The sequence below is a fragment of the Phascolarctos cinereus genome, unplaced genomic scaffold, assembly GCF_003287225.1.
Source record: "Phascolarctos cinereus isolate Bilbo 61053 unplaced genomic scaffold, phaCin_HiC Scaffold_9;HRSCAF=440, whole genome shotgun sequence".
Taxonomy (NCBI): Eukaryota; Metazoa; Chordata; class Mammalia; order Diprotodontia; family Phascolarctidae; genus Phascolarctos; species Phascolarctos cinereus.
In genome coordinates this window covers 143,625,679-143,697,767 of record NW_027556402.1, presented here as the reverse complement: position 1 = coordinate 143,697,767, position 72,089 = coordinate 143,625,679, and the positions used below count along the sequence as shown (strand labels likewise).

The following is a 72,089-nucleotide window of genomic DNA, read 5'->3' as shown; positions in this document are numbered from 1 at the left end:
CTCCTCCCAGTACAATCCTCTCTCACTCCTTAATTTTATTTTTTAGATATCATTCCTTCAGATTCAACTCACTCTGTGCCCTCTGTCTCTCTCTATATATATATATATTCCCTCCAACTACCCTAATACTGAGAAAGGTCTCATGAGTTACAAATATCATTTTTCCATGTAGGAATGCAAGCAGTTCAACTTTAATAAGTCCCTTGTAATTTCTCTTTCCCATTTACCTTTTCATGCCTCTCTTGAGTCTTATATTTGAAAGTAACATTTTCTGTTCAGCTCTGGTCTTTTCATCAAGAGTGCTTGAAAGTCCTCTATTTCATTTAATTTCCATTTTCCCCCCTCATCATTGATTACACTTAGTTTTGCTGGGCAGATTCTTTGTTTTAATCTTATCTCCTTTGACCTGCAGAATATCATATTCCAAGCCCTTTGATTCCTTAATGTAGAAGCTGCTAAATCTTGTGCTATCCTGATTGTGTTTCCACAATACTCGAATTGTTCCTTTCTGGCTGCTTGCAATATTTTCTCCTTGACTGGGGAACTATGGAATTTGGCTATAATATTCCTGTGAGTTTGCCTTTTGGGATCTCTTTCAGGAGGTGACCAGTGGATTTCTATTTTACCCTCTGGTTCTAGAATATCAGGGCAGTTTTCCTTGATAATTTCTTGATAGATGATGTCTAGACTCTTTTTTTGATCATGGCTTTCAGGGAATCCAATAATTTTTAAATTATCTCTCCTGGATCTATTTTTCCAGGTGAGTTGTTTTTCCAGTGAGATATTTCACATTGTCTTCTATTTTTTCATTCTTTTGGTTTTGTTTTATTATTTCTTGATTTCTCATAGATTCATTAGCTTCCAATTGCTCCATTTTAATTTTTAAGGAAGTATTTTCTTCAGTGAGCTTTTGGACTTCCTTTTCCATTTGGCCAGTTCTGCTTTTTAAGATATTCTTCTCCTCATTGGCTTTTTGGACCTCTTTTGCCATTTGGGTTAGTCTATTTTTAAGGTATTATTTTCAATATTTTTTGGGTCTCCTTTAGCAAGCTGTTGACTAGTTTTTCATGATTTTCTTGCATCCCTCTCATTTCTCTTCCCAATTTTTCCTCTGCTTCTCTTACTTGCTTTTCAAAATCCTTTTTGAGCTCTTCCATGGCGTGAGACCAATTCATATTTTTCTTGGAGGTTTGGATGCAGGAGCTTTGACTTTGTTGTTTTCTTCTGGTTGTACATTTTGATCTTCTTTGTCACCAAAGTAAGATTCTGTAGTCTGAATGTTTTTCTACTGTTTGCTCATGTTCCTAGCCAATTACTTAACTTTTTAACTTTCTGTTAAGGTAGGGCTCTCTTTCCAGTGTGGAGGGTGTACTGTCTCAAGTTTCAGGGGTTTTGTGCAGGTGTTTTCAGGGATATTTCTAGGGACCTGTAAATTTTCAGTTCTTCCAAAGTGATATGATCAAAGGAGAGGTGTTTACTCCTTTCCTGGCCTGGGCTCTGGTCTATGAGTGACCACAAGCACTCTTTTCTGGCTTGGAATTGTGAGGAGGATTCTCTGTACACTGCCACTACAAGCTCCACCACGCCAGTGCTCCTCCTTGCCCCAGGACTGTGACCCAGATCCAAGCACGGGCAAAGAAAGAGAATCCTGACTCAGTGCCAGAAAGAAATCCCTGCAGTCCCCCTCTGATCAGCCACTCTATCCCCCCACCTTCTGTAGGCCAAGAGCCCCAGAAGCATCTGCAACCCCAGGGTTGTACCAGAGCTAGGGCCAGAACATCCTCCTCTCTTACCTGGGTCCAACAGACATTTTCTACTGACTTTCTAAGTGGTCTTTGATGTTTGTGGGTTGAGAAGTCTGGAGACCACCACAGCTGCCAGTGATTCAGTCCCCTGAGGCCTGCTCCAGGTTCACTGGGGCTGGAGCCCCCTTGTCTTTGCTTGTGCAGCTCATGCTGAACTGTGCTCCTCCTAGCCTGGTGCAATAGACCTTTCCCATCAACCATCCAGGTTGTCTTGGGCTGGAAATTTGTTTCACTCTGTCTTTTTTGGGGGTTCTGCTGCTCTGGAATTTGTTTAGAGTTATTTTTTACAGGTATTTGGAGGGGTTTGGGGGAGAGCTCAAGCAAGCCACTGCTTTTACTCTGCCCTCCTGGTTCTGTACCCCCCTTTTAAGAGTCCCTACCTTTTCCATCAGCACAGTCCTTGCCTTTCTTTTTTCCTGGCTTCTCAGATTTTCGTCATCGGCTTCAGCTATGTGCTACAACAAATGTTAAAATGTACTCAGGATTTTAAAAGGTAGAAAGTCACTGGACTAACTATTTCCCTCAGCCTTGTGAAGTAATCATTGTTGTCAATTATTAGCCCATTTAAAATCAAACCCTCTAAACTCCTTCACTCTTGTTTTTTGTCAAAACCAGCATCAATTATCAACCTTCAAGGGTTTTCCTTAACAAGAGAAGATGCTTGATTAAATGCTCCCAGTCATTATGTTCTTGGTAATAAAGGCTACTGATTGTGCTGACCTGGAATACTTTGTTGTCTAATTTGAGAGCCAGTTCCCAATAGGATCGCTGGGAGGTGGCCAGAGGCTTTTTAAAACATTTAAGAAGTCACTTAGTATCTGCAAGGATCTTTTCTTTGCTCCTATAAGAAAGAATTACCCAGCTGTAAATTGGCCAATCTTGTGCTAGTGTGGAGGGAATCCAATGGGTTCTGAAGGAAGTGCACCTAAGGCAAATTAATGTCTTTTAAGGTCAACTCTTTGGTTCTGTAGGAGCTAGTAAATAGCAGGCCACGGGGCAGGTTATATTCATACAATTTTCTTCCTTTCCTATTTGACAAATACAAACTTGTATCTTCCTTTTCTTTTTAGTCAGTCACTTTAAAAGTATAGTCAATAGGCCCCATCATCTTTAGACCCTCATGGATTCAGGTTCAAATCATGGAGACTTTTTAATGGTAAATCACCTATTTTGACTCATTTGTTCCTACCCAGTTTGAATGCTGGAAATTTTAGAAGTTAATTCAGGCCCAGGCATTCAGTTTCTCGCCATACTAACAGACCTAGACAAGGAATAGCATTGGAAAAGTTTTTAAAAATCTATCTATCTATCTATCTATCTATCTATCTATCTATCTATCTATCTAGACCTATCCATCTATCTATATGTAAATCTATGTCTGTCTATCTATCTATTTGTACCTTTTGGGGCAGAAATGAGTAAGTAAATAGTATTGGCACATTTCTGGATAAATCCAGTGTTCTCTACTAAAGTCGCTTGGTAAATGAGGGCCTCAACAGGAGTCACACTCACACAAGACAAGGCATAAAGTTTGTTTGTAGTTAGAGGTAAGTATGGGTGATTTCTATGTAGACGGCCTTGTTAGAGATGTTGAAAATTCCTTCTGCTCTTCTCAGTTGCCTGTCTCTCCACTCCTAGTCTCAGCTCTTGACTTCTATCTGCCTCAGGCAATATTCCTTGCCTCCAATTACTGTCTCCTCCACTGTGCCAGCCTGGCTTATCTGTCTCTCTTCATGGTTACAAATCTCAGAAGAAATCTCTCTCAGACTTCCCATTTTATTGGTAAGCAAAAACCTCTTCCCCTAATTGTTTTGTTGAGGGGCCTTCATCAGTCTTGGCAGGAAATCCCCTTGACTGCCTTTCTCCCTGCCACATTACACACACACCCCACTACACAAATATGCGTGTTCAGTGAGACTCCCTAGTTCCTAAGCAAAAAAGGAGGAAGTGAGGGCTGCACATAGACCAACCTTGTACTCCAATAATCATCCAGCTACAAAAGCATAGTACTATGGTTGACTGTTTGTTCATAATTTGGTGGTATTTGGCACAGATTGTGAGCTGAGAGCATAACCTCTGAGACCCCAGCATTTCCAGATCCTGTACAAACATTCAAAGTAGTAAGTACAAATCAAATACGGGATGCCCTTTATTTTATTCCAAAAAATAACATGCAAAGGTCTCATAGGAGCCCATGGACAGATATGAAAACCACATAAACTCCCCCTTGAATGGAACTGAACTTCAGTCTGCTATTGGGGGGGGGGCAAACTTTGGACATCTTACTGAGTCCTTCTTTCCCACAGAATCTCCCTGAAACTCAAAGTATCATTCTCTGATTTCGGCTCAAAGTATCACTCTCTGATTTAGGATCCCTAGAAGGTAAACATACTCTGGGAGCTTCTGAAAAAGAAACCCCTTTGGCATCAGATATATATTATCTGAGTAATTGATGGCAATATCAGGGATAAACACATCCCTATTTCTTCCTCTATTCCTCCATTCCCCCATGATGTGGCTTTATTTCTTTAGCTTCATGAGCTACTTTGATAAGTCTCTACCTCCACCAGGAATTTGGGATCCAAAAACATTATCCATGAACTCTGGGCCAAATAAACACACATATGTCTGCCTCTGTTGTGTGCTTCATCAGGAAATCTAACAGTACCCAGCTGCTTCCATCACTGTAGTAGGAAAGTTCAGTCTCAGGACTCCATTTCTGATCTGTGCCTAGAAAAGCAAATAAAACAGCCGAGATAAGATGCCTTGCTATTTGGGATCAAGGAATATTCCTTTTGGGCCACCTGGCAATCACTTAATGTACAGATCATCATTAACTGCACCTGGAGAAAGGAAGGGAGTGGGAAGAAATTCCCTTACCTCCCTTGCTGTACCTCTGGAAGAAGGCACCAAGGTAAAGGCAAAAAAGGAGACTGAGAGAGAGAGAGTTTCAGAGTGAGTAAATGAGCCAGTCTGTCAGCTTGTTTTTGTAGACCATAGAAAGCAGGTAACTCCTTTGACAAGAGTCCAAACTCTTAAGTCTCAGTTAGTCAAGCATTGGGAGTTCCCAGGCTGGCAGGGCAGGGGCAGACATCGTCTAGCCAAGCAGGAAAGGTCACCTTCCATGGGGAGGTTCCCCTCAGAGGTCTACAGACAAAGGTGTACACCCTGTAATTTCATCGAGTTGATTAGGGAACCCATCCAATTAGTCAGGGACTCCCCAATCAAATTTCCCCTCCACCCTTACTGATGAAAAAAACCACATAACTAACTCACTCACCTCCTGTGTTCCAAAGTCTATAGTGGTAATGAATCAGATCATAATGATAACTAATAATAATAATATTAGCATTTAGATGGCACTTTTAGGTTTGCAAAGTGCTTCATAGATATTATCTCCTTGCCCTTGAATATCCAACCATCCCTACCGCAATCTCAGCATGGAACAACCCTCTGTAAGGCCCACCCCCTTCTCACATTGGTGACTTTCTCCTAGAGCCCCCATTTTGTGTAGAGGCCCAGGCTGGCCTCCATTCTTCTAAGGGCCCTGTTCTTGGCTTCTGGACTTCAAAATGATGTCTCTCTCTTTCTTTTACCCTCCCCTCCCAACTTTCATTCATTCCTCCCCCAACCTTTCAGCTTTTTATGGTGGTATATTCCCATCATCATTAGAATGTAAGTCTGTGAGGACTGTGACTCTTTCTTTTCACTTGTTTTTTTATCCCCAGCACTTGCACATAGTAAGCACTAAATAAACGCTCATTTCCTTCCTTATCATCACTTTATCTTCAATATCTCTGGGATATAGCAGTTAAATAACTTGCTAGTAAGTCTGAAGCTGGATTTGAACTCACGTCTTCCCTACTCCAAGTCTAACATTCTTCACTGAGACACCTAACTGCCCTAATGATACCTATTAATAACTCTCCCTGTCTTTGAGGGTTAAACTCCCCCATAGTCTCACTCTCCATCCCATTTTTTAGGGTAAATGCTGGGCAAGGGTTAAAGTTTTGGATTTTAAGAGAGTAGTTCCAATGATTGCTGATTTAAGGAGGGGTAGGGGTTGTTGGGAAGAGGAAAAAAGAGGATGTGCCCAGAGAGGAATTGGAGTCAGAAGCTTCGGGGCGAGTGACTAGGAAACCACATTGTATCATACCTGCACTGCTCAGTCTGTCTGAGCTGTGGGACTTCAAAGTTAAGGTCATTTTCTGAATATAGTTGCTTAGAAGCAGATTCTACACACTGGGGAGTTGAAGGGGAAGGTTTGAAAAGGTGTCTCCAACAGATAAGAATGACTCGATTAAGCAGAAGAGTAACAGCACAACCCCTACCTAGTGCAAATGAAGAATAAATTCTGTGGTCTACTTTTTTTCCCCCATAGAACTTTTATGGTCTCCCCTCCCTGAAATTCTTATTTTTCACTTTCCAGCATTTTTTGTTGCTTTGTAAGAAGAGAAAAACACCCATGAGGATGCAAGCACACACAGACGTCATCCAGATTAGCAGGGGATTGATTGTGGAGGCTCGGTTCTGGCAGCGTGGAGATCTGGTGAGCCTACTTTCTACAAGGGCCCAATGATGTGGAATAAGTAGATTTGACTCTCTATGAAGAGCATGTGCAGACATTCTGCCACTGTTTTCCTGTCTACTTATCAAGAGAGAAAAAGGCTTTTCCAGTGGACTCTGAGTCAGAGCTAAGCCTGCCTACATACAAAAGGCTCTGATGACTTGACCTCATTCTGTTTGCCGCCCAGCTGCAGTAAATGCTGTAAGTCTTCAGGTGAGGACTATGCCAACCGCCTTCTCTCCCCAGCCCGGCTGAAATGAAGCCATGAGCTCATGCCGCTGCTGTTGCTTTTGTCTTTGTAATGTCTATTATTTCCTTCCTTTTGTGAAGGAATATTAGAAACGGAACAGACCAGGCTGTGACCTTGTGAGCTTCCAAAAGCTGAGAGCCCCTGGGGTCCAGGAACTTGGCCAGGAAGCCAAGTGTGATGAGGAGTGAAAGCCTAAGTGACTTACTTGACCCAGCCTCACAATGGAACTGCACAGAGATTTCTGTAAGGCTGGGAGAGACCTATCTGTCTCTCAGATGCCACATTTGGAAGTGAACTTGGTGGAGCAAATGTTTTGCGATAACCCCTTCAAGTTTCAGCCTATGCTCCCCGAGGTCTGAGAAGGGATAGGGAAACACGTGTCCCCTGAACATGGATTTGTATTTCTGTCTGGCTGTATCTCCCAGGAAGTATCCATTTGCAAAAGCTAGTTTTTGTTAATAGTTTAAATGATATTGCTGTTCAGTGATGTTTGAGTCTTTGTGACCCCATTTGGAGTGTTCTTTGCAGAGATACTGAAATGGTTTGCCATTTCCTTCTCCAACTCATTTTACAGATGAGGAAACTGAGGCAAACAATGTTAAGTGACAGCTATTAAGTGTCTGAGGCCAGATTTGAACTCAGGAAGGCAATTACTTCCTGATTCCCGATCCAGTGGTCTATCCACTGTGCCACCTAGCTGCCCCCTGGTTAAGTGATACTACAGCTGTAATCACTAGCAAGTAGTATTAAGGAAAACACCAGAATTGGGGCTCAAGCCAAAGGTATGAAAGACATACCCTAGGGCTGAGCCTTCGTAGTTACCTTAGAACCTTTAGGGGCGAGATATAGCCTTGCTCAGGGAACCTGACTTGCCAGTAAAAATGAGAATTGAGATAAGGCCCCTCAAAAGTCTGTGAAAGGCTATTTCTCACTTGACTAAAGCTTAGCATTGCACATCTTCATTCTCACTTTGAGCAGAAGAGTCCTTGGGGGATTATCATAGAACAGTTAACCTCTATTCCTCCTAGGAAACTATCTCAATATTATTTTTCCTTGAAGTACTAGAAAATGGCATCATTCCCCCCTAAGCTCACTACCAAAAAGCCTTTAAGATATATGTCTCTCTTTCTCTTTGTTAATTAGCATCAGAAATGGTAGCCAACTCCTTCTGTGTTTCCTAGAACCTGGAGATTTTTATTTGTTCTCTTCTAGTCTCCCTTAGCATTTCAAAGAAAAATCACTTTTTAATGCGACCCAATTTTCCATGAGTTGTTTCAAGCAAAGCCATCATCTTTTAAATCCAACAATGAGATCTGCCATATTGCTTCTGCCTGGTCTATGAGGAGGGAGCTTGCCTGCTTCAGCTCTGATACATTCCTCCAATGCAGAAAAAGGACCTACAGATGAAGGCCAAGGTTCCTACCAGTTGGTGGTCTACTCAGGTACATAATGGCAAGGGCCATTAGAGGTTGAGAGACAATGGCTTGGGGTCCTGAAAAGGGAAGTGGAGGGAAAGGAAGTAGCAGGACCATCAAAGGTTATCATGTCGCATTTGAACTTCAGGTAGGTGTTGGACTTGGGGACCTCCCTATTAACATTTTATAAGATCTTCTGGGCCCAAATACAGGTAGGGATAGGATGAGATTGTGATTTCATCAGTGTTGGGGGTTTTCCATTAAGGAAACACCCTCTATTAACGTTGATGGCACCTTCTCTGCAACTTCTAACCTTAGAGAGCTAGCTGACTACAAAACTGAGATGCTCAGTGACTTGCCCAGAGTCACACTGCTAGTGTGTGTCAGAAGCAAGATTTGAACCCCAGCCTTTCCCATTCCAGGGGCATCTCACTATTACCCCACATTGTTGCTCATGCCTTAGAAGAATTTTTAAATGTCTTTGTGAAATTATGAAATAGGCAATCAGATTAGAAAAGTCATAACTTTCTCTTTTTTTCCCTTCCTTCCTTCTTTCCTTTCTCTCTCTCTCTCTCTCTCTCTCTCTCTCTCTCTCTCTCTCTCTCTCTCTCTCTCTCTCTCTCTCTCTCTCTCTCTCTCTCTCTCTCTTTCTTTCCAATGACCAGAATGACAGAGTGTTTTTCATTGTTAGGTGGTATTTGAAAATATATATAAGTGATTTGACATACAGAAGCAAAGGCATTCACAGCACATTTCATTAGGTGAGCTCCCAGGGAATTTGTTTTATCGTTTTTAAAAGGTGAACATTTATTAATTGCAGGACATTACTTCTATTCACCAAGCTAGAGAAACTAAAACTTAACTTAAATGTAGTATTTATGCATAATACAATACTGGATACTTTAAAAGAACATAGCATGTGATTTTTAAAAAAATACAAAGCCATCTCTTTTTTTTTTGGCTAGGCAATGGGGTTAAGTGACTTGCCTAGGGTCACACAACTAGTAAGTTTCAAGTGTCTGAGGCTACATTTGAACTCAGGTCCTCTTGACTCTAGAGCCAGTACTCTATCTGCTGCACCACCTAGCTGCCCCAAAGCCACTTTTTTTCGAGAAGTTAAGGTGCACCTGAGCACTCCACTACCTAGGTCTGTGTATAGAAGGAAATATTTTCTATTTCTAGTTTGAGCTCTGGTTGGGAAACTAAGAATCAGTGGGTATTTTCCCCTTTCTCATCAAACCATGTGCATTTGTTGCTGTTATGCAATTTGGACCTATCACGTGCCATCTTTTTGTCTAATTGTTGTTTATACATCTTGTTTCTCTAAAACAGATGGTAAAAACTAGAGAGCAAGAAATGTAACGAGAAGTGACTATAGGACCTTTGGAACGTTGTATCTACCTCAGTGCCAGCCCTTTATAGGTACTTAAATGAATGAATGCAGGCTTCTTTTGTATACCTTGTATCACCTAGCACAGTGCCAGGCATACGTTTTTGTTGTTGTTTAGTAATTTTTCAGTCATATCTGACTCTTTGTGATCACTTTTGGGGTTTTCTTGACAAAGATATTGGAGTAGTTAGCCATTTCCTTCTCCAGTTCTTTTTACAGATGATGAAATGGAGCAAACAGGGTTAACTGACTTGCCCAGGTTCTCACAACTAGTATGAGTGTATGATGCCAGATTTGAACTTGGGTCTTCCTGACTCCAGGCCTCATGCTCCGTCCACTGCATCATCTATTTGTCCAATAGTTGATGTGAAATAAATACATGTAGCTTACTTGACTTTCCTGGCACCGAAAACACCACTAGGCAAAATAGGATTTAATGAAAAGGCATTTTAAAAATACCTACTATGTGTAAAGCATTATGCTAGGTGCTAGGGATACAGATAAAAATGGGAGATGGTCCTTTCCCTCAAGGAGCTGACATTCTAGGAGAGATAATATATAGTATATCAGGATGTGATGGTTAGGGACAAGAATCTGGATCTAAAGAGTCCATGAGATGGGGAGCGGAGTTACTGGAAGGTTAATTTTTCTCCCTTGCTAAAAGCAAAGAAAGTATTGGTTTTATTCCTATTCCAAAAGGTAACAGATGAGAAGTACTTCCGTTTTTCTTTGTTTTAATAATCCAGCAAATATTTATTAAATGCCTGCCGAGTCAGTCAACTAGCATTTATTAAGTGCCCTCTGTTTACCAGGCACCATGCTAATCACCAGGAATACAAAGAAAGACAAAAAACAGCCCCTGCCCTCAAGGAGCTCACAGTCTAATGAGGGAGATAACACGCAAACAACTAGGTACAAATAAGCTCTGTGCAGGACAAACTGGAAATAATCTAAGAGAAAATATGCTAAAATTGAGGCCTGGGAAAGGTATCCAGTAGAAGGTGGGACTTTAGATGAGAACTGAAAGTAAAGAAAGCCAGAAGGCAGAGAGAGGGAGAGTGTTCCAGGGCTGGGGGACAGCCAGTGAAAAACGTGTCATACGTGAGGAACAGCAAAAGGGCCAATGTCACTGGATTGCAGCATACCTAGAGAGGAGCACCATGAGCAGGACACTATGCCTGTACTGTATGTGAGAACGAGACATTATGGAGCCCAGTTACAACATGACTCATCCTTACTTGGAATCAGATATAATCCAGATCAAATGTAAAACACAACGAAAGTCAGCTAGCTAGATGACAATTAGTCCAGCGGGCTAGTGTTCCAACACTGGGTCATAAAGGGATCTCACTCTACTAAGCCCTCCCACTCATGGATTTTTTATAACTTGATCAAATGGTAGCTTTAAAGGAATCTGAGCTCCTCAGTGTGAAAGGTAAGAAGCATTATTTCTCAGTTATAGAAGATGTTTCTTCAGTCCAAATTCAGCCCAGTGTTGGTAGTATTTGAATCTGTTGAATCCTATATGTAATGTCCCACTGAGACTTCCCTCAGGGACCATAGGGTATCATTTCTTAAGGATAGAATTAGACCATGTTGATTACTCCTCTCATCCACTCTGCACCTCATTCAAAATGGCCTATTTGACATCTTAATCTACACACCTTCAAAAAGGCTATGCCTGGAATGCTGTCCCTCCTTACCTCCACCTCTTGGACATTCCATTGAAATCTCAGTTCAAGTGCCTTGTCCTACAAGAGGGCATTCTAGAATTCCTCATTGACTTCTCCCCCTGCCCAAAATGACTCAATATTTATTTTGTGTTTATTTGCCTGTTGTTTCTCTCCAGTAGAAGGCAGAGACTTTTTTTTTCTTCGTATATATAACCCAGGTTTGCACATACCCAGATCTGCTGGTGCCCACCTGAGAGAGGCCAGGGACCAACTTCGGGGAGAAGATATTTTTGATTCCTCCACCATATGGGTGGTAACAGCCTCTTTCAAATGGCTATGCGGCCAGAACAGGCTGCATCTTTAAAACAACCAGACTCAGTCACCCTTGCTGTCTTTCCAGAGACATCTAGAAAAGGTGAAGGTCCAACAGCCTCGGTGCCATGATCTAATGGGCTACCTTCTCCCGTCTCTGGCTTTTTGGGCTCTCTGGCCCTGAGATATGGCCTGGGCTTTAGTTTTGGTCTGTTTTGTTTGTTCTTTTCAGTTTTAGGCACAGGAGGTAGAATCTTCAGATCATTGAGCCCCAGCAAGCTTTCAGGCAGGATTCAAGACCCAGCAGGGATGTCCTGAGATTTAATCCCAAGGAGGTAGGTGCTTTGGCCTTGGAATTTGGTGGTACCATACTACATAGGAACTGAACTAAGCTGAGAATCTAATACTCTTCCCTTCCACAGACTGAGGTGGTGCAGGGTGGGGATTATGCCCCCACGTGTTGGGGGAATGTTTGTATATTTGTCATATTATACCTTTGAAATAAATAAATAAATAAATATTCCTTTGTGAAAACTAACCTGTCAAGTGGTTAAATAGAACTGCAGTGCAGGGGACTCCCTGAAATGAAGGAATATTATCAACGTGGGCTAGAGCCAATGACAGAGAACCTAGATATCCTTCAACCCCCTTGAGGGTGCCAGAGAACCCTGGGAGAGGAGTGAAATGTAACATACTTGGCTTTCAGGTAGTGGAGACCAGGGTAGTTACAGTTAATATACCTAAGATCTACCATAGAGTGGGAGCTTGAGAAATGCTTGTTGAATGAATGAATGACCTCTAAGAAATCATCAGTCTACTTGCTTCAGTGAAGCCCTCAAGTAGCCACCAAGAAAGAATAGCACTTTGACCCTCACTCACTGGTATTCAAATCTAAAACTTGGAGGCCAAAAGTACTAGCTGTACCCCAGAGTCACCAACTCCCCCTTTCAGGGTTGATGGAGTATGTTCAGAATTCACTTTGACTCATATGATGTTGCCTTGGGAAAGTTAAATACAGCCTGGGTGTTAATTAAATTTTGAGTGTGTCAACCAGATCTGTTACAGTGTATGTTGGCGGTAGGGGGTGAGGTGTGAGGGGGAGCTAAAATAAGGCACTATATCTCATGTAAAAATCAAAACCACAATCACATCCTTCTCCACCTCCTCCAGAAGATAAAAGCAGCAGAATTACAACATGTTACTGCACTTTATTGAAAGGAGACAAGCCAAGTTTAAATCTCCCAGCAAAATCAGCTTTAGCATAAATCATTCAGGAAGCACCGAGAACGTGAGAATTACCACAAAGTAAATTGCAGTAAGTAGCAAGGAGGCTGGAGGCAGTGCAGAGACAGCCTTCCACCCCCAGCTCTGCATGGCTACTGGAGTTTGGCTTAGGATAGTCTGGTGATCTCTCCCTATTTCCAGACCTTCTTTAAGTCTGATGCTGATCAGAAAGGCAAAGGTGACAGAAGACAAAAACGGCAAGTGCAAAGGCAGGTACTATAATACACTGTTGGTAGAGCATGAATTGTTCCAACTGTTCTAGGAAATAATTGGAATTATATTAGAAAAGTTATTATACTGTGACCCAGTGATACCCCTACTATACCCCAGGGGACTAATGATGAAAAGAAAGGCCCACGCACACTAAAATATTTCTTGCAGTATATTTTGTGTGAGTAGAGTTAAAAGCAAAGTAGATGCCCATTCACTGGGCATCCACTGGCTATATGAATATAATGGCATACTATGTTAGAAGAAATAACAACCATGAAAAATTCAGAAGGACCTGAGAGGACTTTGTTTAAACAGGTACAGAGTGAAGTAAGCAGGGCCAGAAGAACCATTTATACAAGGACTCAGTAATGTAAAGGAGAGTAACACTGCAAGACATCAGAACTCTGATCAATGCAGTGGCTTCAGAGGACTGATGGTGAAGCAAACTTTCCCTCCTCTCAGCAGAGAGGTAGCAGATTATAGGTATGGAATGAGGCATACATTGTCAGCCACGGCCAATGTTTTGTTTTGTTTTGTTTGTCTCTACTTATTTGTTATAAGAGAGGGTTCTGTTTTGGCCTTCTGCTTTGGGAGTTGTAGTGGGAGCCTGGGGATTATCATTGGAAAGTGATCATGATACTTTTTTTAAAAAGCATTGACAATTCTCCTCCTCCTCCTCCTCCTCCTCCTCCTCTTCTCCTTCTCCTTCTCCTTCTCCTTCTCCTTCTCCTCCTCCTTCTCCTCCTTCTCCTTCTCCTTCTCCTCCTCCTCCTCCTTCTTCTTCTCTTCCTCTCCTCCTCCTCCTCTTCCTCCTCCTCCTCCTCCTCCTTCTCTTCCTCCTCCTCCTCCTTCTTCTCCTTCTCCTCCTTCTCCTCCTCCTTCTCCTCCTCCTCCTTCTTCTCTTCCTCCTTCTCCTCCTCTTCCTCCTCCTCCTCCTTCTCTTCCTCCTCCTCCTCCTTCTTCTCCTTCTCCTCCTTCTCCTCCTCCTCCTTCTTCTTCTCTTCCTCTCCTCCTCCTCTTCCTCCTCCTCCTCCTTCTTTTCTTCCTCCTCCTCCTCCTCCTCCTTCTCCTCCTCCTTCTTCTCCTTCTCCTTCTCCTTCTCCTCCTCCTTCAACTCCTCCTTCTTCTTCTTCTCTTCCTCCTCCTCCTCTTCCTCCTTCTCCTCCTCCTCCTTCTTCTCCTCTTCTTCCTCCTCCTCCTCCTTCCTCTTCCTCTTCTTCCTGGAAAGGATGGTGCCTCTAGCTCTGGAACTGTTAGTTGGGCATCTTGGATAAAAAAAAGATCAGCCTGTCCCATTGCTCAGCCTTGAATAGCCTAGATTGAGACTATTTACCCACAAACCCTATTTCTAAGACATTGGTCTTCTGTCCAATGAGGGATCCAATTTCCTAAAGTGATGTGTAGAAAGTAATAGATATCACCCCCTCCCCATCTCCCTCTAGACCTTCTGCCCAACTCCCTCCACTTTCCTGCTGAAACCCACCCCACCCCCTGAAAAAGAGCTGGGGCATTTAGTGGTTTGCATTGCTCTGTATGAGTCAACAATGCACCATGGCAGACAAAGAAGCTAATGCATCTTTAGGCTGCATTAAGAGAAGCACAGCATCCAGAGCATGGGTGGCAAGTGTCTCTTTGCACTCTGGCCTGCTCAGACTATATCTAGAATATTATGCTTGATTCTGGGCGCTGTACTCCAAGGAAGATATAGACAAGCTGGAAAGAGTCCAGAAGAGGGTGACCAGGATGGCACAAAAAGATCATGCAATCCAGCATTTGGTTTGATAATAATATATAATAATAATAACAATAGCACATAAAGAGTATTTTAAAGTTTGCAAAGCCCTTTACTGTATTATCTCATTTGATCCTTACAATAATCCTGTGAGGTAGGTGCCATTTTACAGACGAGAAGACTGAGGCAAACAGAGGTTAAATGACTTGTCCAGGGTCATGCAGGTAGTAAAGGTCTGAGGCAGAATTTGACCACCAATCTTCCTCTTTCAAAGTCTAGCACTTTATCCATTGCCTCATTAGGAAGTGAGAAAGTTTCACTTGGAGAAGAAAAGACTTAGGAGAGCCATGGTGTCTGCCTTCAAGTATTTGAAGGGTTATCATGTAAAAGAGGGATTTGCTTTATTTAGCTTGGCTCCAGAAGGCAGAACTAAGAGCAGAGGGAGGGAACTGAAGAGAGACAGATTGGGGCTGGATGTTAGGGGAAAGCTTCTTAACAATTAGAGCTGTCCAAAAGTGAAATATAATAACTCAGCAAATATTTATGGTTGCCTACTCTGTTCAAGGTGCCATGCCAGGCACTTGGAATACAAAGATAAAAAAAGAAAGAGTTCTTGAATGTTGAGCTCGGGAAATAGTCAGTAGTGCAGTTTTGGTGGCACATATCATATGTGGCAAATGAGATGAAAAACGTCTGGATAACAAGGGCAGAGCCAGGTCGTAAAAGTCCTGAAATGGGGGGCTGAAGAGTCCGTATTTTATACTCCAGGCAGTAGGGATCCATTGAAGTTTGCAGAGCAGGGGAGTGACATGATCAGATATCATAGATCTTAAGGGGAAATGTTTAATTTTTTCCTCTTCATTGTTATAAACCTGACAAACAACAACAAAAACCTTTTCTTTATACAAAGAACAAAAAAAGAGCAATGCATACAAGCCATGAATCTCCACTAAATATGCCTTTGTGGAGGATTTTTTTCTTTTACATTTCAAGTTTTGCCCTGCTTGTCTGTGCTCCCTTCTGAACTTTTCTCTGTATTTTAAAAAATAATTAATTGTTGTTTTTTTTCTTTCAGGAAAATTAACTTGGCAGCTGTGTGGAAGATGAATTAGAGGAAAAAGTAAGTTGTATAACAGCTCATTCCAGAGGTAATAAAGGCATTACCAAAGGTACAACTGTGAGAGATGTTACCAAGATAGAATCAAAGGCACTTGGTAAATGATTGAATAAAGGGCTAAGAAGGGATGTTAGGTGGGTAGAGCACTGGACCTAGAATCAAAAAGACCTGAGTTCAAATCCAGCCTGACATTACTAGCTATGTGATCCTGGGCAAGTCCCTTAACATATCTTCTTCAGTCTCCTTATCTATAAAATGGAAGTAATAATAGCACCTACCTCCCAGGGCTGTTCTGGGCATTGAATGAAATGTTTCTAAAGCACTTTGCAAACCTAAAGTGTTACGTGATTACAACTCCAAAGCTGTAAGTGGGGATGATCTAGATGGGGTTGCATTCCACATGCATGGGGGTTTTTGTTTGTTTGTTTAAAGAAAAGTGTGTTCTTCCTAACTGGAGGTCTGTAAGCAAAGGGTAAGTGACCCCTTGTCAAGAATACTGTCGAGGGGATTCTTTATCAGTTATAGCTTGGATTAAAAGGCCTCTGAGCTCTCTTCCAACTCTGTGTTACTTCTCCTCTTCTTGCTTGTCAAAGAGATTTGGCTCCATGGCCAAGCACACAGAAGCTTGGGGGGAGTGAAGGGGAAAGAAGGGAGGGGAGTGGGAGGAAGGGAAGGTAGGAGGGGGGTCATAGGGAAGATTGGTCTCGACGTTTGCTGTGTCCAGCAGACAGAAAGTGTGTGCAGGAGCAGTGTTTTAAATCATGGGCAACAGTGAATGAAGGTATTTTGGCATGAACATTGGCTGCAAACCTTGCCTTGGGAGCTTGGATACAGAAGCAGGAAGCTATGCAACCTTTCTGAGAGACATTTATTATCACTCTTCTATTTGATGGAGTCCTTTGTTGTATGGTGTCCACATGTGTACTTTTGTTGTGTCCAGACTCTTTCTCCAAGGGCGTTAGCAGTTGTACTTGGATTGCATCCCTCAAAGATGGGGGAGACTCCTAAATGTGTTGGCAAATAACTGGGAAACGTATTCAGAGATTTATTATAGCTATTCACTATCACCATGATTGCCTTTATGGTAGGGAGCAATTTGGACCATCATTCTCTTCTTGAGTTTTCTGTTCTTCCAACTCATCATTTGTCAGACACATAATTGATTCTCTCTTTCTTTTCTTTTCTCCTACCCTCCTCCTCCTCCTCTTCTTCTTCCTCCTCCTCCTTGCATGTTTTTTAAGGGAAAAAAACCCCTTCATTAAATTTACCTCACATTGAGCAATTTCCAAGTTCCACTTCAACAAATACTTGTGGAACAGTATTTCTCACCCTTTCCCCCTTTTCTCCCACCCCAGCCGTGTGTAAATCACTGTTCTCCCAGAATCACAGAATCTCAGGGTTAATAGGAAACTCAGAGACCATCTAATAAAATCTGTTTGTGCCCAAGAATCCCTTATTTGGATCCCCAACAAGCGATCATCTCCACTGAGACTTCCAATAAGACAGGGCCCACTATCTCCTGAAGCAGCCATACCCCCTTTTTTTGAGGCAATTGGGGTTAGGTGACTTGCCCAGGGTCACACAGCTAGTGAGTGTTATGTGTCTGAGGCTGGGATTTGAACTCAGGTCCTCCTGAATCCAGGGTTGGTGCTGTATCCACTGCGGCCACCTAACTGCACCTAACCATACTACTTTTAAACCGCTCTCATTGTGAGGAAGTGTTCTGTTTGTTTGTTTGTTTGTTTGTTTGTTTTTGAGTAGGCCAAAGAGGCTATTCTCTGTTTCATTTCTTACCTAGCCTTAATCACTGACTCAAACTGAGACCTGTTAAAGACCTTAGCTTAAAAAAGCCAAGCCCTCCCACTGCATCCAGGGCCATCTCCAGGCATCCTGATCTATGTCTTGCCACTGGACCCAGGTGGCTCTGGAGGAGAAAGTGAGGTTGGTGCCTTTGCACAGCCCTGCCTCACTTAAATCCAATTCACTTGCAAGTCATGGCATCACCTTCCTGAGGTCATGGTCCTTTTTGAGAAAAACAATAACAACTGACAAAATAATATGTAGAATAGATTGAAAGTGGACAGCTAGGTGGCACAGTGGATAGAGCATGGCCCTGGAGTCAGGAGGACCTGACCTCAAATCTGGCCTCAGACACATAATACTTCCTAGCTGTGTGACTCTGGCTAAGTCACTTAACTCCAATTGCCAAGAAAGAAAGAAAGAAAGAAAGAAAGAAAGAAAGAAAGAAAGAAAGAAAGAAAGAAAGAAAGAAAGAAAGAAAGAAAGAAAGAAAGAAAGAAAGAAAGAAAGAAAGAAAGAAAGAAAGAAAGAAAGAAAGAAAGAAAGAAATGAATAAGTAAATAAATGAATGAATGAATGAGTGAATAAATAAATAAAAGAATGGATTGGGAAGCAGAAAATCTATCAGGGTGCGTGTTGTTGACCACCTACGATGTCAGAGTATTTCACTCTGCATCAGGAAAGGTAGCCCCCGTGAAACAGAAGTACTGCCAAAACCTCAGGGGACATGCAGTTCTGTCCACCCACTGGCTGGCCCTCGGGAACAAAGCCCTGACTCGTGACCTTCAATGTTCTCTTCAATGGGGCCCCAGAGGCACATGGCTGAGTGCACAGAGGAGGTTGCCAAGGCGCTGGGGCAGCAGCAGGAAACTGCTAGGAGAGCAGGAGGGAAGGTGATTTGGACAGTTTGGACAGTTGGCAGAGTACGCTGTGAAGGCCGCGAGCATGGGCTAGGGCACACAGGGCCCTAGGAGGGGCCGCCAGCCCTTGCTTTCTGCGCCTTCCAGTCTGCTAAGAAAGAATGGGCTGTGCATGCATTCCATTTCTCTGAGGAATTTGTTTGCAAGGGGCTATTCACAAGAAAGGTTGGTGTGAACCAGTGCTGGAGAAAGAGAGGGCATAAGGGGCCACTGTTGCTGTCCAAAAGAAGAACAAGGAGATTGGCCTGTTAGGTGAGGCATGTCTGAAAGTAAGGAGGCAGAAAAGGAGCACTGGACTCAGTGTCACAAGACCTGGGCTCCAGGGGAGGGGACTCATGGGGGAAAAGCAATGATAAAACATTAAGAAAAAATAGTTACCTTTTCCACTTTCCTTCTGGGCCTCAGTTTCCTTCCTTGAAAAACAAAAGAAATTTAACAAAATGATCACCAAGGCTGCACCCCGGTTCCCTTCAAGCGTTTGCTTCCTGTGCAATGAATGTTAGGCGGCCAAGGAAACATTTCTTTTAAAGAAGGAGGTTCAGAAGGAAACTAAATAAGGAGGAAGGCTTTGGAACCAACGTGTTGAATTTATTATACACCTTAAAAAAGAGGGGAACCTGACTACATGTGTTGGAGATCCATGGTTTCATATCCAAACAGAAGTAGGTGCTAGACCAACCCCAGCTGGCTATTGAGGGCAGATTATTCAATTTTCAGTGTGAGCATTTATACTTCAGAATTTGGCAAGGGCTACAAATCAGGGCTTGATTTATTGTTTAGTTGATTGTCTAGACTTAAGAAAAGGATGGAGTAAATGTTAATATTGCAAATTAATTTTAAAAGTGCATTTTTAGAGAGCTGGTTGTTAAATATTTACCAGCACACCCCTTCTTTTTCTGTCCTTCATATGTGGAAATGTTTGTGTTTGCTTGCGTTTGTCAGGTTTAGAATATCAAAACCAAAATTTAATAAAACATAAAAAAAAAGGTAATGTTAGGCTTACATCAGGCATGACACAACAAAATTTCAGGACTCATCATTTTCCTTGGTTGCAGGGAAAAAGAGTTGAGAAATACATCCCAACTCAAAACAATTCAATAAACATTTATTAAGCACCTACTAAGTCTATGGCACTAAGCTGGGTACTGGGGATAAAAAGACCAAAAAAAAAAAGATCATCTATCCCTGACCTCAATAAATTAACCTACTAGGGGTGAGGCACATATATAGATGAGAAAATACAAGCCAGTTTGGGAAAGGAAAGAGCACTGACTCTCTCAGTAGCAGAGGCAGCTGATGGTGCAGTGGTTAGAGTGCTGGGCTTAGAGTTAGGTAGTGGTTATTAAGTTGCCGACTCCTTATGATCCCATTTGGGGTTTTCTTGGCAGAGATACTGAAGTGGTTTGCCATTTCCTTCTCCAGCTCATTTTACAGACGAAGAAACTGAGGCAGAGTTGCCCAGGGTCACACAGCTAGTAAGTGTCTGAGGCCAGACTGGACTCATCTTCCTGACTCCAGGCCCAGTGCTCTATCCGCTGCGCTGGAGTCAGGGAGATCTGAGTTCAAATATGACCTCAGACACTGAGTGGCTGTATGACTCTGGGCAGGTTACTTAACCTCTGTTTCAACTGTAAAATGGGAACAACAATAACACTTACTGTTGTGAGGGCCTGGCATATAGGCACCGTATATAATTATTTCCCTCCCTTTTCTTCCCCCACCCCCACCCCCACCCCCCATCAGCATAGTACAATGGAAGGAACACTGGCTCTAAAATCAGAGATTCAGATCCCAGTTCTGATGCTTATTTACCCATGTGACCTTGGGCAAGTAATCTAACCTTCATGGCATTTGGTTTCCTCATGGATCAAAGTGAGGGGGCGGAACCAGGTGATGTGAGGTCCCTTCCGGGTCTAGAGCTAGGACTTACCTCCAACACAGGAAAGACTTCAGAATTCTGAAAATGGAAAGAGACCGCTTGGGATTAATCACAAAATATGCCTAATCCTGAGGCTGGGACAAATGAGGATAATTCAATATGAATTTCTTTTAGAAAGGAAGGGATATAAGGAAGAAAAAAGACTGTGTAGTTGGGAGATGGGAGACTATGGATGTGGAATGTGGCATATACACACACATATACACAATATATACACATACATGCACATATATACACATATACACACATATACACATATGGCAGCTGTGATTGCTGTCAGTTGGTTTTGTTTAAATGTTTTTCTTTATGAGAAAGGGATCAATGTCAGGGAAAGGAGATGGAGGAGAAATGAATATAGTATAAAAATGAAAGGCACATTGTCTTGAAATGTAATTGGGAAAAATAAAATAAAATTTAAAAATTACAAAACAAAAGGCACCGTGAAATTTATTAAGAGACAGAGGGCGAGGGATGACCTATACCTATGCTGTTAGTCTGGGCATTGTGGCTCTATAGCAGCACTTAGACTTCTTCCAGGAGCAGGTTAATTTTTGGTGTCTGGGTGTCACCAGATGAGAAACACCTTTGACCAGACTATCCTCATACCTTCCAGACCTGTCACCACTCAGTATCAGGGAAGTATGCTTTTTTTTTTTACTTGAAGTCAGCTCAGGCAGGAAAGACTCAGATGTTTAAAGTAAGACTTCTTAACTTTTTTTTGTGACATGGACCCCCCTGGTAGTCTGGTGAAATCTGTGGACCCCATATATATATATATATATATATATATATATATATATATATATATATGTATATATATACACACATATATATATATGTATATATATGTATATATATGTATATATATGTATATATATACACACACACACATATATATATACACAGATATATATACATATACACACACACACACATACATATACACATATATACATATATACACAGAAGAATGTGCTTTTTAAATAATGGAGAAGTATTCAATTCTAGTTAGAAGTTAGTGAAAAATTAAAATAGAATATTGTTTTTTTCTTACCATCCAAGTTCATAAACTCTGAAATCAATCCATAGACTCTTTGGGGGGGGTCTATGAACCCCAGATCAAAACTCACGGATTAAACTCTTTTGCTTTAGTGAAAAGGGATTCTCCCCCCCCACCCCAATTCTTCAAATGTGGATTGTGTGTGTGTGTATGTGTATGCGCATGCGCATGTGTGAATTAAATGTATCATTTTGGCAGGTTAACTTTTATGGGAAGCCTTTAAAAAGACATATCCAACAAATGGATGACCATTTGTTAAGGGTCTAATAGGGGGGATTCTTGTTCAGATTGGGCTAGATGATCTTGGAGCCCACGTCTAATTACAAGGTTTTGTGATTCTCTGATTACCCGTGTTGGGAAACTAATTCACCAGAGCCATAACAGTTTTTGTTCCTGAGACATATGGAGATTAGGGGAGAGAGTGAGTCACTCAAAGCACAGAGGTATGGTCCAGCAAGGAGGAAGCCATCCCTAGGACAATATAAGGTTTCTATACTACTGAAGGACTAGACACAGTATTTGGGGGCATGCAAACAGTGACATGGGGTGAGGCTGCTACGGAAGAAAACACACCCCTAGGTACTGAGGGGTCTCTTTGCTGCTGAAAGGGAGAAAGTGTGCCCAGGACAGCCAATTTCACTGCTTTGAGACTTAGCATCAGTGGTCTTACCCTAACTACAACTCTATTGATTCTTCCCTGGTTCTTTGTATGTTTTTCTGATTCATGTCCCTGGTAATACTAGTGTGCTGTTAAGGAGGATAGGTTGCTCAAAGAAGGTTGGTTGATGACTTCTGCTACCATCCCTCCAGAGAGACCAAAAAAAAGTCATTATTAGCTTCTAGAGTTTCCATCTCAATTTGTTCCATGATCTTTGTTCCTTTATTTTGGGGCCTTTGGCTTTCCATTTCTTGTTCCTCCATATGCCAAATGTTATTGATTACATACATACACACACACACACACACACACACACACACAGATAGAGATAGATATAGATATAAAAGATAATGGTGGCAAGTTCTTGTGCATAGATTATTATCAAAATTATTTACATATTAATATAATGCTATATGGTTACACAGTATTGTGCATCGCCTGATGCCCACAATGGCCCCGTGAAAGATATCCTAGTATTATTATCCCCAATTTTCTAGAGAAGAAACTGAGACTGAGAACTTCAGTGGTGGACCTGGGATTCAAATCTCTATCTCCAGATTCTGAGTTCACTACTCTTTCCATTAAGATGATAAGTGGGGAAGGTGATATATGAAAAAATGAACATGTGAATAGGAGTTTAACAGCTGCATTGGCTCTTAAAATTGGGGATTTTACCCACAGGGAACATTTTCAACTGTAGCCAGCACCTACTGCAAGATGCTTGTTTTTGCCAGCTGTGTCTCTTAAGTTTGCTGGTCTCAGCCACATGAATAAAGCGGATGCTACCCTGCCAGCTCCTGCCAGTTGAGGTTTCACACTCTCTTCTTCATGGCAATGTGCTCTGACACATCCTGACAACATCTGCTGACCAACTCCCACATGGGCATGTGAACCCCTGAGAAATGGGGTTTCTTACACAGCTGCTAAAACAAAGGCTCAAGAAAACCTTTGGGGACACCAGCTGATAGCCAGAGTAATGGCTAGAAGGTCAAGTCCATCAGCATTTTTAAGCACTTACTACATGCCAGGCACTGGGCTAAGTTCTGGGGATACAAAAAAGGACAAAACCTGGGCCCTGCCTCCTAGGAGCTCACAATCTAATGTGAGAGACAATATGCCAACATCTGTGTGCAAACAAGACAGAAACTGTAGAGGATCTCTGAGGGAAGGCACCAGTGTTAAGTGGAACCAGGAAAGGCTCCTTATAGAAGGGGGGATTTTAGCTGAGACCTAGGAAAAGCCAGGGGATTGGAGAAGTGTGAGAAAAACAGGGAGAGAATTCCAGGCATAGGGGCCAGCCAGTGAGAAGATCAGTACTGTTTGAACTTGGGTAGGAATGGAAAGGATTTTATATTTGGAAAAATTGCTCTCCAATGTCTATGGGGGACCTTAAGCCAACTAGCATGGCAATGTGGAATTCCTCTGCAACCTGATTTTGAGAGCCTTGAGGTTTCCTCTCCATTCAGGCACCCCGTGTTTTATATTAAAGTTTATGCCTCAGCTTCAGCTCAACCCAATATACTCCTCAGGACCTATCCTTCTGCTAAAGGTAGCAGCTATGTGGATGAGAACCCCAGAAAGCCGTGAGATTTCTTAGGATGTCACCGAGCCCTGCTAAGCCCACTTCAGAATGTTTCCACTCTTCCACTCCCTACTATGTCGTTAAGGCAACAGAATTCAGCTGTAAAAACCTGCCCCCCCCCCCCCCCCCCCCCCCCCCCCGTGCCTGGACAAATCAAGAAATACAGATTTGTTCTCTATCTGGAAAAAAGATCAGGACAGTTGATTTAAATTAAAAGAGCACATTCCTCTCCACCAAACAGCTAAAGTTAAGCAATAGGAATGCAGCTTATGAACACATTCATAAGAAATTTATCCTTCATGCTACTTCCTTCATGTATCAATGCCACAATTAGGTATAATTAAGGCTCACCCTAACACTCCCTTTTAGCTCCACCTTCACTTACAGATGACACCAAAACTCTCCCCAAATACAACCCAGAAAAACAGAGACCAACTTACTGAAACAAAGGGCCGTTTGAATCCAGGGCTGAGTAATCAGGTGTGCTCTGGCCACTGTGTCACTGGATTCCAAAGAGGGGAAGGTAAGTTGGTTAACTAGTGCTCAACTATGAACAAATTTAAAGGGGTGCCACAATGTGTATTAAAGAAAGCATCTGTAACAGCAGAATGGGTGGAGGTGCTTGGCCTTCTCTCTTCTTTGAAGGAGTACGCAGCTTTTTTCTTCCTCAGAGAATTGTTGCTTACAGCCCTTGGGAATCAATGTCTGTCTGCAGTAGTAAAAGACTTCCTTTGGTTCAAAGACTGTAATTTTGCTTTTCTGAAAGGAAATTGTGTGAAGTGATGAAAAGAGGGCAGAATCTGAAATCACTGGACCTGGACTGGAATACTTGTCTCTGCTCTTGGCTTATGGGGAAAGAAGGTGATGACTTTAACTTTAATAAAACTTGAAGATTGGGGTATCTGATTGATATTCTCCACACTTATGGTGGTGCAGTGGACAGAATTCTGGGCCTGAAGTCAGGAAAATTTATCATTCTGAGTTCAAATCCAGCCTCTGGATTTGACCTGTGTGACCTTGGGCAAGTTACTTAACCTTGTTTGCCTCAGATTCCTCATCTGTAAAATGAACTGGAGAAGGAAACAGCAAACCACTCCAGTATCTTTGTCAAGAAAACCCCAAATGTGAACATGAAGAGTCAGGCACAACTAAAGTGAATGAACAGCACAACACCCGAAACACTACAGAACATAGAACTGCAGGTGGAAAGACACATTAATAGGTAGATCGCTTGTGCAAGGCCAAAGTATATGTTGATATCTCTCCAGTGATCTATACATAAAAGAACCGCCCAATCAGCAGTAGCAGCCATGAATGACAACCTGTCTCTATCTACATGAGTAAACTGAACCATAGTAGATTCTGGATTACTAGGGCACAGGATGGGGGAGGAGTGAGAGACTGGTAATGAAGTCAGACCCCTACATCTTGTCCATTCTTCTACATCCAACTGCTCATACCATTTTAATGCCTCAGGGTAGGCTCAGTGGAAAGGATAATGGATTTGGAGTCAGGCAATGTGGGTTCAAATCTCTGCTTGGCTATTTACTAATCAATATGATCTTGGACAAGTCATTCTGGACCTCAGTTTCCTCATCTGTAAAATAAGTGGGTTAGAGTATATGATTTCCCAGGTTCCTTTCAGATCTAAATCTATGATCTATTAGTACTTCTAGCAAGATTTAGTGTAGGGGGTAGGTAGCTGGCACAGTGGATAGAGCACTGGCCCTGGAGTCAGGAGGACCTGAGTTCAAATCCAGCCTCAAGACACATAACACTCACTAGCTGTGTGACTCTGGGCAAATCGCTTAATCCCAATTGCCTCATTAGAAAAAAAAAAAGATTTAGTGTAGACAAAACTGGAAAGGAGACCTTGAGAAGCACCTCCATCTTTCCTTTCTGCTTGTCCCTCACTTCCAGAATCCTACCACCCTCCTGTGGTCCCCATCTACCTGCTGATCAGGCCACCCCCGCCAATGGGCCAGGAATACCCCATGTTCCGAACTTCTTCCTCTCCTATCAAAATTTACCTATCCCCACCCTTTGATCTGACAATCCAATTAATGGGTATCTCCTCTCAAGGAAGTCAAAGACAGAAACAAAGGTTCTATCTATCTATCTGTCTATCTATCTATCTATCTATCTATCTATCTATCTATCTATCTATCCTCTCAAAATATTTATAGCAGCATTCTTTAAGGTAGAAAGGAACTGGAAACCAAATGAGTTTCCAGCAATTGGAGGGATGGATAAAAAAACAACAACCATGACATATGAATGAAATAAAACATTTTTACTCAGTAAGAAATGATGAAAATTAGGAATTCAGAGAAACATGGGAAAATTTGCATGAACTGCAAAATAAGTGGAACCAAGAGAACGATATACACAATGACTGGATAGCAGGACTTATTCTCCCAATCCATACATACACTAGCAGGCCATTGTCACACACTTCCAGAATCGATTTCATCCCACCTACCCACACATCATTGCCACCACAACTATCACCACCACTACCACTACTACCACCACTACCACCACCACCACCATGATCATCATCATCATCATCATCATCATCTCCACAGATTAGTAGCAAGCAGAGCTTCCCAGGCACGCTCTGAGCCTTGGACTCCCATTGGCCAGTCCACCATTGCAACTACACAACAATGTAAGTGAAAAGACCACCAAAAGGAAATTGTCTTCTGAATAACAGCAAAGCCAATGAAGGTGCTAGATAAGAGATAATACAATAGATATTATATTTATATCAGAGGAGCTCATCCCTCATGGCAGAGAGGCAGGAAGCTATTAGGACAACTAATATATACATTGTCAGACAAGGTCTCGGTAAAAGTTATATCTAATTGTTTTTCTTCATGAAAAGAAAAGATTCAATCTGGAGGGGATGGGTGAAAAATGACTTGATGAAAGGGCATCAATAAAACATTGTAAAATACCTGCTCTATATTCTACTCCTTTAAGTTTCTGCTAGTAAGTATTAAAGATGTAATGAGTGTTAATGGGCTAATATGCCAACCCTCTCTAATTAGTGTATTTGCATTTCCACTGGGGCTTACTATAATTACTAAGGAAGAAAGAATTCATTTTTTAAATGTTTTTATCAGCATCTTTTATATTTATGAGTCATTTTCTGCCTCCCCTTGTGAAAAAAAATTTAAAAAGCAAAGACATTTTCAACCAACAACCTTGTCTTTCAGGGCAAGCAGTATTTTAGCACTTCCCTACTTCTCTGCCATTAGATGATCATATTTCATCATCTCTTCTCTAGAACTTGCATTGGTTTTTCAAGTACTCAGAGAACAACTTTCTTTTTATATTATTGTTGTCTTTATATATATATTGTTCTCTGAGTTCTGTTTATTTTACTCTGCATCTATTCACATAAATCTCATGTTTCTCTGAATTCCTCATATTTGTCATTTCTTATTATTCAGTAATATTCCTTTACATTCCTATATAATTATATTGGGGGCAATAAATACGTACTCCCTTTATTTCCAGTGCTGTACTTCCATAAGGAAAGAATTCATTTTGACAAAGAGTTTCAACCAGAAGAAAAGTCAGTAAGGGCAGCTGGGAAAATTTGTCTCTGATTACAATCTTCCATTAACCTCAATGCCCTATTCATTTGTGCTCATTAAGGTTTTAAGATCTTACTGTATACACTTGGGTGAACAGACACATTGGGACTGGAATGAGTGCTTTGGGGGAGCTGTCATATGCCACATATGCCATAAAGTCATTTGGCACTAATGGCCCCCATAAACATTAAATGACAAGAGTGTCGATAGGTGTGTCCTTGGATATACTCCAAGTCACCTTGCTAGACATGATGGTGTACATGGTGACGGCATTAACTCACATGAAATCCTCCTGATACCAAACCTTAATGGTCCTACATGTCCCTAGTGCCACATTCTGTGGGATTCTAGGCTGGTGAGAGACTGGGAATGCATGAAAAGCATTCTTGTGGACCAACAAATAAATATAGAATTATTCATCAGGTATAAACTCCATAAAACAGCACAGAAAGAGGCCCCGAGAACCTGAGAACCATCGCTTATATTGCTCCTAAACTAAAATTAGCTGTTGCTTGTGGCTAATTCAATCACCAGCCTCCAATGTGAGAAAGGAAAAGAGACAGGGTGGAAACCCTGGAGGCCCACTGAGATTCAGCAACACCACTTCCAGAAGGAAGAGAGCCGAAAGAATTGAGTGCCTTCTGTAGGCACCCCACCGCCACAGGGGTGATCCTAGCACCCCTTTTTAGACAGAAATGGAGCTCAAAATGGGGTTTCAGTTTAGGGGGAAAATGTTGTGAAGGAGAATTTTGACTATGAGATAAGAAGGATTAGCAATGGGGAGCAACTACCCAGAGCAAAATGGATATTGAGTGTGAGAAACAGAGACAGAGACAGAGGGACAAAGACAGAAAGAGACAGAGAGAGAGTAGTGTAAGGGAAAAAGCCCTGGATGAGAGCCAGGAATCCTGGGGTTTAGACTCAGCTTTGCGGCTACTATTAACAATCGTTAGCGTGTATAGAATTTGATCCTCACAACAATTGTGGGAAGTATTATTATTATTTTCACTTTACAGATGGGGAAACTGAGAAAGATAGAGGGTTTTTTTTTGGGGGGGGAGTGGGGTTGTTTGGTTGTTTGGTTTGATTTTGTTTTTTTTAAGTGACTTGTCCAGAATCACAAAGCTAGGTGGGGTCTGGAGTCAAATTTGATCTCAGGTCTTTTGGATTCCAAGTCCAAAACTCTTATCTACTAGGTGATGCAGTAGATAGAGTGCCAGGTCTAGTGTCAAGAGATATCTCTCTCACCTTCCACAGTGACTTCAACACCTGACTTTCAATCTTCCCCTCTAAGCTAAACGTTATCATCATCCTTGGGAATTTCAACATTCACATTATGATCTTTCTATAACACAGTGTCATCCCAATTTATCATCCTCCTCAATTCCCATGGCCTCCCTCTCCACTCTACCTCAGTCACTCACACCGAGACCTTACCATTACTGGAACTCTTCCAAGATGTTGAATTCTAAAATCTCTCCCTACTCCTTTCTTCCCCATAACCTGTCTTTCCAACTCCACCACTGCTTTTCTCCTCCTGAATCTCCTTTTCACCCTCACCAAGGAGCCTAGGTTCTTAAATTCTCCCTGTTATTTACATTCTTTACCCCTGTTCCAAATTCTTTTTATGATACAAATATGGTGCTGATACCTAAACCAGGAAGAGTCAAAACAGAGAAAGAAAATTATAGACCAATTTCTCTAACGAATATAGATGCAAAAATTTTAAACGCTATATTAGCAAATACATTACAGCAACTTATCACAAGAATAATACACTATGACCAGGTAGGATTTATACCAGGAATGCAGGTTGGTTCAATATTAGGAAAACTATCAGCATCATTGAGCATATCAGCACCAAAACCCCTGTATCACTCCTTTCAGTCTTAACCTGATTGCCATTTCAATGAAGTACTTTCCCCAAATCTCTGCTGTTCCCGCCTTGTTAATCCTTCTGTGTGACCTCTAGCTCCCTTCTTTTTTCCTGTTCCTCCACTGAAAAGTGCTACTAAAAGAAGCAAGTACCTTCCTTGCTAACTAGGTCCACTAAAAATTTATGCTTGGCTGACTTTAATTGAGCCCTCACTACTGTATGGTAATATTTTTTTTTTATTCAGCAGTGACTGTCCCCTCCAGAATGTTTCCCACTGTTCTCGGAAGGATCTAAATCTTCTCTCTTCTCAACCCTCCCCCTCAAATCTGCCCCCACCTTTTTTTTGCTTACTTTTTTTCTCTTTTCTTTTATGTGTTGTCTCCCCTGGTTAGAATGTGAGCTCCTTGAAAGCAGGGACTGTCTTTTTTTTTTCCATTTGGATACTCAACATTTAGTATAGTGATTGACCTATGTTAAGCACTTAAAAAAATGCATCTGCTTGGGTTCATGAATCTATAACTTTACTGAGAAGATCAAGGTCACCCATTGTGTGCTTCCTCTCCTACATTCAAAATCTCTTTGTATTCTTGGCCAGAGGATGAGGTGACCTTCTTCCTCAGCAAAGCCAAGCCTTCTGCTTTTGCCTTTCCCATCTCCTCTTGAACTTTGCTTCATTGATCATATTTTCTTTTATCCTCAATCTCTCCTTCTTTAGAGGCTTCTGCTCTGCTGCCTACAAATAGGTTCAGATCCCCCAATTCTTCAAAAACGATTTCCTTGAACGTGCATTTTTCTCAAGCATCCTGTAGCTGAAAGACTTCTGAAAGCTCCCCTAGCCTCTGGAAGAAAGCCACTTGGTAAGGGGATTTTTGCTCTTAAGATTATTCTGTATTTCAATATTTTATTTTTTAAGAGAAACTATTTCCTCATTTTAGATACCATTGCTTCTTTATAATAATAATAATAATAATACCCTTTTATACTTTTATACTATGATATCTTTTATATCGTACTATATGGTATATATAGAGAGTATACTATAGAGCTTTTATATTATGTTTCTTCCAAAAGATGTTTAATCTCTCTCTAAATACTGCCACCTTTCTGGCTACCTAGAGACATGCTCAGACCTTTCCTATACATCATCATCATCATCGTCATCATTGCTAGTATTAGTATGGTGTCAAGATTTTCAAAGGACTTTAAATATGCTGCCTCATTAGATCCTCAAAACAACTCTGTGAGGTTGGTATTATTATCATCTCCACCTTACAGATGAGAAAACTGAGGCTTAGAAAGGTTAATTGTCTTGCCCAGGGTCACACAGCTAGAATCTGAGATGTCGGGTCTCTCTGACTTCAGGCCCAATACTCTATCCATTGTACCATCTAGATGCCATTTTTAAAACAACAACAACAACAACTACTACTACTACTACTACTACTACTACTACTACTACTACTACTACTACTACTACTACTACTACTACTAAAGATATCCTATAGCTCTCCTCCCTTTCACAGCTAAATTCCTAGATAAAGTTGTCTGTATTTATTGCCTCCATTTCTTCTCCTAAGATTGGAGGTCCCTGGGAACAAGGGCTGTTTTTTGCCTTTCTTTTTATCTCCTGCTCTTAGTACAGTGCCTGGTATTTTGTAAGTACTTAATAAATGCTTGTTAACTGACTTAGCCTCTTGTAACCTAGTTTCCAGCTCTACTAATCACTTTACTACAATTGTCCTTTTTATGATTCTCAGTGACTCAGTCTTCATTTTTCTTGAACTTTATGCAGCCTTTGGCCTGTTGACCAGCATCTCCTTTTGAAAACTTTCTCCTCCTTAGCTTCCATGATCCTACTTTCTGCTAATTCTCCAGCTACCAGTCTGACTACTTCTCTGTCTCCTTTGCTGGCTTATTACTTTACTCCTACCTCCTAAGTGTGGGTGTCCCCCAAGGCTCTGTCCTTTCTTCTCTCCTCTAATACCCTTTCCTTTAGAGATTTCATCTACCAGCATGATTTCTATGATTAATTCTCTTTGGAGTTGAGAAATAGCCCCATTCTCTCCCATCAAGACTCACTTCTCCAAACGTCTGTGGGACATATATCCACTTAGATCTTGCCTTCTGCACCTCAAACTCAACATGTCCAAAACTGAACTTACCATCTTCCCTCTCTAAACTTGTTTCTCTTCCTGGAATCACCATTACCCCAAGGCACTGAGAGTTTCAACCTCAGCCATCTTTCACTCTTACCTCTTCAACATCCCACACATTTAATTAGTTGTTTATGTCTGTTGATTCTATCCCTACCATCTCTCTCCTTTCCTCTTCACTCACATTGCTACTACCTCAAAGATTCATAATCACTTGTCTGGACTGTTGTAATAGTCTCTTATCTGTCTTGTTTGCCTCAACTTTCTACTCTTTCCAATCCTTCAAACTCTTCACTCACATTGCTACTACCTCAAAGATTCATAATCACTTGTCTGGACTGTTGTAATAGTCTCTTATCTGTCTTGTTTGCCTCAACTTTCTACTCTTTCCAATCCTTCAAAAGACTGCCAAATTTTTTTTTTCAAATGCCTAGTTTTTACTATGTCACTCTCCTGCTCAAAAATTATTAGTGGCTTTCTATTTAGTATAGGAAAAAATTAAAAAATTCTCATAATCTTGCTTCTGGCAGTATACGCACTAGGATTTCTTATTTCTTAGAACATACTAAGAAATAATATTAGGATAGGATCCTGGGCTAACATCTTTGGTCTCACCTGAATAAAAAACATGATCAGTACTTGAATTCTAAGAAAGCAATGTCTGGTGCTGAACTCTTTTCCAATCATTCTTCTCAAAAGCTTAACCAGCTTCTAAAGGGAGAGCCTGATCAATATAGGGAGGAACTCAGATTCCCTAAAAATTATTACAGTAATGAGTGGACTACACTAGTATCTCTTTCTCTACCCTTGACAAGATTGAATGATGTTAGGAAAATTATTCTCCAGGGTTAGTCAAAATTTTGAGTTACTTCTGTTTAAGCAAATAATAAACCCTAATCTGGGCAGCTAGGTAGCACAGTGGATAGAGTACTGGGCCCGGAGTCAGGAAGACCTGAGTTCAAATCTTACTTCTGACATTTACTAGCTGTGTGACCTTGGACAAGTCACTTAATCCTGTTTGCCTCAGTTTCCTCATCTGTGAAAATGAGCTGGACAAGGAAATGGCAAACCATTCAAATATCTTTACCAAGAAAACCTCAAAAGGAGTTACAAAGAGTCAGACAGGACTGAAAACTACTAAACAAAAACAGTAACAAAAAACCCTGATCTGAACTTCAAATCCTTTGTTTTAATCTTTTTGTGGAACTTTGTCTTTGTTTCTTAACACTATAAATTATAAGTAGAAATGGCTTGAATCACAGAAATTTTCAATAAGCAGAGTGTGACTGCTCATTTGGATTATTCTCTCTCTCTCTCTCTCTCTCTTTCTCTCTCTCTCTCTCTCTCTCTCTCTCTCTCTCTCTCTCTCTCTGTGTGTGTGTGTGTAGCTATCCTTAGAATTTAATTAAATTTGTTCTGACAGACTTGTGCCAAAAATACATAATGCTGAGTTTTTCTTCCACAGTCTCTAATAGGCCAGTGAAAGACCTTTTGTGGGTCACAAGCATTGTTCTGGAGCTAGAAGCCCTGCATTCAAATCCTACATCTAGAATTTACTACCTGCGTGGCCTCGCCAAGTCCCTTTACCTCCCTAGACACCAGTTTCCTCACCTGTAAAGGGGATTAGATGAGATGGTCTCTCAGATCCTTTACAGACCTGAATCTATGATCAGTGCCACCTTCCTCTCCGCTTGTACCAGCCAAACAGAATTATTAGCTGTTTCCTGATAGTGGTTTGTATTCTTTACCTCCTCCATCCTCATCTCTACCTGCTGAAATCTTTCTCTTTTTTCTAAGATGCCCCTCAGGTACAACTCCATGCATAAGCCTTCTCTTCTTTCCTCTCCCCTTCACCCCTCCACCTTAAAAGCATATAGCTTCATCTTCAAATTTCTTGAAGCACTTTATCAGGATCACTGTTTTTCCCTCATTCCATTATGTTTTATATTTCATTAGATTATGAACTTTTTGAGGGCAGGGACTCTATTATATTTCACTGTTGTGGTCCTGATGCTTAAGATAGCCTTTAATAACTTTATTAAAATGAATTGAACCATTTACAGAAAGGGAAGAAAATAAGCTCCTTAAAGAGTAGAAACTATTCCATTCTTCATGTCTGAATCTCCAGAAACTAGCATAGTTCTCAGCACATAGTAGGTACTTAAAAGCAGAGGCGATTAGGGGACACACGGATAGAGTGTGGGACTTGGCGTCAGGAAGATCTGAATTCAAATCCTGCCTCAGATACATACTAGCTGTGTGTCCCTGGGCAAAGCACTTACCTTTCTGTATTGCAGTTTCCTGACTTGTAAGATGGAGATACATCCCAGGGTGGCTGGGTGGCACAGTGGATAGAGTGTCAGGCCTGGAGTCAGAAAGATCTGAATTCAAATCTGGCCTCAGACATTCACTAGCTGTGTGACCTTGGGCAAGTCACTTAACCCTGTTTGCCTCAGTTTCCTCATCTGTAAAATGAGCCAGAGAAGGAAATGGCAAACCACTCCCCAAAAGGAGTCATGAAGAGTCAGACACTATATAGCAAAACCAACTCTTCCAAGGTTGCTGTGAGGATGAAATGAATGAACAAATATAAAGTACTTTGTAAATATTAAAGTGCTATATAAATACTAGCTATGTTGTGTGATTGACAGATCGAGTTCCTCTCACAAACCAGAATTCACTTATCCTTTTCTTACTTGCACAAAATAAAAAATCTCTTTCCTTCTGTTCAGCTTGGCCTTAATGTTTTGGAGACCTGTTCTCTTCCATGCCACTGCCAATCCTTTATGGGTCACATGCTTCTTGTAGGAAAATTCCTAGGAATTAACTGTGGGAAGGCAAATGGACAGGGAAGAATAGATTTCTTGGGTATTAATATTACACTTTCCTTTGTTAAAAGATAAAGAAAGCTAATCTGACTATTAAATGGTTAAATGCAACTTTTTGGGGAGTACAGCAGACCCCCAAGATTGGGAGAACACCATCAGAAGGTGTTTGAGCCAATGGTGGAGAAACTAGACATTCCCAAACCTCCTTAAAAGTAGTGGAGAACCTGGGGGGAAGTGAAATGTAACAAACCTGGCCTTCAAGCCATAGGGACCACTGTTGCATAAAGAAATTTGAAAAGACCTTCGTGAAATAATGCAAAATGAAAAACAAACAAAACAATAGAACACGCAGTGTTTCTTAAACTGTGGGTTGTGACCCCATATAGGGTCTTAAAAAATTTGGCAATAATAAGAGGTTTCTGAACGTGCAACGACCAAAAATCAATTCAAAATCAAACATGTAATGAATCCGAGGTGTTTCTGGCAGCACTTGCCCGTATTGCATCATGCAACTTCACCTCAGCTTTGGTTCTGAACACTTTGCACTGAGCATGCCGTCACGCCATGCCGTGCCACGCCATGCCACCAAATGCTGCTGAAATGCGAAAAGAGGTTAAGAGTGGAAAACTTTAAGAAGCCCTAGATTAGAGTACATATTAGGTCCATGAATGGATGAATGAATGAATGAAAAAGCCTTTAAGTGCTCACTATTATGCCAAACGCTGTACTAAGAGCCAGTAATACAAATACAAAAGTGAAGACAGTCCCTGCCCTCAGGGAATTTACTCTCTAATAAGGGCAGATAATAACATATAAAGAATTGGTGGACAGAGAAAGGTATTTTTGTTTACAAAGTTATAGGGGTGATGAGTAGAACTCTTGGGGAATAGGTTTGCCATGTAAGAGTTAAAATAAATAATGATGAGTGGACAAAGAAACCTAATGACAACTTAGAGGGGGTGACTTTATATATTAAAATTAATTCCTTTAAATGTAAATTGTTACCAAGCAAATTGAGATAAGATGTTCAATGTTAAAAAAAATTTTCTTAATTAAAAAAATATATTCAATGTTAAGTTTTTTAATAAAATCTTTAATTATAGAACGTAATGTGAAAAGAAGGAAGTGAAAAACTAACTTTAGAGTTAAGAAGTTAATTAAGAAGCCTGATTCTGAGACTTGTGGACTGGAGAACTAAGATCATGTTAATTTTGTGTGGGTACTCAGCGTTCACCCAGGAAGGAGGAAGGAGAAAAGGAACTGTCTCCCTCAGTCCCTCCTCCAGCCCCTAACAAGATGGGAGATGGGAACAGAGCTGAGCTGACCGCAGTTCCATGCTGCTGTCACTCTGCTCCCTCTACTGACAGGGTCATAGAGACAATCCAAGCCCCTCCAATGAATTCTGTGGTAGGTAGAGGCATGGCACAGTTTAACCTCTCATATTGCATCACTGCCCTGAGAAGCCTGAGCAGCCGGAGTTTTCAGGCTGCTGATCCAGCGATTTGTTCTCATGCTTTCTAGTCCTGTGTGAAGTTGCGGGGAGGAGGAGAGAGGTTAGGTAATGGCAGGTTACTAAAACCACAAACTCTCTCTCCATGCCAGTTATTCCTTCAAAGGAAGGAGGAAAGAGAGATCTTCTTTTCAGAATTAATTCATTAGTCAACAAAAAAAATAAAAATCACCAATTTCATTCTTAATCTTAACTTTAAAAAAGAATCAACATGCAAATTAAAATGTCAGTGGATAGTCTATAAATGGCCCAGTTGATCCTAAACACGGAGAAACTTTAATAAGATTGTTTAAAGCTACTCTCCAAAGATATTTCAAAACAGTATGAATGTTAATGGGTCTGAGGCAAAGTCCTGGGAGGGCAACTGAAACCACAAACTCTGAAATTAACATTCCCCCCACAACAGTCTTTTGTTCTTAAAATATAGACTTGCTATTAAATTACTCACCATTCTATCTCACATTAACATGAAAGGATCATCACATTTCATCAGTGTTACCTGAGACTATAACACTTCCTTTTCTTGCTGAAATATTTATAACCCAGCTAAAGAATGAGGATTTCAATCTTTCTGCATTAGGCAGAAATGGCTTAAAGAAATTTCTCATAAAAGAAAGGTACCTGAAAAGCCATTAGATTTTGAAAAGAAATTGGTGTCTGTCTGGTCCTCTGGTAACTTTCCAGGCTAGTAGATGAAACATGGTGCTTGGAGTAAGGAGTTAAACCTTCAGTTCTTCCTTTTATAAGTCTAGTCCTAGGCATTAAGTCACCCAGCAGGTCACTCAGTTTCCATGTGAGGAAATTAAGGACTGTAATCCTGGCTGTCAAGAGAGCCTTTGGTAGATTACTGAATCAGTATGCATGATTCTCCTGGAATACAAATTACACATATGTGCAACATACATAATATAAACCCAAACAGAAAAGTTTCTAATTAAAGTAGTTTTTTTTTTAAAGATAAGGTGAATTGTTGTTATTCAGTCGTTTCAGTAGTCTGACTCTTCATGACCCCATTTGGAGTTTTTTTGGCAAAGATAATTGCCATTTCAGCCTATTTTACAGATGAGGGAACTGAGGCAAACAGGGTTAAGTGACTTGCCCAGGGTCACACAGCCAGATTTGAACACAAGTATTCCTGATTCCAAGCCCAGTGTTCTTTCTATCCACTGAGCCACCTAGTTGCCCCAGCAAGGTGAATACTACTTAAAAAATGATTTTTCTACTTACATTTTCTTCCCATGGGTATACAGAAAAGATACATCAGTTTAATAGCATACACTATGAAATTGTTATTTTGGTAGAATTAACTCTGGTTTTAGTTCAACACGTTATTACTTTTTAAATAACTTTGTACATTTCCCTCCTCTTGGTAAAGAGGGAGGAGACTGTATACGGACAATGTTGCATATGTTGTCAAATGGAATCATTGCATCCGTTATTTTTGCTTAATTGGTTTTCTTTGTTACAAAAGGGCTTAGTGTTGAGGGAAAGGCAGTGTTTAAGTCAGGAAATTACTATGGTGCAAAAAAGTTAAAAGTCTCAAGAAAACAAACCCTATTGTTCCTTCGATCTGATTTCTCTGCTATCTATTTCCTGGAGACTGGATTGGCTTGAAAATGGTAAAAATGATGACGTTCTAGAGCATCACAGAATCTGCAGTGGAAGAGATCGCAGAAGTGATCTGGGGTAAAAGACATCTGACGAGATTGTCCTCTGCAACTTGCGATCATCTCTTCTTCCCCTAGAAAACTTCCAGGGCTGAAGGTCTGCTAACCGCGGCACTTTGGGACAGCTCTAATGGTTTTCACCTTAATCATTTACAATTCTATCTTGAGGCAAGTTAGCCTTATTGGCATCACTGAACGTCACAGAGTCTGGAGAGCTGTGGTAGGTGGCTTGTGAGTGGGGACGGATGAGGTTTACAAGTTGTGAAATTCTTGGTTCAGGGTCCCTCTGGGCAACCAGCTTGAGTACAGACCATCCACTGTTATTGTGTTATGTTATATATTATGTTGTATTAAATTATATCGTATTTTATTATATCATATCATGTCACATCACATCACATCATGTCACACCATGCCATGCCATATCATGTCATGTTATATCGTGTTGTGTTATGTTATGTCGTTATGTTATATTATATTATAAAGTGCTCTTGCTGGAAAGGACCTCAAAGGACATTGATTCTAAGGAATCTCAAACTGTGGGCCAAGGAACCATGGGCAACTAGTTATGGCAAAAGAGTCTGAATATGGGAATGAAATACAAATATACTTTCTGTAGATTGAATAAATAAAATATCTTGTACATACATGAATTACTGTTTTTCAAAGATATACAAATGCTGTTGTGATGAGTAAAATATAAACTCAATTTTTAAAAAAAGTATACTGTTTCCTATTTCTGGAATGCCCTCCTCCCCATCCTTGTCTGTTAAATTTGTATCCACCCCCTCTAGGAAGCCTTCCCTAATTCCTATCCCCCACCCTCTTACTCCAATGACCTTTCCCTCTTCAGACCTCACCTTGCTTGTGCCTATCCTATCCTCTTATCCATTAGTACTTTGTACAGTAGCCATTTGTATGTGTATCATTTCCACCTATTCTGAGTATAAGCTTCTTGAGGGCAAGATTTGCAAAATTGTAACTAGCAGACCAGGGTTTTGCCCCAGGAAGCTAACATACTGGGAGGGGAAGACATATTCTCCCTACAATAGCGGTCTGGAGACTGTTGTCCTTACACCTCACCCCCCATGACCTGTTCTGTGCAGCCTGACCCCCAAGCTATCACCATGAGTCCCTTCCCCTGCGGACCACCTTTCTCATTTAACCCATTGGGAGTTGGGGCAGGGCTGCATCCACTCCTGGTGGGAATATGCCCATGATGATACTGCCCCTATATCACCACTGCCAGCCTTCCACTGGACCATCCTCCCCCTCCCCCCCAACCAGACCCTTTCAATTTGCCCTGGGTGGAAAAAGTCCTAATTACAGCTCCGAGGGACAGGTTCTTACCTGAGTATCCTAATTCCCCTATTACCCCCTAGAGTGCTCTTCACAGGGGAGGCAGCTCATAAGTGTTTATTGACCTAAATTGAATTCCCCACTTTTACTAACATCCAGTATGGCTGAGTTAACTTGACCTGAATGCCTTCCTTCATTCAGTCCCTCCCTCAAAATGCTCATGACCTGGTCACTGCCTCCACGATCACTCAAAACAAACGTTGGATGTTCTGTCTGTGTTCTCCTCGGAGCCTGTATTTAGAGCAGCGGAAGAGAGGTGTATGTGATTTGTGTTAGGTGTGTGGGTAGTGAAATGGGAGAGTTGGTGTCCTGGAATGCCGGAGGGCAGCTCAGGGTGGATTTGCCTTTGAGTGTTGGGCAATAAAGGAGGCAGGTGCTTGGCTGTGTTTATCACTGAATACTCCAGTGCCTTTACAAGCCCAGTCCTTGCCTCTTCTGTCGGCTAGGCTGGCTTTCGAGAGCCTGAACAGAAGCACTTTTTTTTTTCTAAGCTGGGAATATTTGTTTTTGTTTTCTGGCTTCCTGCTTTAAGAGTTTCTGTCAGACCAGTTTTCTTGAGAAACATTTTGAATAAACACCAAAGGACAGAGGGAGGGAAAAAAGTAGCGGGACTTAAGAAAATTCAATTTATTCATATCCTATGTCTTAGGTTTTGATTCCCCCACAGAGGTAAGTACATCTCGTTCAAGCACAATCTCTTTGACTGGGGGAGAATTAGGGAACCAGGGAGCTAGGCTGATGCCTTGGGCCAGCTCAAGGGAGTCATTCTAAAGTATTCAAGTTCATCTGTAAATTAAGAAATAAATAAGACTAAAAACACAAGTGTACTTGATTTTGTGTAAGAGATATGTTCCTGATTTTGTGGGTAAACAGATCTTTTTTTAAAAAAAATGTTATCATTTTAATTGACTAGATAGATTGCACGTCTGTTGCCTAAGGACCAGCCTGTCTGAGTCTGTAGGAGCTCATCACCAGGTAGCTACTGAGTGATGAAATTTTTAACCAGAGTAACTCATGGATACTATCTAGCGTACTGGGCAAACATTGTCATCTGTGGCAACGCAGGAAGAACTCATCATAATACAATTACAGATTCTTGTAGGACTGAAGCAACCCCATTTATATAAAGTAAGCACCCAAGTAAGAATCTGATTCTGTATGTCTTGCTATAGCAACACCTTGGTCTTTAAATAACTTCTCGCATTTCTTTAGTCCTTTCAGATTTACAAAGCACTTTTTTGACAATTCTGTGAGGTAAATAGTGTGTTAGCATCTCCATTTTACATATGAGCAAACCGTGTCTAGAAGTAATACACCCAAGGTCGAGCAACTAGTGAGAATCAGCCAAGCCTAAGACAGGGTGGTAGATCTGTGGCAAAGGCCAGAGCCCTTCCATGGAAGGTAACCTTGACATTCTGTGCCAACTCCTAGCTAGGTGACTTTGGGCAATTCCCCAGCCCTCACTGGACCTCAACTTATTCAGTATATCATAGGATGGTTGGACCTTCTGGAGATCCCCATCCAACTCAGTCTGAGAAATTTCTGTGACTCAAGTCATCTCTCTGGTTTAGAGTACAAGACAATTACACTTATGTTTACGGGACCTACATAGGATCTTACTCTTTTGGTACTGAAAACTAGGAAACATAGAATACTTTTTGTTTTGGTCAACCCTGGGGTCTCCCTATCTCACCCACGCTGGAAGTACTGCAGCTGCTTGGGGGCAATCCCATTTCGGCTCAGCTTAGGCGCTTCGACCTGTTCTGTTTCTGACCCAGGCAGATTTGACCCCTTCTTAAGCAGTCCCCATATGCCCTCCTAGGGCTCACCATTATGATGCCAGGAGTGTGAACTGGCTTTAGCCCACTTCAGCATAGAACTCCCAAGCTCAAAAGATCCACCAGCTTCCCCTTTAGTAGGTATTACAAGTGGGGGGAAAAAATCTTTAAAAAATTCAGTCTTAATCATTTTCAAGTACGTTAATTTAGCTATATAGTACGTTCAAGTAAGATTAATGAGACATAACCTAATAAAAATAGGAGCTTGTTGAAGGGATTGAAAAGAGTTTATGTGCTTTTACAGACAGACATCCCCCCCCAAATTCAATTAAACTTGGCTCAGCAAGCATTTTTGTTATTGATCACTCAGAGATTAGATTGCTTTGCTCTCATATTTCAAATTGGTGGAAGATGACTAATGAGGTTCTATTTCAATTTACAGATTGTGCTTTTCACAAAAAAAGGAATTCCCCCAAACCTGAATGATGGTTTATCACTGTTGACACTTGTCAAGTTGCCTCTAATAGTAGGGAAATACCCTTTATGGTAAAGATTGATTTCGATCCTGGTATTCTCAGAAGTAATCTAATTTGGAGACATTAAAGTCTGGTCTAGAAGTATGGTGTAGTGGGTAAGATGAGGGACTCTATCCTAACCCCACCGTTCCCGTTATTGCCCAGTCTCCTTCAAAAGCTCCACACTGTTCCTTCTTCTGCCATACTGATTCAGGGAGTCTTCCTGCTCATCTCCTTGTAGCCCAGCCATCACCCAAATGGATTCAACTATCTATATCCATAGACCTTTGCCACAGCATATTAGATCTGAAAGGGGCGTAAGATGTTATCTCGTCCAAATCCCCTCATTTATAGATAAGGAAACTGAGGCCTAGAAGAAAGAGTTGCCTTGTCCAAGGCATCAAAGAGCAAAATCATTAGCAGAGTCAAAACTAAAACAAGGTCTCCTGGCATTCAATCTAGTGCCTTTTTCATTATATCCAACTGCCTTTGGATAAAGATAAAACATAAAATCCACCTACCTTTTTCAGCTTCATATGCCATTCTAACTACAAGGCATCTTAAACTGAATGTAATAATTCATTTCAAACTTGAGCAGAGCATGGAGCTACTTGCCTTCTTTCCATGACTTTCCCTCAATACCCACCTTCTTCAGCAGGGCAGTCAATAGCAACATATCACTTACCTCCCTAACCCCCAAAATAAAAATCTCAGCCATTTTTTGTCCTTACTTTTGCTTCCTTTATTATACATATCCAATCTATTGACTAGGCCCAAGAGATCTTAACCCTTTCAGTCCTGAGAGTTCTTCTTTATCTTGATTGCTATCTTGATTGGTGGACACCTCATCTAGTCCACTCTCAGGTGGGACCCAGCCACAGTTCATTTCATTCCTTATTCCCTGGCCATCTCTATTCTCCTTCTTATGTCCCCCAACCCATCTCCACTGGTAAGAAAAAAAAAGGAAAAAAAAAAACAAAACACTTGTAAAGAATAAGCAGAGTCAAACAAAAGAAATTCCCCATTGTCTCTGTATTAACAAAACTATGTTTCAGTCTATACCCTGAGTCCATCACCTCTGTGTAACGATCCTTACAATCATTCCCACTGTTTCTCTCATAAACTACACCATTTTCATGGTTCCCTTCTCGCTCAGCTCAACAAATTCTCTTGCTCCCATTATTTGAATCTCATACTTCCCTTAGGAAATACTTTCTTCGAATAGGAGTATGGTAGCTATTTACTCCATAATCAACTCCCATGATTTCTTTTTTTTATTTGCCACCCCACTGAATGGTTTCACCCTTTTGCATGTACTTCATGAAAATACTTTCACTACTGTACAAACACTTAATATTAAATAAGTGTGTATAATTATCTCAACTGTTGTCTAGTTTAGATTAAAAGTCTCCAGAAGGCAGAGACCAGATCAATGTAGTTTGTTTTGTGAGGTATAAATAGGCACATAAGAAATATTCTTGATTCATTTAGGATTAGTGAGACTTCAGGGTAAAACCAAGACTGGCAATGAACGAGATGCTTTTATAACAATTTAGTAAAGAGTTGCATTTAAACAATAGCCAGGCCTGGGCAAGGTGTCAGCTGGAAACATGTCTATGACAGTATATGGATGGTAAATTCCCTTTGGCCATAATCTCTGAGGATGGACATAGAGAACAAAGAGCGTGTCCTTGGGCATATATTTATCCAGCTTAGCAACCTGCAGAAATCACCAAAGAGGTGCCCAGAGCCAACTCTGGTTACTGAAGCTCAGAGAGTGCACAAAGGCCCCAGGCAGCTGCCTTTTTGCCTAGGGTGGAAAAAAAGCCCTACCTTGATGTTCCTGGCTCAAGACCATATGTACTGTAATTTGCACCAGTAAAGAAAATGCAGGAAGAAAGGCTCAAGTAAATTGATTTGGCATCACTTATTCTTCTATGGGTTTAAAATATGTACACCAGAATTGCTCCACATAGATGCCTGACCTTATTCATGAGGGTACCTGTCACCAGCCAGGGAGCAGAGTGGGGGGCAGGGGGAGGATAGGGGAAGGTGGAGTTTTTACAGACCTTACAGTAAGTCCTAGTTACAAAACAAATACAGCTGACACAATTGTTGTCAGATATTAAATTTTGTTTGATGCTCCAAAATACAGAGAAGGGTTGGTATTACAGAGCCCCCAAAAAGGTGCCCTGTATCTTTGCAGCTTAGACAATGTCAGTCAGCAATGAATGAGCCATCATTACCATGGATATTGGCTGCAGGAACATCCCCCATTCAACCCATATTTCAGTGCTTCCTGCCATCATTGTACTGATGCAAGGAATCTGCAGAGGTTTTCTTCTTCACTAGCTTTCCTTTGGTGATGGGTTAATACGATCAACCATTGTATTAACAGAAGAGGAAACAGGCCTTGAGAATGGATGGCTGGCATGCTGTTGCCTAGAGTTTCAGGGGCAGAGAAAAGTGTGGAGGCAAATCTCTTACTTTGAAATTGGATGCTAATGAATTCCCTCCAAAACCTCGTTTTAGTTTCAATCTTGGAATCTTGTAGTTAAAAGAAACCTCAGGCCAAGAAACTTTAACATTTTTTGCGCGTGTTATTAATCAATTTTGTAATCTGGTGAAGCCTACGAAAGTGAAGGCAACAAGTATTTATTATGCATTTTACAATGTTAATATATTGTACAACATATGCTAAACAGTTTACAAACAGTATTTCATTTGATCCTCACAACAACCATGGGAGGTAGGTGCTATTATTATCTCCATTTTACAGTTGAGGAAACTGAGGTAGCCAGCGATTATTAGAATTCAACTCAGGTCTTCCTAACTCCAGGTCTTGCACTTTCTTCTGAGAATAAGTTTTTTAAATCATTGAAGGAATGCTAAATTTTAGTTAGAAGTTAGTGAAAATAAGAATGTAATTTTTTTCCATTTAAGTTTATAGACTCCTAAAGCCCCCCTCAGTTAAGAAATCTTGACTTATATGATACCCAGCCTAACTTACTGTGCCATGTCTATAGTCAGTTTGACTCAAATCAACAGACATTTATTAAGTGCTTGTTACATATTAGGCATCAGGGATGTCAAGATGCAAATGGTATGTATCTTCCCTCAGTGTGCTTCCTTTAGCTTATGCCTCTCAAAATCAGACTCTCGGAGTGAGAAGAGAACAACATCAAGATGGAAGGAGTTGTACGCTATGGAATGGTCAAGAAGAGTAAAGGTCAAAAAGGGTCAAGTTGGTCATCCAGCTTCTACTTGAATATTTCCAGGGATGAGAATCTTAAAGGTGTAAATTGATCCACTCTCACACAACTTTAACCAGGAAGGACTTTCTAATATTTAGCCAAAATTCACCTTCTTGTAACTTCTACCCACTGGTCCTAATTCTACCCTCTAGAGCAATGGTGTCAAACTCAACTAGAAACCAAGGCCACTAAACTGTACATGAAGATCCCTGCTTCCACATGTGGACTTAGAAAACCATAATATTCTGGAGTCACAAGGACCTGAGTTCAAATCTGGCCTTGGACACTTGACCCTTACTAGCTGTGTGACCTTGGGCAAGTCATTTAACCCCATTGCCTCACCAGAAAGAAAGGAAGGAAGGAAGGAAAGAAGGAAGGAAGGAAGGAAGGATGAAAAAGAAGGAAAGAAAGAAAGAAAGAAAGAAAGAAAGAAAGAAAGAAAGAAAGAAAGAAAGAAAGAAAGAAAGAAAGAAAGAAGGAAAAAGAAAGGAAAGAAAAAAGAAAAGAAAAAGAAAACTATATATTAACATTTTGTTTTATTTTATTTTTACTTATTTTGTTAAGTATTTCCCAATTACATTTTAATCTGGTTCTGGGCAGCATTTGTTAGAACTATACACAATAAATAAAATCCTTCCACTTAGGTTCAGAGATGATAATTCTGATGAGAATAGAATGGCATACTTCACACCAGAGAGTCAAAGAGCTCACCCAAGTATATCCTAGCCACAAAAGGAGACAGACATCTCTTCAGCTGATGAGGCAGAAGTAAACTCAAAGGCAACTCCTTTTCAACATGATATCCCAGATGTAACCGTCCATCAAAGAGGAAGCCGAGAGAGTGTAGCAGATTGACTCATCTAGTAGAGACACTACATTCTGTGAGCAGCTCTATCAGAAGCCAGGAAACCTGCCCAGTCCAGCCCAGCAGCAGTTCCACCCATGCAAAAGTTGCTATGTTCTTTGAGGAGCAAGCCCAAATGAGCAGAAAAATGACTTTTCCATTACTAATGCCAACTATTGCAGTGAACTTCATGAGGACTCTCCAGAGAGAGAAAGGATATCATGGCCCTGCAGTTCCAGAGTTTTTCATTGTCTTGGCCTCATGTGTTTCCTACACATGTACCCTACAACTATTTTACTTTAAATCTGTTTCCATTCTCATCCCCCATGGAATATGTGATATTTTTGGAAGTGTACCCTAATGTGGGGGGGGGGGTACTTTGTAACTGCTGTTTGTTCTATGCCATTTGAGGGAGTTTTTTTTTTTTTTTTGCTAAGAGCTTATTCAGTCTATTTATTCGATGATTATTAATGGGAAGCACGCTGATGGGAACTCCTGGGCTAACATGTTATAAATGATAGTGTCCATAGGCTTACCACTAGAATCTGAGGTAACAGTCATCCCTCTAGGGACCAATCTGGCTAATCTGAATACAGGTTAGAGAAGTGAGGTCATAGGGGATGCCACAAAAATTAACGAAAAGGTTAGGCTACATGATCTCTAAAGTCCCTTTCAGACATGCAGAATGAGATAAATTTTCAGACCCAGCTAATGTATTGATTTCTTTTGTCTGACTGTACTTATTTATGGCAAGGGAGAACTATTTGGAAGTAGTAGGAATTGGTTGATAATGATAGTAATGCCAAAAAAAGAAGAAGAAAAGAAAGAAAAAAAAGTCAGCATTTAAGAAATGAACAAAGGAGCAAAAAAAAGTTCAGAAGGGCACACAGACAAGCAGGGCAATTTTGTTACTATTATGTTAAATTTCATATATGCTTTTAAAATTGCTCCTGTTTTCTGATCTTTGTATACCGAAATGTTTACGTCTGTTAAATTCATAATAAAATTTAATTTTTAAAAAGTCCCTTCCAGCCCTAACGTTCTATAATTCTGTAAGGGAATTAGTGTGAAATAAAGCCAAAAAGGTCAGTTGGAGAGAGATTTTAATGCCAGAAAAAGGAGACTATATTTTATACTATAGGCAAGAGGGAAGCAAAGACTTTTGAGAATGAAAATAACATGGCCAGACGTGCCTTAAGAAGATCCTTTTGGCAGCTATGTGAAAGATGGATTGGGGAAAAGAGGGTGGGAGCATGAAGACCAATTAGGAGGCTATTAAATAGTCCAGGTGAGTAACAAAGATCTGAAATAAGGTGGAGTTAATATGAATGTCTGAGAAGGGGAGGGACAAGAGACTGTGGAGGTAAAATCAACAAGTCTTGGCAATTGACTGGATGGCAGGGGAGAGGGGAGAGTCAAAGATGAATCTCAATTTTAAACTTGTATGTCAAGAATAATAACAGTAGTTTCAAAAGAAATAGGATTAGGTCAATTAAAAATAGATTTATTTCAACTCCACTCTGATTAGGTTAGCCATCAAGTGACATGTTAATTTCTATTTACTAAGGTGGTGGTCCCTCACTTAAATCCAATTCACTTGCACGTCCTGGCATCAACTCCCTGATGACATGGTCCTCTTCGAGAAGGTCAGATAACAACAAGGTGGTACAATAACATCAGTTGAGACAAAACATCCCCCCCCCAAAAAAAAACCCTATGATACATTGTCCTACAAGTACATTCAAAGTCCCAGGGAAAGTGGGCTCAAGCTCAGAGAGCCCATGTAGCAGAGGGATAACTCACAGCTCTTGGTTTCTCGAAGTCCCTTTCTCCCATCTGTGGGGAAATCATGAGGTTTTGCTTGAACATGGTAAATCTATATCTATCTGTCTTTGGCTCTTGTTGATGCAGACACTACCAGCAGCTGGAATAAATCCGGGACCTTTAGGACATAGGACAAAGCCCCTTCTCTCTCCGTGAGGGTTTCACCCTCCACAGTGCTAGAAACCTACAAGTTCCAATTTCTGGAAAAGCTCCTCATTGTATCTAACTTGATACTTTCATCTAGGACCCAAAAGGCATAACAAATTTCCCCAGACAATTGGAACAGACCCCTTCATTTCACTTCATCCAGTGGATATCAAAGATTTTTCACATTTAGTCTAAATATTTTCTCACCTAGTTGAGGTGTCAAGGCTAAAATAAGGTGAGATGGTTTAAACCCCACACTTACATACCTAGTATTATTCTTTGCCTTTCTCTGCATCCTATAAGTCTTTCAAGGTCAGGGTCATGTCTTTTATACTTTTTTTATCCCTCACGAAGCCTAGCATCTTGTGCATAGTAGACAAGAAGCGTTGTTTGTTTTTTTTTTTTAATCAGGATTATGATTACTTTCCCCCCACATTCCCTGATACATTCTGTAGGTCATAAGAACCCAGCTTACAAACTACTAGACTTCCTTGAAGGAAATCTTCTGACAGCTGTATTAACCCTTTCAGGAAACTAAAATATTTAGTAAACTACTGCCTCAGTATTAGGCAGGTATTAGGCAGGGGATATGACTATACCTCTTTCTGAAAAAGCTTAATTTTCAACTGGGAAATATCCTTATCTCATGAAAAGTCAGGTTATCCAGGCTACCTAGAGCCCATTTCCTGGCTTTGAGGAACAGAAGTTTAATAGCTTGGATATACTGGGATTTAACAAATCTATTATTGGTTTCTTCCTATAGCCAAGTCTTTCAATGAGGAATAACTTAAATTTACTGTAGCTATTCAATGACTACACATTCCTTTAAGAATATCTTTTCCAAAGCAGCAGAAAACTAGGTTCTTGATTGTTAGCTGCTGGTCATTAGAACATAATTCTAATTATGTAAAAAGGATGACATATGTAAGCAGAGGTCTTACTGACCTGGTTATTTTCTTAGCCTACCCTTTTGATGAGGAATATTTATATTCACTGCATCTATTTCAATGAGGACACGTTCCTTTAAGAACACTTTTTTCAAAGCAACTGAAGACTAGGTTCTTGATCACTAGTTGGTGGTCACTAGACCATAATTCTAATTACCCTACTAGGGGTGACATATGTAAGGAAAGGTCTTACTGACCTACTTCCCAGGGTTGGATGAGACCACCCACAGAAGTGCCAGTAGCCCACAGGGCAGCAGCTGCTGCCACCATTTTGTGGCTGTGACATCAGCTCGACTCTTACTTTCTGATCACAGATCCCAGAATAATGAAGATAATAACATATTTACACAGTGCTTTACAGTTATAAGTCAGCTTCATACATTCACATGCATCATCCCATTCTGTCCTTATAACGACCCCTACAAGGGGTCATTATCTTTATTTTATAGGGGAGAAAACTACCTCTCAAAAGTTAAGAAACTTGCCCAAGGTTACACAGCTAGTAATTATCAGAGCTGGAACTTGAACCCTAGTTGTCTGCTTTGAAATCCAGTACTTTCCACTATGACTCTGTGTTCACTGTCTTAAAGGTCTTATAACTAAAGAAGACTATATTCCACTCATGTTTGAAATAAAAATGTTCTAGAAGAGTAGATTGGATGGCTAGGTCACAGCCGGGCTAGCACTGAAATCTTCTCATAAAGTGACTATGCTATGGCATGAAATTTAATATAAGGCAGTCCTGTCTTAGACCTCATCTAAGGGCATCCATTACTAGAAGGGCCTTGTAATATTGTCTCCCACTTATGTGGTCCAAAGCACGGAGTCTGAGGGTAGTATTATCCACTTATAAAGTTATAGAAGTAAAACCGCCATAGGTGTAATCAACCAATTATCTAAAAAGCAGTCTTAAGGCTATTTCTTGGGCTGCCAGAAATTCATTTTATGGCTGTTCCCAGTCTTCAGTACCTCCCTACCCCCATGTCTTGGGCCTTCAGACATATTATCCTGGGCTCTCTGATGGCCTTCAGCCCTGATCTCTCGGCCACTACTTTGTAGAGTTTGCAAAAATGCAACAGTCAGGGCCCCTCAACCTCTGACACAGGCACAGCCAAGATAATGACCAAGAATGTGGCATCAGGACGACAGCTGCCATTAAATGTGTGGGTCATCACATCATCAACAATCCTTTGGTGTTTTCGATGCCTTGCAGCCAAGCACCCAACTCAAACCAGCAAACACGGAGTAAGCAGCTGCTGAGTGCAGAGCACTGGTTAGGTGATGGGGAAATCAAAGATAAGATGACAAAAAAGAATAACATCACCCTTTAGGGAGCAGACTAATAGGGGGGATAACTTCTAAAATTAGAAGAGGGAAATCTCTCAGCTGGGGAAATCCAGAGAAGCTTTGTGTTATCACCTGCTGATATCACCTGAGCCGGCCCTTGAAATAAAAGGAAGATTTCAATAGACAGAGATGAGGAGGGAGTTCCAGGCACTGTCTGCCCTAGTGCACAGAAGTGGGAAATACATCTAGGCAAATATCTAGGAGCAGCTAATCCCATATAGCCAAAACATAGACCACGTGTAGGGAAAAAATGCGATCTATGTCAAGCAAGGTCTGCCGGAACCAGATTGTGGGACCCTTCAATGTCAAGCACCTTATCTTACAGGGAATAGGGAGCCACTGAAATTTTGTAAGAGAATGACATGGTCAGATATGTGCACCAGTAAGATTACTTCAACGGATGTTTGTGAAGCCTAGATTGTGAGGCAGAATACAACACTAGATTGGGAATCAGGAAGACCTGGGTTCACATCCCACTTCAGACACTTGCGTGTTGTGGGACCCTGAGCAAGGCACTTAACGTCTCCATCCTTCAGTGTCCTCACCTGTAAAATGGGGGTGAGGAGTGGGGAGGTGGACACGATGACCTCTGAGGTCCCTCATAGCTCTAAATCTATGATTGTAGATTGGACAAATGAGGACAGTGATAACAGGAAGACCAGTGAGGAGCTTATTACTACAGTCTTGTCAAGAGGTGGTAAAGGCCTGAGCTAGGCTGCTGCTGCTGATGCTGGTGAGGAGGAGGGTAGAAATGAGAGAGATATTACGGAGATGTGCTGAATAAAAATGTGGCAATTGATTGTATGTGGGAAGCAAAAGGAGAGGAAGAAGCTTGAGGAGATTTCAAGTTTTTGAGCTTGAATGTCTGAGAAGATGGTGATGCTATTAACAGAAATCAGTCAGTCAATAAACATTTTTGTTGCCGTTCAGCCATTTAGTCACGTCCGACTCTTTGTGACCCCATGGACCATACAAGCGATGTGCTTTTCTTGGCAAAGATACTGGAGTGGTTTGCCATTGCCTTCTCCAGTGAATTAAGGCAAAGGGAGGTTAAGTGACTTGCTCAGGGTCACACAGCTTAGTGACTGAGGCTAAATTTGAACTCAGCACTCTATCCACTGAGCCACCTATTCCTCCCGTAAACATTTATTAAGTGCTTCCTCTGTGTCAGGCACTGTGGTAAGTGCTGGAATAAAAAAAAAAATGCAAAAGGCAGTCCTTGCCTTCAAGGAGCTTAACATTTAATGGAAGAGAAAATAAGCAAATAACTATGTACAAATAAAATGCATATAGGATAAATTGAAAATAACCAACCAAAGGAAGGCACTAGAGTTAAGAGAAATTGGGAAAGACTTCTTGTAACAGGTGGGATTTTAGCTGGGACCTGAAGAAAGCCAGAGAAGCCATGAGGCAGAGACAAGGAGGGAGAACATCATGGTAGATGGTCAGTGAAAATGCCCAGAGTCAGGACTGTTGGAAGGAGGAACAGACTTAAGGGAAGATGAATTCAGTTCAGTTTTGGACATATTGAATTGTACGTAATGGAGAAGACATCTGGGTAGAGAGGACAACAGAGAGTTAGACATGCAGGGCTAAAGCTCAGAAGACAGATTTGGGAATCATTATCTATGAAAAATGATTGAAGACATAAATGTTGATGAGATCTCTGAGAGAGAGTGTACAGTGAACAAGCAATTTATTAGACATTTGCTATATGTCAGGCACTGTGCTAAGCACTGGAGATGCAAAGAAAGGCCAAACCAGTACCTGCCCTCAATGATCTCACAATCTAACAAGGAAGAAAATGTGCATATAACTACGTACAGACGGGTACAGAGAGAAGACTGCTGAAGACTACAGACTCAAGAGGTTGGGAGGAAACCCCGCACTTGGGAAATAGGACGAAGAACCACAAACAACAGCTGAGAAGGTACAGCCAGTTAGACAAGAAGAGACTCAGAAGCAAATGGTGTGATGGAAGCCAAGAGAGGAAGAGTATCTAGAAGAATGGGGTGGTCAGCTCCTGAAAGATTAAGGAGTAAAAAGCCTGAGGAAAGGCCTTTGCAGTTGGCAATTAAAAAGTCAGTTCCCTTAAAGTGCACTTTCAGTAAAATAGTGGGAACAGAAACCATACTGCAAGGCATCCAGGGTCAGGTTTTCAGGGGGAGAGGAGCTGCTGTGAATGAATAGGAAGTGAACTTCACGAGAACTCTTGCCGACAGGTGCTGCCTCGCTGTCCCATTGATTATTCATCCCGCCTCCTTGATTGTGATGACCATAACTCACAACTATACCAAAGCCACTCTCTGCACAGTAAAAACTCCAGCAGGCTGATTAGACTGACTACAACATATATTTCCTTCTGTGGAAAAGCAAATAATCGTCATTACTGCTTGGGATTTGTCTTAACCTCCTTACTATGTAAGCAGAATGTATAAGTCGTGGCACCTCACCAGCAGGCTCTGACTGATCCCTTCTGGCTGGATATGCTCCAGGCAGCCCCAGGCCAGCTGTTGGCAGCTGTAGGTGGTGGTTTCTGAGGTTGTCCTGGCAGGAGCTAAGATTACTTTTGGTTTCCATTGATACAACCATTCCCCGGGTCTGTTCTTAGTCCTTGTGGTGAAATGAACACATTGTAAAGGCTATCAGCCTGATGTGTTCTCTCTATTTGCTAGACATAACCTTTCTACTCTTCTTGGGCCAGGCTTTCTCATCAGAGAAATACATACTAGGAGGAAATCGGACACTTAGCTACCCTTGATATATCCAAGTCATTTGGTTCTGAGGAACTACGTACTAAGGCATCAAAATAACTAATAGGTGTGATTGTTGAGCCATTTCCAATGATTTTTGAAAACTCATGGAGAACAGGAAAGGTAGAACGACTGGAGAAAGGTAAATGTCCTAATTGTTTTTTAAGGAAAGAGAACAGATATGGAAAACTGTAAATCTCTGCTCTTGACATTAATTCTTGGCAAAATTCTAGAAAGTGTTAGTGAAGAGATGTTCAATGAAAATTTGGAAAAAAAAGTAGTTAACACAAAGCCTGGTTTCAGCTTGGACAGATTGGGCCAGACTAGCCTTATTTCCTTTTTGACAGCATCGCTGAAATAGGTGGATTGCTTGCCGAGATTGTAGCCAATGATAAAAATTTCTTGTGCTATTTTTGTAAATACAGAGATAAAAGATAATACACCTTGATTTGAAATGGTTGAATGTCTGGACTCAAAGATTAGTTATTCATGTTCATTGTCAGGTGTACAATCTATTCGTGTAAAAACTACCCCAGCAACAGAGAGAACAAAGAGGTACAGAAATTATGTTAGCATGTTCCCCTTTTCAGGGCCTCACAGTTTCAGCAGCCTTTTACCCAAGGTCATGTAACCAGCTGGCAGTGAGATAGACAGGATGCTCTTATGGCTCAGGAATTTCTGCTAACACTATCTAAGAGTAGGGGAGGGAGAAGGCTAGGGGAGGGGGTCTTGTATTCTGAGGGGTCTTCACTTAGTGTTGGTACACATGCACCACTCAAAATCAACAATACCAGAACCATTAATAAGAACTAATGACCCTTTGAGGAGGCCTCACTTCTGAGAGATCATCTCTCACAGGGACTTGCCCAGAGTCATACAGCTAGTAAGTGCCTGAGGTCAAATTTGAACTCAGGAAGAGGAGTCTTTCTGATTCCAGGCCTGGCACTCTATCCACTGTGCCACCTAGCTGCTCCTTGATGTAAAAGTATATACTCAGGTTAAAACTATCAAGCACAATATGGGGGAAGCACAATGATATATTAATTTTTCTGAAAAAGACTGGGTGGGGGAAATTAGTGAGCTGCAAGCTGATTAGGAGGAGCAGCCCCCCTCTCAAGAAAGAAAGAAAGAAAGAAAGAAAAAGAAAGAAAGAAAGAAAGAAAGAAAGAAAGAAAGAAAGAAAGAAAGAAAGAAAGAAAGAAAGAAAGAGAGAGGGAAAGAAAGAGAGAGAAAGAGAGAGAAAGAAAGAGAGAGAGAGAGAGAGAGAGAGAGAGAGAGAGAGAGAGAAGAGAGAGAGAGAAAGAAAGAGAGAGAGAGAGAGAGAGAGAGAGAGAGAGAGAGAGAAGAAAGGAAGGAAGGAAGGAAGGAAGGAAGGAAGGAAGGAAGGGAGGGAGGAGGGAGGAGGGAGGGAGGGAGGGAGAGAGAGAGAGAGAGAGAGAGAGAGAGAGAGAGAGAGAGAGAGAGAGAGAAAGAGAGAAAGAAAGAAAGAAAGAAAGAAAGAAAGAAAGAAAGAAAGAAAGAAAGAAAGAAAGAAAGAAAGCAAGCAAGCAAGCAAGCACCTGAATGCAATCTTTGGCTACAGCTTCCAGGACCTGGTCAGACAGCATCTCAAGAACTGTGTTCAGTTCGGCTCAGTTCAGTTTGGGAGGGACATAGATAAGCTGGAGAGCATCCAGAAGGAGGAAAGACTCAAAGACTGGCTACACAAGGACTGGGTGAAAGGACTTCCGGGATTAGACTTCTGCTTGGATTCAAAAGACATAAACAGGTACACAGGGTACAAGTTACAAAGAGATACATTTTGGCTTAATGCAAGGGTGTGTTGGTAAATTTTAAAAACCAGCTCTCTCCCCCTCCCAAAAAATGTACACACACACATTTTTAAATTTAATCTGTATTATTAACATTTGCTCCAACACTTTCTTAACAAAACAATAAATCAAGCCCTGATTTGTAGCGGCTGCTGATCTCTGAGGTGGAAATACAGTGAAAATTTAACAATCAGCCCCCAAGCTGGTTAGAGCCATCTCCTGCACAACACTGGCTTAATGTCAGGAAACATTTTTGAATAATTAGAGGTCTCCAAAAGTAGGATGTGCCACCTTGGGAAATAGTTCTCTAGGGAAATCTTCAAAGTTAAATGACCACTTATCAGGTACATTGTTAACACCTAAATAATGGAGGTAAAAGATTACTAATTGATAAGTATAGTAAGTAACTTTATTTGTTTGATCTGGAGGGCTCCCCAATCAAATTGATGATCTGATTTACACGGAAAGCAACAGCCTTATGGGATTTGAAAGGACTCCTCTTGGGAAACAGACCTAGTAGTGGTATTGTTGGGTCAAAGGGTATAGTCAGTTTAATAACTCTTTGGGCATAATTCCAGGTTGCTCTCCAAAATGATTGGATCAGTTCACAGTTCCACCAACAGTGAATTAGTGTCCCAATTTTTCAACATCCCCTCCAACATTTCATAAAAGAAAGTTACATAATAACTTAATTATATATTTAAAAGGAATAGTAAATTGTACATAATAGCTTTGCAGTTTCATGTGTCTTTTTTCTATTCTACTATGATATGGGAAATGCTTGTTTTATTTCTTAAGTTCAAAATAAAATAACTAAAATTTTAAAAAAACCAATCCTCTCATTCAACCATTGTAATCCCCCTTGTTCCCATGCAAATCAGTTCAAGAATAAGATTAAAAGGGGATGTGTAAAGTTGGCAGGCTTTGTCCTAACCATCCCCATCTCCCTCCCAGCAGCCTAGTCCTCCCCTGTTCTTAAATATTGCTCATTGTACACAATTATTCTTTGCCCTGGAGAATGGTCGCATGCAATGAAGAGTAGTTAAGTCAGAAGATTCTCTGGAATGATAAAAAAGTGTAAGTTCCATACAATGTGTGGGACACTCAGGGCACACCTTTTCAAAATCATTGTCTTACTTAAAGTATTCTACAAACCATAATGTATTAAAATGTGAGCTGTTAGAAGACAGGGGGTCAGCTTTCAAGGATTTTAGAAAGTCATTAGGAGAGATAAGACACAGGCGCACAAAATCAATTGGTCAATAAGCACTTATTTAGCATCTACTATGTGCCAGGCACTGTGCTAAGTGCTAGGGATACAAAGAGAGGCAAAAAACAGTCTCTGCCATCAAACAGCTGCAATTAAGTGTGAAAATAAGTGGTACTACGGCAGCTAGGTAGCACAGTGGCGGGATGGACCTGAGTTCAAATCTGGCCTCAGATGTATGACACTTACTAGCTGTGTGACCCTGGGCAAGTCACTTAACCCCACTGCCCAGCCCCTCGCCCCCAAAAAAAAGAATTGGAAACTGAGAGGATGCCCATCAACTAGGAAATGACTGAACAAATTGTAGTATATGCATGTGATGGAATACTATTGTGCTATACAAAATGAAAAGCAGAATGATTTCAGAAAAATCTGGAAAGACTTACATGAACTGACGCAAAGTGAAATGAGCAGAGCCAGGAGAACATTGTACACAGTATCAGCAACATTGTGTGATGATCAGCTATGAACAACTTTAGCTTTTCTCAGTAATACAATGATCTAAGACAATTCCAAAGGACTCATGGTGGAAAATATTATACACCTCCAGAGAAAGAACTAACAGAGTCTGAATGCAGATCTAACATACTATTTTTACTTTTTTGTGTGTGATTTTCTTTCGACCTGTTTTTCTTTCACACTATGACTAATACGGAAATACGTTTTACGTGATTGTACATATATAGCCTTTATTAAATTGCTAACCATCTTAGGGAAAGGGTGGTGAAGGAGGGAGGAAGATAATTTGGAACTCAAATTTTTTTTTTGAATGAGTGTTAAAAATTGTTTTTACGTGTAATTGAAAAAAATAAAATACTATTATTTTTTAAAAAGGGAAAAAAAGAAAATGAGTGGTACTGACATTAAATAGTAGGGGGCAATAGGTGCCAGTGAGTGAGAAAAAGGCATGAAATAGGATGAGTGGAGGGAATTCCTGGTGAAGTAACTTGTTCTGTAATTTACAATCTTAAAGAATTGCCTAGAGCACTGAGAGGGGAAATAATTTACCCGGGTTCACACAGAGAGAATAGGACTTAAACCCAGGTCTTCCTGACTCCAGATCTGAATCTCTCTCCACTAAACTAAATTGCCTCTGTGTAATTTCTTATGCTCAGGCTTTTAAAAAGTAATTATCTGGGGTTGTGAGTGAGAAAGGGGAGCAGCAGTGGGTTTCCACGGTTGAAAACTAGTCATTTGGTCACGTGAGAAACCCCCACACACACTCACTTTACTTTGTGATGATATTCTGACCCTGGGTGAGCTCGTCCATTTTTAAGGGATGGTGGATGTGTTAAAATGGAAAGAAATCCCGGGGCTTGTGCCAACTTATAAAATTGTTTCCTGGGCTCCTGCTGCACCGGACTGGGAACCATGAAACCGCACCGTGTAAAAAAGTGGGCTTGGAAGGATTAGCCACCCAAACGAAAATGCCAGGAATAGTGAGATAAGATAGAGCCAAATGAGCCATGTTCAGGCAAGCGTGAATCCAGGGCGGATCAGTCTGCTGGCCAGGAGCTAGTCCAGAGCTCAGTCTGGTTGCTGTAGGAAGCAACCCCGCCTCTGAGAAACAGGACGTTAGCGAGTGTGAAACAGCTGCGCTCCCAATGAATCTGAGTAAACTTCTCATGTTCTGTCGTGAGTATGGACAGCGTGGCCCACTGAGAACAGACCTCATTAAATTTTATAGGGCCATGCTGCATGTGGATAGCGCTCACTCCTCAATGAGCAACTCCCAGCTGTTGCTGGAAGTTATTTGTATGAGAGTGGTTCAAAGAACAAATTATAAAAGCATTTAGTAACTATGAGAACAAAACTGATACCAATGTGATTATATGTTATATAAAATTATAAATATAATAAAAATCTCTGGGATGCAGCTAAAAGAGAAAAATGTTTCGGAGAGCACACATGAACAAAACAAAACAGAGATTAATTAGCTGGTTATGCAATTTTTAAAAATTAAAAAGCAAACAATCCCAAAATAAGCACAAAAAGGAAAAATATGGAAAACTAGAAAACACACGTTGCTGTTAAAAATACTAGAACCATGTTCAGTCATTTTTCAGTCATGTTTCACTCTTCATGACCCCACTTGGGATTTTCTTGGCAAAGATACTGGAATGCTTTGCCATTTCCTTCTTCAGCTCATTTTACAGATGAGGAATTGAGGCAAACAGGGTTAAGTGACTTACCCAGGGTCACACAGCTAGTAAAGCTGGATTTGAATTCATGAAGATGAGTCTTCCTAATTCCAAGCCCAGTGTTCTAGCCGCTGTGCCACCTAACTGCCCTAAAAAAAAAAATCACCAAAAAAACCCCAACCCACCTTTAGAAAACCACAAGCAAAGAAGAAACAAAATTATTGATTTTTCCCAATGGTCTGAGGGTCTTTGTAGAAGATCCTAAAGAGTTACCTAAAAATTAATGACAACAGTTAATAATCCAGTAAAGTTTTAAGATATAAAATGAATCATAAATCATCAACATTTTTATGTGCTACCAACAAAAACCAGTAGAAAAAGATAGACACAGGAATTCCATTCAAAACAACTATAGAATGTATAAAAATACTTGGGAGTCCATCTACCAACACACACAGGAACTATATAAATCAACTATTAATCACTCTTTGCAGAAATATAAACCAAAATAATTGGAGAAATTACTAATTGCTCATCAGTAAGCTATGCCAATATAATAAAAACTATAATGCTAAGTTAATTTACTCATTTAGTGCTGCACCAATCAAACTAATGAAGCATTATTTTATAGAGTTAGAAATAATAATGAAATTCATCTGGAGGAACAAAAGGTCAAGAATCTCAAAGGAAATAATTGGGGGGAAGTGGGAAATATGGAAGCTTAGCAGTTCCAGATCTCAAACTATCCCACGAAGAAGAAATCATCATCAATTTTGCACTGGCTAAAAAATAAGAAAATTCAATTAGTTGAATATATTAAGAACACAACATTTGGGGCAGCTGGGTGGCGCAGTGGATAGAGCACCAGCCGTGGAGTCAGAGAACCTGAGTTGAAATCAGTCCTCAGACACTTACTAGCTGTGTGAGCCTGGGCAAGTCACTTAACCCTGATTGTCTCCAAAAAAAAAAAAACCCAACACCCCCCCAACACACAGACACATAATATAAAGAAGGAAATGAAAACGGAAGTTTAGTGTTTAATAAACCCAAAAATATAAGTTGCTGGGGTAAGGACTCATCATATGACAAAAGCTGCTGGGAAAACTGAAAAACAGTCTGGCAAATTAGGTATAAGTATCTCATGCCATACATCAATATAAGCTCCAAATGTACTTGTCCTAGACATAAAAGATGACATAAACAAAGAGAAGCAAGAAAGAAGTTATATTTTGTAGTAATGGATAGAGGAGGAGCTCGTGACCAAAAAAGAAATAGAAAGGGTTACAGAGGAGTAAATGGACAATTTTGATTAAATTAAAACATTTTTTACAGGCATAACTCAGTGCAGTTAAATAGAAGGTAAATGGGAAAAATGTTTGCAGCATGTTTCTCCGAGAAAGGCTTCATTTCCAAGACATATAAGGACCTAATTCAAATTTATAATCATTCCCCAAATGAAAAATGGTCAAAGAATATGAACCCATAATTCCCAAAAGAAAAAAAAATTGAGCTATCTATAGTCATATGAAAAAAAATGCGCCAAAGCACAAATAACTAGAGAAATGCAACACTAAGGTTCTACCTCACACCCATCAGATTGCCAAAGACGACCAAAAAAAAAGAGAAGAGACTGTGGGAAAACAGGAACCCCAATGCACTGCTGTTAGAGCTGTGAATTGGTTCAGCCACACTGGAAAGCTATTTGGAACCATGCCCAAAAACATTATTAAACTACGCATTCCTTTTGACCCAGTGGTGCCACTCCTAGGCTTATATGCCCTTCAAAATCAAAGAAAAAGGGAAAGGACCATATCTACAAAAACACTTATAGCAGGACTTTTTGTAGTGGCAAAGAGCTTAGAAACCGAGGGGGTGTCCATCAAATGAAATGGCTAACGAACTGTGGTACATGAATGCAATGGAATAATATTGTGTGTAAGAAATGATGAAGAGTATGGTTTCAGAGAAATCTAGTAAAACCTATATGAACTGATGCAGAATAAAGTTACCAGAACCAGGAGAACAATTTTTTACAACAACAGCATTACAAAGAAAAACAATTTTGAAAGAATGCTGATCCCACCCACCCTTCCAAGAGTCCCTGTACCTATTTTTGTCTAATGGTAGCCATCTCTAGAGTGGGGGTAGGTAGGGGAGGACAGAGAAAAAAAAGGGGGGAGGAGAAACTTACAAGATAACTTTATTACATATTTAAAAGGAATAGCAAGTTGTATATAATGGATTTGGAGTTTCATGTGCAATCATCTGTTTATTATACCATGTTATAGAAATGCTTGTTTTATTCCATAAATTGAAAGTAATTTTTTTTAAAAAAAGAAAGAACTCTGATCTAGGCAATGGTCAACCAGATTCCAGAGGACTGATGATGAGGTATGGCAGGTGGTACCTTGACAGAGAGGATATGGATTCAAGATGTATAATAAGATACATTTTTGGACATAGTTAATGAGGGAATTTGTCTTGGCTTGACTATACAAATTTGTTACAATGGCTTTATTTTTATTTTTCCAATGGGGGAGGTTGGAAGGTTAAGGAAAGTTAGGGATAGAAATAGGGTAACAAAAAAAAGAAAGAAAGAAAAGAAGGTCACTGAGGTATTTTTTTATAGAGAACAGAAGAAAGCCCTGAAAGAAGCACAGACTAGCAAACTAGCTTTGAAAGCTATAGGTTGAATTTATATATACTTAAAAAGAAAAGCAATCCATACCCCAAAAAACCCTACAATTTCATGTTAATCCTCTTTTTCTAATTGACTATAGATATGAAAATGCTCATTTTATTTGGTATTTGTTAAGTTCAGAATAAAGCTTAAAATTTTTTTAAACAGAAAATTAGAAGAGAAATAGATCAATTGGGGGAAAAAAGACTTTAGAGTTGATTTTTTTTAACTAAAAACTGGTGCTTTAAAAAGACTAACAAAATTGATAATACCTTAGATGCTGATTAAAAAGGAAAAGAAAAATCAAGTTACAAAAATAAAAAGTGAACAAGGTGAAATTATAAGAAGCAATTGAAAGAATTCTCTGAACCTATTATGCATAATTATATGCCAATGAAACTAAGAATTGAAAAGAAATAAAGGATTATCTAAAAAATGTGAAATACTGAAATGAATGAAACATGAAATAGATATTTAAATTAAAAAATAAATTAATTAAAAATTCCTATTTCAGAGACTAGCTAGGTGAACAAGCCTTGAAAATATGGCAGAGCATTAGAAACCAGTGTCTAAAGCCACGATCATTTATTTACATTTGGTTGGCAAATGCAGCATTTGGAATTTACTTGTGAAGCAATTTAAACAGTACTATTTCCCTTTTCTTTTTCCTCTTCTCTCTGTCAGTGTCAGTATACCCTTTGATTTGGGCTATCCTCTGTGTAATAATATGCTGGTAAATGTTTAACAAGTGGCTTTCTGGCAGGAGTCAGGGATGGTGGTGGAGGGGAAGAGATTTGAGATTTGCAAGACTTACTTTTTTTTTTTTTGCAATTGGGGTTAAGTGACTTGCCCAGGGTCACACAGCTAGTAAGTGTCAAGTGTTTGGTCTGAGGCCGGATTTGAACTCAGGTCCTCCTGACTTCAGGGCCAGTGCTCTATCTGCTGCACCACCTAGCTGCCCTGCAAGACTTACTTGTAAGTTTAATCTTTACCTTTAACATTTTCTCCATCACTTTCTTAAATCTAGACTATCCACAGAACAGTAAATCAAACCCTGAGTTGCAGCATTTGCCAATTTCTGTGATACAAATTCTCACACTAAAAATGTTAAAATTGGCTTTCACAAGCCAGTATGAAATAGCTTCAGCACACCACAGCCCCTATGCCAGTAGCTGAAAGGAAACTTTTTTTAATGCAGTGAGGGGAAAGCAACTATAAGCAAGAATTTGCATGAACATACTACCATGATTTAAAATCTGATATTGTGTTACCATTAAAACCATATGATACAGAACAAAAAATAGAGAAAAAGACCAATGGAATATAACAGAGATACTAGACATCCAGGCTAAAGTGTATAGAAGTCCAATGTTTGCTAAAACCATAGAAAACAAAAATGTATAGAGATTTTTTTTTTGTGGTAGGAGAGGGTCTCCGTGCATGGTGATGGTGAAGATTATTGGAAAGTAGTTGGAATATAAAACAAAATGTATTAATAAAACAGAAAACAAAAATTTAATGAGATGTAGTTTGGTACAGTATATTGAAAGCCAGGCTTGGAGTCAAGACAACCTGGGTTCAGGTCCTGAGTCTGAAACAGACTGACTGTGTAACCATGGGCAAATCACTGAACTACTCAGTGGCCAGGAAACTGAGACTACACACTGTAAACAAGTTGCCAATCTGTATCAATGGAGAGAATTTCCACATCAGAAATTCCCAATTTGATTAAATAAATTAAAGGTGAGACAAGATTGGAGGTTGAAAGGATCCAACTCCCCTAGTATCTTTTTTATACTGCTTTTTTTCCTCTCTCAAGGCAATTGGGTTAAGTGACTTGCCCAGAGTCACACAGCTAGTCAGTGTTATGTGCCTGAGGCCACATTTGAACTCAGGTCCTCCTGATTCAAGGGCCAGTGTGCTATTCACTGTGCTACCTAGCTGCCCCCAGTATCTTTTTTAAGTAGATTACAAAAACTTTCTATTTATTCAACAGATTTTGACAGAAGAAACATTGTTGAATAAAATAAAACTTTATTTCAAGAAATGAAATTTCTTTAATTTTTATTTATTTATTAATTTTATTAATTTAATTTCTTGAATAAAGTTTGCAGTGAATGAAAACATAAATCCATAAGTCACCTCACACACAACACCTGTCTGGGAAAAAAACCCCACAAATGGCAACAATTATACAAACCCCAAAATTAACCCATAATCAATCTTAAGTCACTCTTGGGGCTTGGGCTGCAGTTCTCTCAGGAGGTATAAATATGTCACATAAACAAATTTACTATTCCAACAAATATGACAATTAGGAGCTGGAGTACCAGCAAATCATGTTGCCCAAGGACATAGGCAAAATGGTTCCTAAGACCCACTTGATGTCCAAGTCTGAGCAGAGAAACCTTGGTGTCCAACAGACAATGGGGTGGGGGGGGGGACAGAGAGGGAGGGAGGGGGAGGAAGAGGGAGGGAAGCAGAGGAAGAGAGAGAGAGAGGGGATGGAAGAGAGAGAGAGAAAGTCACATATTTTGAGTGTGCCCCTAGGCATCATCATATGCTAATGCTTGAACTCCTTCTTATTGTCACATTTATCTGAATCGTAAATGTGTTTATGTGACATGTCCACTCTTCCCGAGGGTCCTTCCAGCCCCACCCACCACCAACGGTCTAAACAACCTGCCTTAATGTCTTTAAAGTATGATTTGATTTTTAAATTCCATTTACATCAACTTTGGCAAACATTTGCTGGTAAAACTATGCCTGTTAACATTTGAAAGTCGAAGTAAAGCTTAATTCCCACTGCTCCAGCACTTACCAACAATCACAAGCTCCCATCCCAATGTTTCTGCAATAGTCCAGATCTGGCCTGGCCACATCCTTCAAATTGCAAATATATATTTGTAATGGATGGAAGATCTCATCTCTTTCTAATGTTTTCTATTGCTTCATATTTTGTCTTCTCTGTTGCTTTTCAATTTGGAGTCAAGACATGGATTCAAACTTTGTTTTAGACAGTTCTAACCGGTGTGACCCTAGAAAGGTCACTTAACTCTTTGGTGCCTCAGTTTCCTCACCTATAACGTGAGGGGGTTGTATTCAATCACCTCTAAGGTCCCTTCTGGTGCTGGGATCCTATGAAATACTTAAATGCTACTTCCTTTGGTGTTGTGGGCCAGGATACTGGTCAGGGGTGGGGGGCATGTGAATTAAACCCCTGCTACATATACACTCCTACAACACTAGCTTAGACTTATGAGCAAGGAAATTGTGATGCAGACTTAAAGCAGCTGGGGTTAACTCTCTCCCTGCCCCAAACTGACCTGGCACCCAGTTGTGGGCTCTTTGGGCAAAAAGAATTTAAAAGTGGCTTTTGCAAAAGTGGCAGGAAGATGTTGAGACCTAGGGAACCTCCTTACCTGTTGTTTTTAACCTCTTTTCTGGTAGCTTTTTAACTGCTTTTATCTTCTGTTACTGCTTTTATGGCATTGGAATATGCTTTTAGTAAAATAACTATTTGTTCAAACTCTTGGTTCTGAGTGAGCCATTGTACCATACACAAAACCGAGACCAGACCATCCAGCAACATTTCAAATGGCAGCTGTCAATCTGGAAAAAGTACTCAAATCAGCTAGGTGATCAGTAAATAAAGTGAGGCATTAATTCAAGGTCGAGGAATTGCGGTTCGGGACAACACGTTCCCTTATTCAGACAGGGATGCTGGAGGAGGAAGTGGAGGAGCGGGGGCCTTAGAGGGCATAGTCGTGGGAAACAGCAGGAAGGTATATAGTCTGCATACACAGAACAGCTAAACTGCAGGAAGGTGTTGAGAGATTACAAGAACAAGGTCATAGAAATATCCTCGAAACTCTCTTTGTCCAGGAACAGGGGCAGTTAGAAACTGATGGAGTGTGGGCCCTCCCCAGGTCTATTTGGGGGCAGTTAGAAAGTGCTGGGGTATTGGGGGGGGGGCCAGGTCTTCTTGGGGGCAGTTAGAGACTGCTGATCAAAGCAGGGAAGGGGCCCAGATTTTCCCAGGGGTTGGTACAACTGTCACACAACTTTTTACTCTTAGTGCCTAGCTAGAGACACCTAGAGCAGTTGCCTTCACTCACAGTAAGAGGCAGAGGGGGTGAGGAAGATGTTCTAAAATCCCAGAATTAAAAAAATTAAGGAACTCAGACTTGGAAGAGACCTCACAGGTCGCCAGGTCCAGTGATGTCAACTTCAAATGGGAGTCACTCAACTGAACATAAAGATCCCTGTGGGCACATATTGACTTAGAAAACCACATATTGACTTTATCTATGTCTTGTTGTATTTTTATTTATTTTGTTAAATATTTCTCAATTACATTTTAATCTGGTTCAGGTCACATTCATGAATGTGTTGTAGGAACAATCATTATCTTTGACACCTCTGATCTAGTGCAAGCTTTCTTCAACAGGAAACATCCTGCAATATTTCAATCAACTGTAATTTCAGGGGTATAGGCACTATCTCCCCCAGAGCAGAACAAGTTGCTAAAAGGGGCTCGAGCGCTGGAGAACTGCACTAGAAACCTCCTTGCCCACTGACATCAGACCCATCAATAACTGCTCCTTGGGTGCGGTCATCCACCGGGTGTGTGCTAACAGTACACAGACCTAGATCTAGACCACGTGCCTCGATCTTATCTACAGGGCCAGCTGGAGGCTTTGTCAAAGGTTTACTTACTATGGAGCCACCGAGGTAGGAAAGGTGCAGGCATTTGCACAGGAGAAAGACTGAGCTTTGCACATACAACGGGGCTGTGTACAATCAGCACAGTTAAGCCTCTGCGGCAATGTACTCAAGGCTGGAGTTGATTGCTCCAGCTGGCCCCCTCCAGATGCTTTAAACACAGTTGTTGCAGGATGAAAAGAGTCAGATGGGACATGCTCAGCAGGAAACAACCCAGTTAGGGGCATTTCCTCCTGCACAGGGACCCCTCCCTACTAGGAAAGGAAACCATCAGGGTGTGTCCTGTTTGTAACCCCTCGTGCTTCTCCTGTTATCTGTGCATGTTGTTAGCTAAGCAGCCTCAAGACGTGGGTTTACCTCCTCAGCAGGTCTATGATTCACTTCCAGGGGAAGTTTCCTATCTGATTACAGGCTCGTAGATTTAGAACTGCAAGAGACCTTACAGGCCCTCTGGTCCTCCTCATCAGTGCCTTCTGAAGTCACTGCCTTTATTTAAAGGACAGGTGAAGGGACCAGAATGGACCAGACTACGGGAGGCAGTAAAACAAATACAACCCCCAAAAATTGAGGACTTCTATTACAGAGTTCCTGCTGGACAAAAAGAGGGAGAATTTAGTGGTGCATAGACTAGTTACTGAGTTTTTTACTGTTTTGTTTAGGGAAAAAAATTTTTTCTTTTGTTTTGATATCACCTACATTTCCCAACATATTTCTCTGCCTACCTCCAGGGAGTCATCTCTTAAAAAACTAAAACAAAACAAAACAAACAAACCGAAAAAAGCAGTTCAGCAGTCCTAACCAATACATTGAAATTGCAAGTTACAAACTGCATATGCACATGACCTCTGCAAAGAAAGGTGGAAGGTGCATTCTCCTATCTCTTCTTTAGGGTGGGAGGTGCATTCTCCTATCTCTTCTTTAGGGTCAAGCTTGATTATTATGATTTGGGACCATAGTGTTTATTCCCAGCTTTATCTGGGTTCAGAGATGAGGGAAAAGGAGGGCATATAAGACAGCAGGGAAGGGAATCGAGATAACATTTTCAACTTCATGGGGATATTTAAGAGTTCGAAGAGCTCATTTTAATAGTTAAAAATATTTTAAAGACCTCTAGGTCCTCAGAAAATGGAATGTGGGGGGGAGGGGAGACTTTTCTAAATCAAAGTTATAATTTCAAAGTTCAGAAGAGCCTAGGGGAAGGAAGAACTCAAAAAACATTTAGTTCTTCTCTTTCCCAGGCCCAACTACCATTTTACAGATGAGGAAGCTAAAATCTAGGGAAGTTATTTAGTGTGCCCAAGGTCACAGATGCAAGTCTTAGACATTAGATTTGAACCCACTTCCCCTAGACTTCAGAAACAATATCCATTCCACTGTACCATGCTGCCTCCAATGAACTTTTACAAATTTTACTGAGAAAATTCATCTGGCAGCAATTGCCTCAGTGCTATTTTTGAATCCTTGGAAACTATGGCAATTCTTCCAATTTCAATCCTGCAAAATTCCCTTGGACTCTGAGGTCACTTAGGATATGTGTAGCCTGGGATTTTTCATCTGCTCAAAGTTTCAGAGGCCTATGCATCACATGTCCCACTCTAGGTGGCTGAATTCTGCTCTCAAAACCATTCCCTGCAGATGAGAACATAACCCTTGGGGCCTCAGGAAGGAAGCTGGCTGATCAGGTCCTTTTAAAAATAAAACCCAAACATTTGATTCTCTTTCATCTAGGCAGTGTGCTTCCCCCAGAAGTCCTAGACTCTTTTTGTAGCTAAACCTTATAGGATTAGATATTTGCAACCCAAGAGACTTTTACCTTCTACTTAGATTTGACCTCCTGCAGGAGGTAATTGTGTCTTGCCTCAACCAAAACACACAAAATGCTATATTCATTAAAAATGAAAAAAAAATCTAATTTTGTCAGATATTTTAAAGTGAAGAATCCTGTAAAACAAAAAAGGGAGTAGCTTCAAGGTATACTTTTTAGTTTTGGAAACTGAGAAACACTTGTAAAAAGCATCCAGTATTTATAAATACACTCAAAAGCTCTTTTAATGATCCTTTGACTGCTAAAAATGATCTTTGAATCTAGGTTTAGGAGGGAGGTATTGGAGATATCACTTTGATCATGTTATGTGGGTTCCCTCTTTTCCACTCACAGAGCAGCCACAGGCTTTCCTGGCCTTCTAAGTGGTCTCCTTACCTTGAATCTATCCCCTTTCAAAACCCATCCTTCACCCCATTGTGTGTATAGCTTTCTTAATTCACTGTTCTTATTACGTTTCAGTGGATCCCAATGATCTTCTGACTCAGGTATAAACTCCTTATCTTGGCATTCAAGACTTTCCACAGTCTGACTGCAACTAACCTTTTAATCTTATCACCTGGGTACTAAAATTCTTCATGTACTTTTCTGTTCCTGACAGACTGGACTTACAGACAAATCTGACAGACACTCTCTTCTCATCCTGCCTGTTCCCATCTCCAGGCCACAAACAGCATGTGCTTGCCCCCTTTATAGTCTCTGCCTGTAGAAATCCTTTCATTTCATCAAAGCTCAGATGCAGTCTCCTCAATGAAGCCTTTGCTAACCTCCCCTTCTCTCTCTCCTCATGAGCTCCTTCAGTCTCAAAGCCCTTGATCTGAATTTTACTTTTGCTCTTATCACATTCTACTTGTGCTAAATAGAGTGCTTAGCAGAGTGCCTGGCAAATAGTAGGTGCTTAATAAATGCTTATTGACTGACTGACTTACTAGTTCAGTTATTTCTATATGTCTTACCTATTTTACCTGACTCTGTTATAATTTTCTTGAGAGCCAAATCTGTATCATAGCTGCTCTTATATCCCTATCAACCAGGACAGTATTTTATATATAGTAATTGCTTAATAAGTGTAGTCAAAATATTTTCAAGATAAGGCCCAGCAAGCAGTTGTGTCCTGGGCTTGGCATAACAATAATCCTTTGCGCTTAGGATAATATCAACCTCTGGCAAAGTATATTGATTGGACCAGCACCAGTTGTTCACTGAGGGATTTAGCTCCCCTTATTTCCTAGGGCCATCCATCATGTATTCACAATCCCTATTCCATGTCACTGGCAGGTACTGCACTCCTGTTCCCATCACAGAACTCTGGTTCTGTGCCCCACAGGGTGGGCATGACCCCCAAAACTTGAGACCATACTGTTCCCACAAGGCCCATGGCAACAGTAACTCAAGACCTAAAAATGATTATGTCATGGTCCAGTCCAGGAGGTATGTAAGACCTGCCTTTAGTCCAGCATGTTAAGCCCCCCTTCTTAGGGAAGGGCTTCACCATGCGTATGTCCTTTTCCTCACTCTGAAATTAATTAAACTTCTGTTTTATGTCTTGGCTCTCTTGAATCTAGCCTGCTCTGTTTGTTTGGCTCCAGCCACCCACATGTTAGAGGTAGGTTCCATTCTGGTTGACATTAATTGGTATCAGAAGTGGGATTTGACACGGAACAGGGCCAAATGGACCATCCAGTGCCAGTGGGGTGGACTAGGTGCCACTGGAGATTTATTTCTCTGAAGTCTGACTCTTCTTGTCTGGTGAGTCTACCACACTTTCCTGCTTAAATTCTCCAGCTTACCCTTGATTGAGCTTGGCTTTTCATTGTGAGGAATGTTCCAGGGCCCTTTTCTTGACCTGGATCACTCTAGTAAGGCCTGTTTTTTTTCCTTCTGTTTTTCTGCACACGAATTGGCAAATTTTTGTGTGTATCTGGTTTTTTTATTTTTATTTGCTGCATGTGTCAAATTTTATTTGCATAAGAATTGTTTACACATTTGGTTTTGTGTGCATCAAAAACCAGTTGAAATTAACATTTTAACTGCACACTGATGAGGCACATCTTTTTTTTTTCCTTTTTCTCTGCATGCCTCATGGTTTAAACTCTTTTAAATGCATGTCTGGCTATAGGCTGCATGCTGTTCTTTTTTCCATTTGTATATGTGTCTTTGTAAAATGCAGAATGTCTGTGTCATGTTTGTGCTGTGCACTAGATTCTATTACCCTGAAGATTTAAAAAAAAAGCCAACCAGAAAAACTCTAAGGGCTGTATTTAGAGAGAACATTGGGAAGACCATTATAGCCCATGTTCCTCTGTTAATCCCTCTCATCTCAGATCAGATTAAGAAAAGAGAATGCTAGAGAACTGCAGGGAAACTTGAATTCTGCCCCACCTAGTAGAAAGGGAGGCAGCAGCCACAGTGGGCCCCACATACCCTGCTCCAGCAACTCCCCAACCCCTGAAGGCATGAGATGATGAGGGCCCACACTAGACTGGTGGTGGTGTCAAAGGAAAAAAGGGGTGGTACTCTGGAAATGTTGTAAAGGTGAAATCAACAAATCTTGGCCACAGCTAAATTTGGGGGGTGAGAGATAGTAAGGAGATCAGATGACTCCTGGGTTATGAGTCTGAGGGACTGGAAGGAAAGTATTGCTTTCTACACTAGCAGGAAAGATAAGAGGTTTAAAGGGGGGATGAGTTCTGTTTTGGACATATTGGATTTAAGGTGTCTACTGGACATCCAGTTTGAAATGTCTGAAAGGTAGTTAGAGAAATAAGATTGGAGGTCAGTGGAGATATTGGGGCAGGATAGGTAGATCTGAGAATCATCAGCATAGGAATAGCAATTAAATCCATGGGAGTTGATGAGATCACCAAGTGAAGTAGAGTTGAGGGAGAAGAGAAGAGGACCTAGGACAGAATCCTGAGGGACACCTACAGTTAGGAGGGTGTGATCTGGATGAGGATCTGGCAAAGGAAACAGAGGAGTGGGTCAGATAGGAAGGAAGAAAACCAGGAAAGAGAGCAGTATCCCAAAAACCTAGAAAGAAGAAAGCAGCAAAGAACAGAGAGTGATCAACAGCCTTGAAGGCAGCAGAGGAATCAAGGAGAATGAGAGCTGAGGAAAGGCCATTAGATTTGGCAATTAAAAGATCCTCGGTAATTTTGGAGAGAGCAGTTTCAGTGGAATGATAAGGTCAAAAGCCAGATTGTGGGGGGTTACGAAGAGAGGAATAGAAGAGAAAGTGGAAGCACCTATTGTAGATGGCCCTTTTGGGAGAGTTTAGCTACAAAGAGCCGAAGAGAAATAGGATGATAGTGGCAGTGGAAGAAGGATCAAGTGAGGGCTTTTTCAGGATTGGGGAAACATGAGCATGTTGATAAGCAGGAGGAAATGAGCCAGTAGAGAAGGAGAGGTTGAAGACAAGTGAAGGAGTGGGGAAGACAGAGGGGGCAATCTGTGGGAGGAGACAGGATGGAATGGGATCACTTGAACAAATAGGAGAATTGGCCTTGGTAAGGAGTAAGGCCGCTTCGTCAATTTGAGAGAGAAGGAGGAGAGAGTGGCAGAAGTCATCTGAGTGATAGGAGACGAGGAAGGATGATGGGAGAAGAGGGAGGTCATGGTGAATGGCCTCATTTTTTTCTGTAAAAGACGAGGCAAGGTTCTCAGGGAAGGGGACGGTGGGACGGGGAGCCATGAGAGGTTTGGAGAGGGGTGAAAATGTTTGAAAGAGCTGCTGTGAAGAGTGAGATAGTGAGTTGATAGGAAGATATAGTAGGATTGCCTAGCAGTAGTGAGGGCCCCGTTGAGGTCGTGTAACATCAGTGTGTACTGGATGCCATTCTTCCACTAAAAAAAATAAGAGGCTCTCCTTTTTCAATGAGATAAAGTCCAAACTGACTTAGCCTTTCCATTCAGGGTTTTTCCGTCATCTGGTACACCACCAGCCTAAAATGTCTTTTTGTCTCTTCACCTGTTCAAAACCTCCCCATCCTTCAAAATCAAGGTCATATGCCATATGCTTTTTTAAACTTTTCCTGACCATCCTAGCCTGAAGAGATCGCTCTCCTCCAGATTTCCACAGAATTCATTTTCTACATGTGTGACCCTGAGCAAGTCACTTAACCTTTATTTGTCTCAATTTCCTTAACTGCGAAAGGGGGATAATAATAATGTCTACTAAGTACTAAAACCCTACGCAGGGTTTTGCGTCCCCAGAGCTGTTGAAAGGATAAAATAAAATAAATACATATAAAGTGTTTAGCACAGTGCCTGGCACATGGTAGGTGCTTAATAAACATTTGTTTCATGTAGTTCAACCTTCTCATTTTATAGATGAAGAACTTGAGAATAATTAAATGTATTGGAATATAAGTATCGGGGTCAGGATCTGAACCCAGTTCCATTGCAGTTCTGAAGAGGAGAGTTGGCTTTAGTTGTTATGAGCCCTTATGACTCTAGTATTTTTTGCTTTCTTTTTGTGGGGTAAAATAAAGACTATCTGTATCTAATGTGTGTAATTAGCTTGAATGCTGTCGAGGGAGCTGAGGGCACCTTTGCCCATATCTATGGAGACTTTGACATTAACAATATATTCCAAGCTTCTCTGAGGAAGCCTGGAATAGAAGGATAAACCAAAGGGTGATTCACGAGAAGCCCCAAGATGAACACCTGCTCCAGGGAGACAGAAACCAAAGTCCCAAGCAAATGCCTTGTATTTTAATCCTATAGAGGTGACATATAGTATAATACACATTGTTAATAGATAATATATAAGATATATATAATTATATAAATATATAATTATTATGTAATATACAATGTATGATATACATTTGCTGACATTGTTAATATAATGAAAATTGTTTTAAAATGACTAGCTGATTAAAAGCTCATCTAGAGGTGCTAAAAGAAAATTACTCTGGAGCTGATGAGGTCAGGCAAAGTAAGTCAAAGCTACCTACGGTACTGAGCTTCTGCCCCAGCCTATTTGAATTATTTGTATTTATTTGGGGTTTGGCTCCCATCACTTTCTTTCACTTGAGGAACCACAATCTAGTGTTGGACTTCTGTTTGTTCAGTTGGTTTTCAGTTGTGTCCAAATCTTTGTGACCCCATTTGAAGTTTTCTTGGCAAAGATACTGGAGTGATTTGTCATTTCCTTCTCCAACTCATTTTATAGATGAGGAAACTGAGGCAAATGGGGTTAAGTGACTTGCCCAGGGTCACACAGCTAGTAAGTAGCTGAGACCAGATTTGCACTCATGAAGATGAGCCTTCCCGACTCCAGGCCCTGCACACTCTGTACTGCCGCACTTAGTTGCCCTTGGATTATTGTTTACCCATCTACAAAGCAGAAAGCCTCTGGAAATACATCCTTTGAAGTGTCCTCTAAGACCCTAGACCAGGGGTGGGGCACCTGTGGGTGGCCTCAAGGTTGCAGGTTCCCTATCCCTCCTAGACAATTTGACTGGAAGATGATGAGAGACAGACAGACAGACAGACAGACAGACAGACAGACACAG

At 40.8% G+C, this 72,089-nt stretch overlaps 1 long non-coding RNA gene across 1 annotated transcript; it reads left to right on the top strand.

Moving 5' to 3' along the window:
• The first annotated feature begins 11,424 nt into the window (after nucleotides 1-11,424).
• LOC110200161 (uncharacterized) lies at nucleotides 11,425-37,999 on the top strand. Its single transcript, XR_002322177.2, has 4 exons — nucleotides 11,425-11,515; nucleotides 11,645-11,747; nucleotides 15,717-15,761; nucleotides 29,914-37,999. It is a non-coding gene; the product is annotated as an uncharacterized LOC110200161 (long non-coding RNA).
• Nucleotides 38,000-72,089: the final 34,090 nt, after the last annotated feature.